General features: G+C 39.9%; 2 protein-coding genes across 4 annotated transcripts; both read left to right on the forward strand.

Moving 5' to 3' along the window:
* The first annotated feature begins 610 nt into the window (after positions 1-610).
* lpcat2 (lysophosphatidylcholine acyltransferase 2) lies at positions 611-11,463 on the forward strand. Its single transcript, XM_037755275.1, has 14 exons — positions 611-721; positions 1,063-1,205; positions 4,156-4,373; positions 4,616-4,728; positions 5,757-5,817; positions 6,230-6,288; positions 6,533-6,567; positions 6,770-6,824; positions 7,200-7,282; positions 8,083-8,208; positions 8,347-8,500; positions 9,194-9,292; positions 10,615-10,756; positions 10,936-11,463. Exons 1-14 carry the CDS (start codon positions 611-613, stop codon positions 11,112-11,114), a joined length of 1,578 nt encoding a protein of 525 aa, XP_037611203.1. The 3' UTR covers positions 11,115-11,463.
* A 6,020-nt stretch (positions 11,464-17,483) lies between these two features.
* Positions 17,484-54,824, forward strand: slc6a2 (solute carrier family 6 member 2). Of its 3 annotated transcripts, none has more exons than XM_037755896.1 (15): positions 17,484-17,638; positions 22,670-23,082; positions 31,919-32,050; positions 33,491-33,728; positions 40,068-40,206; positions 40,607-40,741; positions 41,345-41,448; positions 43,722-43,846; positions 44,057-44,169; positions 46,568-46,696; positions 47,543-47,642; positions 48,724-48,824; positions 50,094-50,261; positions 51,838-51,909; positions 52,834-54,824. In XM_037755896.1, the coding sequence occupies exons 2-15, from the start codon at positions 22,785-22,787 to the stop codon at positions 52,855-52,857; spliced, it is 1,878 nt and encodes a 625-aa protein (XP_037611824.1). In that variant the 5' UTR covers positions 17,484-17,638; positions 22,670-22,784; the 3' UTR covers positions 52,858-54,824. The 3 variants fall into 3 exon arrangements, with proteins under 3 accessions (XP_037611824.1, XP_037611840.1, XP_037611832.1); XM_037755912.1 differs by lacking the exon at positions 17,484-17,638 and adding an exon at positions 20,558-20,648; XM_037755904.1 differs by lacking the exon at positions 17,484-17,638 and adding an exon at positions 22,141-22,280.
* Positions 54,825-64,192: the final 9,368 nt, after the last annotated feature.

Genomic DNA, 64,192 nt, shown 5'->3' on the forward strand with positions numbered 1-64,192 from the left:
ATGAGAGCTTGTAAACAAAATATGTTAATACGTCACATTTTCCCACCTTGAAATCGATGCTCATTCGCTACTTGTGCAATAATAATATAGTATTGTTGGACATGATGTTATGCACAGATTGATAAAAAAAAATCTGCATTTCTTAATCAGTATTTTGCACAAAGCACATGACATGCATAGTCACTGACAGCACCACTTTGCCTTTTTTTTTTGCATGCATCTGAATATAATATTAGAAATACGTCGCATGGAATAATAGCAGCATGCAAACATTCATACGGATTGTAGAGAAGCATGCAAATCCGCCTGCAGGCTTCACATAAACACAGACGGGCTGATGGTGATGGTGTGACTGCTGGAGCCCTGCAGGCAGCCTGCAGAGCACGTTGGAGGCGGAGCCTGCAGACGCTGCTGCCGCTGCTGCTGCTCTGCCTGGTTCCTCTCTCGCTGCTCCGTGTGATGATCGTCTGATATGTGGGAGAAATGAGAGAGAGTAGGGTCCCCGTTGTATGTGAGGAAGTGAAATGATAACATAACGACAGCCTCGACTTTAAAAAAACACACATTTTGCCTGTTGTCTTCCTTCCTTCGCTCACCGACGCGCACTGCAATGCCGCCGCAGCGAGTCTTCGCCCTGCCGAGGCAACAATCTCTGCTGCTGCCTGCGGTCATCAACCCGTTCGTTCAAGACACCAATCTAACCAAAGCTACTATCCTTAAAGTGAGTATGGGCGTTTTGCATCAATGGTCATGCAAAGGCAAGCTTTTGTAGAGTATAGTCGTCGCTATTGGCAATACACACACACTCACACACACTGGCTGTGCAACCATGCAGGCCTGTAATCTTCTCTTTGACAATCGGCTTGTAAAGCACCAAACAATGAGAGCCCTTGTTGTTGTGTGCTTTTCTAGAAAGCTGCCCAGTGATGTGGATTTCCACACTCGTGCATAATGTCTGAAAAAATGTCAACAACCCTCAGCAGGCTGATCCCCTTATATGGTGTGTATATATAGGCCTGTAATTTATGATGTGTGTGTGTGTGTCCCTCTCCATTCATGCAGTGTGTCCTCCTGGGGATCTTCCTGGTCCCTGTCCGTGCCATCTTTCTGTCCCTGGTTCTCATGGTGACATGGCCAGTGGCCGTCATAATAACCCTCAACCATCCTCTGAAAGGAGCCGTGGAGCCAATGACGGGCTGGAGACGGTAACTATAGGATACAAACACACACCACCACCCCATCCCACTGCAACACAGCTTCCCACAGAGCCATCCCACACCTCACAAGCACCACCACATCCTTCAGACTCACCGTACTGGCATATGGTATATCATAGACTTGCATTTATAGAGTGCTTTTCTAGTCTTCCGACCATTCAAAGCGCTTTTTACACTACATGTCAGTATTCACCCATTCACACACTGATGGCAGAGGCTGCTAAGGTGCCAACTTTGCGCATCAGGATCTAATCTAAATACTCATTCACACACCGATGGCTATGCCTTCGGGATAAGTGTCTTGCTCAAGGACACATCGACATGTGACCCGGAGCCACAGCTGGCCATATCAGACTCACTTAATCACTTATACAACTCAAATTTCTTAAAAACGTAATAATAATCGCACTCTGCAGCTGCCTTTTGTTTACATGCACATAATAGTACATTTTTCAAGATTCAAGAGTTTTATTTGTCACACTCATACAGGATGTGCCGTGAAAGTTCACTTGGTTTTAAGTAAATTGAACTTGGCCTAATGCAGTTACCTTATGGTGTTTTTTTTACTTCCTTCTACCAGTGTAGCGTTGTGCAAAGATTTTGTGTTTGCAAGGCAACTGTATATGCAAACACCGTGACCATCATCTTGTCCCCATATAGCCCACAAAGAGGTAGTTGACTACTAACACTATTCTGTTTTTGCAAGTGTGAGCCACCACCCTATTCGGTGCATAGCTTTTGTGCAAGGCTTACATTGAGATTTGAAAAGAAAATATTGAGTTTCACTGCACTAAAATAGTGCCTTTTACTAAAGCAAGAAGTAGCAGAAGCAGTGTGTTTCCTGGGTTTCATAAACTGGACAGGAAAACCCAGAGACGGCAGCGTATTCTCAAAATAATATGTCCTGACATGACTTGAAGAATGTGCAGCTGCTTGTGTTACTGCCGAATCATGTTTGTCTCTAGATCATATCTGCACCACAAACACTACTTAAGCTCAGTTCCCCTCAGTTCTCAGAAAGGAAGGAGTCAGTGATATGAGCGGGGAAACCATAGAAACCATATAATAGTTATTATTATAATGTTTATTATTTATATTAATGAATTGGTCATCCAATTGGACAGTATATCCACACAGTGTGAATACAGTAAAAAAAACATGTTTTAAAGCTGCAGTAGGTAGAATTGGAGCAAATATGTATAAAGTATTTTTTATAAAACGGTCACTATATCCTGACAGTAGTGCATGAGATGGGTAATCTGAAAAAAAAATCATGTGCCTCTGTGTCCTCCGGTGCTCCTAAAAGCATCTGCAAGATTTCACAGACCGGAGGAAAACAAACAGTCAGAGCCGAGCTGGAGGCTTGCCGTCTCTGACAGCTGTCAATCACAAAAATGAGAAAGTTTGTGACCCGGCAGCCATGTTGAGATCAGTTGAGGAAATACCAAGCACCGCCCACCAGCCGGAGCAAACTTTCTAATTTTACAGCTAAACGGTACACTACAAGATGTTTCTGAAAACATTTGAGGCGAGAAATAGGCATTACAGTAACAGAATATTGATTTATTTTTGATCAGCGCTGCCTAGTTTGACCGTTTGATCAGAGTTTGCGAGTGATTGACAGCTGCCTCTGTTGAATGAACAGCCAATAGGAATGCTGTCTCTCTCTGAAATGACCTGTGATTGGCTAAAGTCTCCCGTCACAGGCTAGACTTTTTAAAGCCTGAAAACAGAGCCATGAGGAGGTGTGGAAGTCTAGTTTTTTCCTAGAGCACTTGAATTATAATATGCTGAAAGGTTATTATGAAATTTTTGCCCAATGATGCAAAAAACATTCTGCCTACTGCAGGTTTAAGGTACTTAGCGAGTCATAATTCATATATCAACATATTAATAAATCTCTAGTGGTTGGATTGTAGTATTTTACCTCTGAGTACCAAACAGGACGCGTCTTTTACAACTGTTCAGTTATGCAAATAGTAGCTGTTGTGTGTACACAGTGTGCTGTTCTAACAGGGAACAAGGAAACTCTTCTGACCTTAGACCACAGCTATTTTAATGGTTATGACCAAACATGGTGTAAGTGACGCAAACAAGCGAGAAGCTCATCTTTCTCACCTACTTATTGCTTTGCTGTTAACAGGCTCAGATATTCTCGGGGGGTGTTAAAGCATTGAAGCTTAGGTTTTGCAATGAAAGGACAAGATTACTAAATAGTCAAATTTCACAATTGGCAATTAAAACTGACAACTTAAAGCTCCAATAAATGATGTTTGTGATGTTTCCATTGAATCAAAACAAAACTCCACAAACCACAAACAAAAGATACATACTACTGTTTAGTCACACAAAAGTATGTTGAAAGATAGCACACATATTGGGTATGCAGTGCATAGCATGCGATATCGGACGAAGCAAATATCTTACTAGCCATAATAACCTGATCAGATGCTAGTATGTCAAGGTGTTGTTGATGCTTTGTGTTTGTGCGGGAAGCTTTTCTGCTCCCAAAACTGCGTTACGTCACATTAAGCTTCCTGACAAATTGAGCAGAAAGATTAATGCGGCTTTAAACAGTCAGAGGTTTGTATACTCTGGACAAAAGTTTTAAAAGTTCCACATCATGACTAATAATTTTGTCTCAAGGTCTCAATCTACACTATGACCTCCTTCCCTTTCCTCGAGATTATGAGGAAGTAACTGGTGATGGTAAAATATTTAGCAAGAAAAAGTACAAAATGGTGCAACTCTTCCTGTTACTGCAACACTTTAGCTCAGTCCAATACTGACATTTGCCCCCTTTCACATGATAGCCCTGTATGTGATAATGATCAACATTTCAACACAGCTGATCCCCGTGCATTTTGAGCTACACATTTATTTTTTCCATAAATTTTCCATAAAATTCAATAATCTAAAATGTTCCGGCCATCTCCAGGTTCATGTGTCGGAGAGTGATGGCTGCCTTGGGGAGGGCTTACTACTTCTGCATGGGCTTCAGAGTGGTGGTCAAGGGCAAGCAGGTTGACAGCAGCGAGGCCCCCATCCTGGCCGTGGCCCCCCACTCCACCTTCTTTGACGGGATCGTGTGCATCGTCGCGGGCCTGCCCTCCACCGTCTCCCGGGTCGAGAACCTAGCTACACCCATCTTTGGCAGTGAGATACTTATCAATTGCTTTGCTGATTTGATTTGCTTCATGAACTGTCATGTAACAGTGATAGCATCAGTAAGTGACCATCTAATGAAATGGCCCTGTCTTATTTAATGTTAATAAAGCCATGCAATTAACCCAAGGCTCAGGCATTAATTAATCAGTGAACAATATGACAATGAATGTTTTCCTCTTCTAAGTGTGTGTGTTAATGCGTGTGTTGGTTTTTTTTTGCCCTCTCTGCAGGGTTTGTGCGCTGTCTTCAGCCAGTGCTGGTGTCCAGGAAAGACCCAGACTCCAGGAAGAATACAATCCAGGAGATTGAAAGCCGAGCCAAGTCAGGAGGCCACTGGCCACAGGTCTGTCTCAACACAAAAAAAAACATATCCCCAAGCAAAAAAATCCCCAACTCCTCAGGGTTGAGAGCTACCTGAAGTTAAAAAAAAATATACCCATGTGACGAAGACCTGTGCTAAATTGGAAATCCCACAAGTATCTGGAGTAGCCAGCCAGTGGGAAAAAGTAGCCATCTCGCGGGGACAAAAAAGCTTTGTCTGTAAAAGCATATTTTTATGAGTTTTCCTGCCTGATTGTAAACATGAAGTAAATTATTGTAAAGAAGAATTAGGAATCTTTGGTGTTTTAGCCCACACAGTCTGTAAATGGCTATTAATATTTAATTTATTAATTTAATCCTGACTGATCAGAATGTTTGTAATTAAGAATCATTATTATTTTTTGTATTTATTGACACTTTCCCTGAAAGGTTTATCAAGACATGACACAATGATGGTTAATGGGTTTTACTAGAAACATAAATGTCTCTTATTCAATGAAAATAAAGAAGGTTATTTTAAGGGGGAACATATTTTTAATCTCATATTTTATCTGGACTATGTATTGGTTTCAAATTTATAAAATAAACCTATGCCAAAAAAAACTGTAATATAATAAAACATGTGGATCACTAAATCAACTCAACTTCCAAAAGCGCAATGCAAAGACAATTCATACATTCGTTCATGCATGCGCAATTGTCACATTGCTGCCACCGATGTTATCTGAAGTAGCCCGTCCAATGATAGACAGGCACGTTTTTTTACATCCTTGAGTATTAGCATTGGTTATAGCTGCAGAGAAAAGTGATGTAATCTTAGAAAACCCAAGAGCCGTAACTCAGGATGTTTCAGAGTTTCCTTAGTCAGTTTTCGATGACCCCAGAGAATTATACTTCTGTTTTTTAACGCTATCAGAGAATTAGTGAAGCGCATACAATGTTGACTCAAAACTAGCATACTTTGCATGTTGTAAGGGAGCAATAGCATAACATTGCATACTTGATAAAACTTGTGATTTTAACATTTACTAATGAAGCTTTGTTCCTCAGGTCCTGATATTTCCAGAGGGAACGTGTACTAATCGGTCATGTCTCATCACGTTCAAACAAGGTAAGACATGAAATGTAAATTGTACAGTAAATGTAAAGTTTCTGTTTCTGTTACGAGGAAAATTATTACAGACAAAATAAAAAAAATCACAAACAACTTTTTACTAACAGTTCCTTCCGTTGCTTATAGCACATCTATCATTTTCACTAAATCTAATCCACCGAGAGTAAAAGGCTGCACAACAGAGAGAACAATCGACACTACGCTGCTCCATACATTCATTATATGATGTGCTTTGTACATTGACTTGTTGTTAATGGATAACCACAAAACTAGGTTTGAGTGAGGTGGCAGAATTGGAATGTGAGCTTTGTTTAGTCATACATGACGCAACAATTCAACTTTAACTTATTCATTCATAATAAGAAGTCTCCATGATACTTTAAACAATGTGTTCCACCTCCACCTCTAGGTGCCTTTATCCCAGGGGTCCCTGTGCAACCTGTGATTATGAGATATCCCAACAAACTGGTGAGCGACTGTTATTGTGTAACACAGCGTTAATATATGTTACCTCACATCTTGAGAGCCAAATTCATAGAAGATAATTATATTATATGCCATTTCTGTTTTTCATGAATACGGCTGAACTGTCCAACTTGCATGTAATCAGTGCAGACTGATAGCAACACTAGAAGCTTGGCTGTATACCATTTTATCCCAGTATTAATGTTTTTATGAAGGTTTAAGCATTCCCCTGTATTTCTTCCTCCAGGACACGGTGTCTTGGACTTGGCAGGGTTTCAGCTCGTAAGTATGCTTTCTGCAGTTTCTCATGTTTTACTTATAGTATGCATGTTTGCTGAAGGTAGTGTGTCTGCTGCTACTTTTTCTTAGACAATAAACATGATCATTACACACAGTTACGGGAACATTATTGCCTTGTTTTGCAACAACTGTTGCTACTGTGAAATAAATATGTAACTGACTGTCCTGCTTGTGTTATGTGCAGGAGGACGCTGCTGCTTCTGACTCTGTGCCAGCTGTACACCACAGTAGAGATAGAGGTAACAGCCATTCTCCAATATGTGCTTCCTAATATAATGGCAAAGATACTACAAACTGCCTTTGTTGTTTCGCTATAAGAAATTGTAAAATACGCATTTTATGTCATATTTTATTGTTATTCATGATTGTTCTCCAAAGCGTAACTTTAGCTTTACTTTTAGTTTTACCGGTTGTATCAGTGCCACACTCTGCTATTGAATTAATCTAAAGAAAGCTAAGTGTGTAACCTTAATTTGCTTAAATATAGTCATTAGATTAAGCACAAGATGCGTTTTCTGCATTCAGGGATTTAGTTTTCTTGCAAAGCTTCACAAGTTTACTTTCTGCTCGACCCTCCTTCTGACCTTTTTCATCTGTTTTCTCCCGTTTTTCAGTTCCTGCCGACACATATCCCCACAGAGGAGGAGAAGAAAAGCTCTCCTCTGTTTGCTTGCAGAGTGCGAGACACTATGGCCCAGTAAGTGTTGATTGGTCTGAAACGCACATTCCACTGTGTATTGCTCAAGCACAGAGACAGTACAGCAAAGTGCAACAGAAAAGCTTAAGTATATATGCTTATAAAAGTAATAAATGCAATGTTAAACACATATGGAGTACATGTAAGTTGATGAGAAAATTAAATAAGTGGTGGAGAAGAGTATGCTGTTAAATATGACGGCCACGATTATTTGTAGTCCTTAGCAGCGGCCCGGGTTCGATTCCAACCTGCGGCCCTTTGCTGGCTGTCATCCCCTCTTTCTTTCCCCTTTCCTGTCACTCTCCAGCTGCTCTAATAAAAGGCAATAAAAGCCCTAAAAATAATCTTAAAACAATAGAGAACAGAGTCATTCTGAATTTCAACAGTGAATAAAAGGTAGGAGGACATAATAGGTTTGGTGGTCCTCCCTCAAGAAAATTTAAAGATTTTTGACTTAAAACTATGCAATTTTCCATCATTTTGGACCATTATTATTGCTAGTTATGCTTACAAGTATTATTTACACATATCACAACCTTCGTCTGAACATTTAACTCTTCTGGAAATGTTTGCCCAAAAAGAGCAGATTAATATTTTAAAACCGTTTAAAAAAAATGTTATATTATAAAACCGTTATGAATTTGAGCATTAGAATTACATTATTGTACGATGAGTTTGGTTACTGCATTCCTCTGATATGTCTAACCATTGCATATCGTCCTAGCCTGCAGCATCCAGCTCTTTACAAGCATCACAAGCATTTGAGCCGATCACTGTACGTGCAAACTGTCTGCTTTCAGGGCTTTGGGAGTTCCAGTGACAGACCACACATATGAAGACTGCCGTCTGATGATCTCAGCCGGTGAGCTAACGCTGCCCATGGAGGCCGGTCTGGTGGAATTCACCAAAATTAGCCGTAAACTGAAGTAAGAACACCTCACTTAAAGTACACTGTAGGGATCGCCAGACAGGAACATTAACAATGACATGTATGGCTCGAAAGTTTAACGTTATGCAAAGTATGACATCAACCACAACCTCCTTCTTGTGCCGCGCTCCCTCAGTCTGAAGTGGGACAACATGAAGAAGGAGCTGGAGGGCTTCGCAGCCATGGCCATCTCTTGTAAAGGAGGACGAATCACCATCGAGGAGTTTGCCAGTTTCCTGAAGCTGCCTGTCAACCCAGCCCTCGAAGAGCTGTTTGCACTGTTTGACAGGGTGAGAGACGTGTATATCAAATATTTAGTTTTTATCTAACCAGAGCAACTTGGACCATCAAACACTACCATTATGAATGACATTTAAATGCTGAATTTCCTATAGTTGACGCACAGCTAAGACTTGCATAAGTCTGGAATAAGTCTTAGTATAGTCAAATTGGCCCCGACACCTCCTGCATGAATCACCTGCACCATAAATATAATGGTTGACAACATAATGTGCAACTATCTTAATATTCAATTTACAGAATTCCGTACACATTACATCACCGCATATCACGTGTACCGATGATAGTAAAATTGGGAGGTGTGGGTTCAGGATTTATACAGCCTGGCAGAGGAGACTATGATCAACGAAGTGTGGCCTCCTTCACTGGTAGCTATGTCTACCACAGGTCTGAATGGGAAGTATAAAAACAGCCTCTAACATCCAGTTCAATGAGGATCCTTTTTCCTCAGAAAATCTGTGCCTCAGAATTTTCCAGTAATTGAGAATTGCAATTTATAGAAATCACTTATGTTATTATATATCACCCTTTATTTTTCCAACACTCCCTTTAACATTCAAAATTGATGATGCTAGACATTGCCAGTCTGTATTTTTAGACCATAAAGGGCAAAGTAGCATCCATTATAATAATCTGTGCATTTACTGACTCAAGTATTTTGCCGTCTCTTTGACCCTGTCTAGAACGGAGATGGCACCATAGACTTCAGAGAGTACGTCATCGGCGTGACCATCCTGTGTCGACCAGCTAACACCGAGGGTGTGCTTCGAATGGCTTTCCAGGTACCACAGAAATATTGTGACATTGCTGTGCTCCTACTAGGGCCTGAAGAATCAGCAGTGCTCTATCTTAATGTACGCTGAATAAAGATATACAGAAATGTGTATGGTAGTATCCCTCTTTATCAGTTCACCCAAGCTAGTACTCCCTAGGGCTTCTTTTGCATGTGAAAACAGCCTAATTTCTTCAAGGCTTGTTATCAGACATACCTGCATTCCGATCCACAGTGTACATAAACTTTACTCCCTACTCCCTGTTCAGGGAATGTCAGTTAAGGGAACATCCCTCAACAAAATTCCTCCATGCAGAACACCCTGCAGACATCACTTCCAACGTACGTCGGTAACGTAAACACCTTGAATACCTGTTGCTGCTACTGTGGAAATTTGACACTACTGAAATAAGATATTGAATATTTCCGGCCAGGACCCTGAATTAATAGTTAGTTATCAATAACATTATTGTTGAACTCAGCTATACCCAACCAACAAATTATGGTCCCATTTAGAGTCAAATAGACGATAAAGCAGGGTGTGCTTTAGGGCGTGGCTACCTTGTGATTGACAGGTTGCTACCACAGCGTTGTCCGGTCTGGGAGTTGTCCGTGTTTTCGTCTTAGAACTTTAACCCTTTCACAGTGTGTTTTCAGTTCATGAAAATTAATTTTAACATTTTGGTCACCTAAAAATGTTGTACTTAGCTCCACCCTCTCGTGTCACTTCTGGAGGCTTCAAAGCGTAGTCCACAAACCAATGTGTAACTACATCCACTTATATACAGTCTATGGATGCAGTGCTATGTCAAGCAGACATTTCTGAGATATAACTGAGATGTAACTAGAACCTGTGACAAATTATGTGTATATCTACAGTATATATGATGTTTATTATTTATACTAAATATAAAAAGTAAATATTGAAATTACAATAAAATAAGCAGAATGCAAAAAAAAAAGTACTAAATCCAAGCTAAATCAGCCAGCTCTGGCTTTAGTTGACATTAGTGCACAGCAGACGGCACCGTAGGAAGAACAGAGGCAGCATTCAGAGAGGCTTGGATAATGTCAAGTTAACAAAGTCTGTCTGTTGTGGAGAGCATGGAGCCATTTCGCTGGCCATAATATCAAATGTGGTTTTGGACAAACAGTTCTGGTGTTTATGTAATATGAAGTGAAACTATATTTTCGTCCGACTAATTTAGCCAAAATTGATTTCAACAATTTAAAGTTTTTTCTAACCAGCCTGCCTGTTTTCACACCTTAAATAACTATTATTATTCCTGAACATGCAGACACATTTTTCTGTTTCTTTCCTCTGTCACGCAGCTGTTCGATACAGATAAAGATGAGAAAATCACCCGAGAGGAGTTTACTGCTCTGCTGCGCTCTGCTCTGGGTGTGTCCAATCTGAACATGGCCAAGCTCTTCAAGGAGATTGATGCTGACGGCTCTGGTTTCATCACCTTCCGTGAGTACACTTCCAACGCCAAGCTACATCTTGCTCTTCTAACCTCCTTTTGCATTTCCAACAGGATATTATGAAATGGGAATAAACATATACAGTATTTTCGCATTATTATTTTTTGCTTCTCTTATCCTGAGCTACACTGTATCCTAATGCTTTTCTCCGTGCCTGTGATTCTTCAGCTGAATTTCAAGACTTTGCCACGAGCCACCCGGAGTACGCCAAGCTCTTCACCACCTACCTGGAGCTTCAGAGATACCAAGCAATGCAGGAGGCGTGTCCAGGTGACCTGGAATTATCCGGCCAGGCCTGTTCAGTGGTAAAACAGGAGGACAGCACCTCTGACAAAAAAGATGACTGAGACTGAGAGGATGGCCGTGAACTCCTACTCCTTGACTGCACTGAGAGACAGAACACTGTATCCACTGCGCTGAGAGGGAAAAAGCGACTGCCATCTGCCCCATGACTTTTAACAGATTCAAGTCATTTGCCACAACGGAGCCACATTAAGTCATGTGCTTGCCTTTTTATAGATGGATTTTAGAGTGCTTCTATTTTCAATTTTTAGTGCCTTATAGAGATTTCAAAGAACCACTTCCCTGAGTCACTGCACAAGAAATATCGTATTGCAGACTATTTTATCCCTAAAGTTTTGTGTGTGCGTGTGTTTTGGTTATGTGTTTATCATAAAAAAAATAAAAAATTTAAAAGCTAGTTATAGGATGAAAATATGTCAGAAAAGTCACTTGGGCACTCGGTGTTTTAAAGGTGCTAAATTCTAAATTCAGAGCACTAGTATAGCAGGCTGCGTGTGCATGTTAGTGCATGCGAGTCCCAGTGTGTGTGCCCCACTGGCTAGCGGTTACTGCTGATAACGCAGTCCCGAACCAGGGGTGTTTTCACGGAAGCGTATCACCTCCGGTTTCCCCCAGGTAAACACTGTTAGCTCTGTCAACACTGTTTTTTCATGTGGAGGCAATCTCTCAATCATAGATATGTCAACACGTTCTCATCCCAACTCGTCACATACTGACGCTTTTTATCAGACCTCTCGACGTCACTTTTAGGTCGCAGTAAACACGTGCTTAATGTTGTGAATTAAACAAAAACACTTGCTTCGGTTTAGGCAACAAGAGGCGCCCTGGTAGCTCACCTGGTAGACTGGGTGCCCCATGTACCAAGGTTGTGTCCTTACCGCAGCGGCCCGGTGTTTGAATCTGACCCGTGGCCCTTTGCTGCATGTCATAACCCCTCTCTCTCTCTCTCTCTCTCTCTCTCCCCCTTTCATGACTGTCACTATCAAATAAAGGCAAAAAAGCCCCAAAAAATAATCTTTTAAAAGAAAAGGTTTAGGCAACAAAACCACTTCGTTAGGTTTAGGAAAAAACAACATGGTCGGGCTTAAAAATGTCTATGTTTGTAAAGTGAAAATGTGACTTGACGTTGTGAACACGGCACACAAATGAACAGCTGATTGTAACGTGAAAGTGAAACGTAACGCACGGGACACAAACAGCGGTCTCCTGGATGAAAGCCTTGTGTTTGTTGGTCCCATCCACCACCACTCCTGTCCACCCGGTGTGCGTCTCTTTCGTTCTTTAAACTACATCACCACAGCATTTTCTCTGAGTTTTTACTGTTGCCGCGGATGGGTTTACATTGTAGTTAATTGAAAGCCCGGTGCGTTTACCGGTGCTAAAGGATGCCTCGTGCGTTTAAGCTCTGGGAAGCGGCTGGATATGCTCTGAATTTGGAATTTAGCACCTTTAGCTTTATAAGCCCTGCAATCTTTAGAGTTCTAATGTTAGTGACGTAATGTTTTATGATATACTTAAACTGCCTCACCATGTTTTTGACTTGGACACATCATCCTCTGTAGCCTGAGCTTACACTCGCTTGGACTTATTAGATGAACGTAGCTTTGTGTATTTTCTCCTTTGTTTTTGTGGTCCTCTGTAAATGAGTAAAGAAATTGCCAAACCAACACCTTTTTAAATATAAGCAAAGAGTCTTCGTGCTTCTGTGTTGCAGTATAATTAATGTACAGTAAGCTTTATCAAGATCTTTCCAATCTGGCAACCCACAGATGTTGTGTATTAAAGCTATGTCTACGAAGACCATACATGCTGTGCATTACACTTTTTTCCAGTGCTCAGGGACACAGACCTTGTAAGACGGCTGTATAATTAGCCAGAGGTTTGCTTTGCATGTGTATCTATTTGCATTTCTACTGAAGACCGTTGTTGCTGAGACAGCAGCACGTCTATGCAGCTTTGAATTTACTAAAGCAAACCAACCACTGAAAATAGGGCAATTTGTGAGCAAAAAGGCAACAGTGCTTCTTCACAACAGCATATCCCAGCGGGGTATGCTTTCAGATTAACTAGCGGCACTGTTATTTATTTAGCAAGGTGCATTGCAATTATGGGATTTTTTTTTTCGTTTTTGTTAACACTGCAAAGTTTGCTTTTTAAAATAAAACAAGAATACAATTGTTATTTTGCCCGTGTTTTTATATTCACCACCCAGGGAACTTGTAATGACTTCTGTAGACTTTGTCTATAATGAGGCTTAATGAGGCTGTGGATGGACCTCTGGTTCTCTAAACCACCACCAGGTGCCAGTAGTTACCTACATAAATTCCATTATGTGTGTGGTTGTTGTTCTTCTGCTTGTGAGTACCACTTTGAGTTTGTCATTTTGTCCTGTCCTTTAAAATAATGGCAGAGCCAGACAACAATGAGGTTTAAGTTAGAATCAGATTCATGGTGCGGCAAGTATTGGAGTGTGCACATGTTGCATTTAACCATGAGGCACTGAAACTGAAGATAAAGCATGATATGAATGAGTTCTGTTACCACCTTTATACCTTCAGAAAAGCAGCAGAAAATGAAAGTGAATCTTTGATCTTGAACATAAAGATTTCAAGAAATCTATCATTTTATTTTATCAATTGTGTTACTGTAACTTATGTGCTATAATTGCTCAATTTGTATGCATTTCATTTCTTCATTTGGCCTTTCTGTGACCCAACCTGTTTTCATTTTGATGTGGGAAGAAGACTGAATGATGAACAGATGCAAAATTTGTGTGTTAATGGAACATAAACAAACACTATAGAATGTGTATGGGAGACTTGGAGAACAATATGTGTTGATAAAGACACATTATGAAGGATTCTTTATGTGACAGTTTCTATATACCATATGCACTTTTTTTCTGTTCCTGTTTGAAGGCCATTTTTCCCCCAATATTTTTCTAGTTGCTCACATTTCCAAAACACATGTGCGGTGGTGTCTGTTTCTGTTTTATATCACGTATCTAAAAGCTGTGAATGTCCTTTTAGCACCCTGTAAACTTCGATGTCATCATGGCAATGCCTGGATTGTTTTTATTATTCATCTGCAGACAAGTTGTCGCCACCCCAGGAAAAAGACAAAAATGCCAAACTTTCTCAGTTTGCTGTGGGGACAGTTATGTTGGAGTCTTTGGTAAATGAGCTGTCAGATAAGTGTCTACTGAGCAGAGAATGACGTCTATGGTGAGTTGCTAGTGAGGAAGTAATTGATTCATGAGAAAGAGATGTGATGGGGTGAGTAGTAGGCCTATGTATGTTCTTGTTTGGTAGTCGCCAGGAGACAAAAGTCAAGTTATGAATTGTCAACTGTTTTGTGATGTTTGATCGGTCCACTTTTGTGGAAATCGTTGTGTTGAAGTCACATCTAACATATGTGCTTGTCTATATGTCAATATGATTTATCAAGCAGAGAATTTGTGTAAATCATATGTAAATAAGTGTACAAAAAATAAATATTTTCCTCAGATAGTCCCTTCCTTTTTTAACAAATGAGTTATCAGAATCTGATTTATTTGCCAAGTACATACATACACGAAATTTGACTATGGAAGTCTCTAAACGTTCTTAAACACAGAAATAGAAAACCCCCCAGCTAGGGACAAGGACAACAAAGCCGGACAAATAACGGTAAGGAATAGACAGGACTGTACACAAGTGGTGATAAAATAAGTATATATATAAATATTTTATAAAAAACGATATATTGTCTATATACAAGTCAAGTGTTCTGTAAGTTGTAAACAATACTAATAGTGCAAAGAAATAAATACTGAATGGATATACAGGGACTGGAAATGTAAATCCATTTGTTTATTGGTCAAAGCATTACTTTTTTACTTTTTCTTGAGACCATGAATCCATTTTGGCACAACTACAAATTCCAACTCATGTGCTGTCAGGACAGAATTTCATCTGTAAGGAGGCCATGATGCTAATACAAACCTAATATATGCCGTTCTAAATACAACGAACGTCAATGTGCTCACACACACACACACACAAAAGCACAGTCTTGCTCCATATGCACAGAGGAGGCTGAAATGAATGATGGAGAGCGGGTCGCTTCATTAAAAGCCCGCTGTTAGACAAACTGTGATTACCAGCTGTGATTTCCACCTTCAATTTGTTTTAACCTTTTCAAACGAACAGAGGCTCATTTCATTTTAATCAAAATTGATGAGATGGCATGGAATCAATTAAGTGACATTGTTGCCGCGCTTGCAACAGTGCGGCTCCTTCCCTACCCATCGCAGCTCCCGCTCTCCTCTTTGGCCCCACACCCCTCCATCCTCCCTCTTTCCCCTGCATGGCTGTTGTATATTGCTGTATCCATTTCAGCCCCGCCTGGGGGGTGATCCTGTCGCAGTAGATTGTGGGAGATATGTGTTGGTAATGCGATTTGGTCTCCTCAGGACCCGAGTGAGTGAGCGGCCTCTGTTTGTGGACACAAGCCGGACACAGGCCTCATACGGTTGGGGGACTCACTGTGCCAGGCTGGATGGAAAGGTCAGAACCGACAGGCCCCGCTGTTTAACAGATGTGACACTACTGTGTGCCTCGATTGAACCAGGTAGCCCGGCTTTCTCAGGCCAAATGAGGATGAGTTCTGCAAGTTCAGACCCAGTCAGCTATGAATTTAAAAAAACTTTGAGGGTATTTTACCTATTGTATAGTGTTGATGGGTTGGACTTATAGAGGGTAAATACTGTATGTATTCTAACAAGTTAAATACATTCTAAATTAAAGTAAGTCTCCCATCCACTGAAAGTATAACACATTTTTTACATCTCTATATATACTAGGACTGTCAACGTTAATGCAGTAATAATGTGTTAACGCTAATTCATTTTAATGCCACTAATTTCTCTATCGCATTAATGCAACTTGCAATTTTTAGGTTGTAGCGGTCTCAGTTTTAAAGCTAGTGAAAATACTGATATCTCGGAATCATGAAACTATCTTATCATCTGAAAACTAGAAAACCTAAGAAATCCATTGGTACCAACCATGTCATACTAGCTTGTTGCGAAGGTTAAATAATGCTCCAAACTTACGCAAAATTTTGGTGAGGAAAAACTGTCATGGCCATTTTCAAAGGGGTCCCTTGACCTCTGACCTCAAGATATGTGAATGAAAATGGGTTCTATGGGTACCCACGAGTCTCCCCTTTACAGACATGCCCACTTTATGATAATCACATGCAGTTTGGGGCAAGTCATAGTCAAGTCAGCACACTGACACACTGACAGCTGTTGTTGCCTGTTAGGCATGAATTTGCCATGTCATGATTTGAGCTTATTTTTTATGCTAAATGCAGTACCTGTGAGGGTTTCTGGACAATATTTGTCACTGTTTTGTGTTGTTAATTCATTTACAATAATAAATATATACATACATTTGCATAAAGCAGCATATTTGCCAACTCCCATGTTGATAAGAGTATTAAATACTTGACAAATCTCCCTTTAAGGTACATTTTGAACAGATTAAAATGTGTGATTAATATGCGATTAACTATGGACAAACATGCGATTAATCATGATTAAATATTTTAATCAATTGACAGCCCTAGTAAATACAGAATATACAGACTTCACCGAAGATGCAAGTTGCACCTGCATGACTACAACACAACAGACTGATTCATTGGCAGTGCAATAGTTCAACAGACAATTTAAAAAAAAAATGTGAAAAGCTGTCGGGCCTCGTTAGTGCGAGGATATTTTAGGAGTGTTACGTAAGAGGAAGAAATTATTTTTGTCTTTATGCTGCTATAGAATAGACCTTCCTGCTTATAACAACAGGATACCTGGGTGTGTATACACACTCCTGTGACCCCTCCTTTGTTCTGCATGACAAACGTGGATGTATAGCTTCAAACATTCAGCACAGTGTGCACCAACTGCAGGTCAGAGGTTAGTTGCTACTACTGAGTGAGCTCAAATACCGTAAACGTCGGATAAGGCACAGAAATGTCAAGTATAGTTAGAGGTATTCTCTTCTATTCCTCACACATGACTGAAACATATGGTTTGTCCAGCTACTCAGTGTAAAGAGTTCATTGATGGGTGTTAGCTTCTATAGACGCTGGCATGGTGTGGATATCTACACATTTTTGAATCTCTTCTATTCCTCACACATGACTGAAACATATGGTTTGTCCAGCTACTCAGTGTAAAGAGTTCATTGATGGGTGTTAGCTTCTATAGACGCTGGCATGGTGTGGATATCTACACATTTTTGAATGCGAGTCATGCACTTACAAACACACATCTAGCACCACCTTCGAGTCTTTAGCCTGGCACGCTGTCTCTTCAGGGAGTTCCTCTAAACCTCATTGTTACGTTTCCTTATCACACCAGATGACACCTTGTTGACTTTCTCTCTCCTGTTATTCTCTGCAGGAAAGTGATTGTTCCTCATTTCCTGTGTGATAGTTTATAGAAACAGTGAAGGTCCCAATGAGGGCAAGGTTTGGAGAGCCGCGTGAAGCATTGGCGGTCCAACGCTGGTATCTGCAGAACCAGGTTTGTTTTCTCGCTCAATGTTTTGGGTGTTTCACATCTCTGCGTTTGATTCCTCTCCAGATGTTTTTTTGGAATTACGGGCAGCAACTTTTCCTGTGTAATATTCAAGGATGGGTCAGCGCAAGGTTGCGGAAAAGACATTTGTCTTTTACTTGTCAGTGAGACTTGCCAAATAAGGTGTGGGAGTGTTTATATGTTCCAAACAAACTCATCCCTCGACACTCTGTGAGACGGAGAAAAAACACGTTCAATCACTGTTACAAGTGTTTCTCTTTTTTTCTCTCGGAGCCAAGTGACAGAAAGTATGATGTGTTACAGCGTTTATGACAATGCAACAATATGCCGCACGCAACAATTACATAAGAGAACATTAGAAATGTTATTATGGAAATTAAAAATGTGCGTCTTATGGGAGATGTAAGTTTAGTGTGAATCTTACTGTGAGACTTGCCAATCCATCACAGCTTGTTTTCAAGCCCTCTCACAGCTTAAACAGCAATAATGCCAATCCTCCTGCTGTCAAGCCTCCCTTTTTGTGCCCCATAATTACTACCCACTATTCAAACTCAACTTGTGAGTGCCCCCCTATTGTGTTCTTCACTCACCAGTCACTTGGAGATTGAAGGGGTGTGACCAACTGAAAGATAAAACTCTTTGATATATAGATGAAGGAGACTGGTTATTATGTTAAGCATGTTGAGGACAATGGCACGACATTCTCCCAGATTTATTTTGGGGTGTAGGTGTTGGCTGAAGCACGTGATGAGGTTCTGTTAAGAAACTTACTTTGCTGGCCTGCTGCACCTTTTGTTGGCAAATATACACCACATTTCCCTAGGACTGTCCTTGACCAAAGAAATTGTCAGTTGGCTAACACTCATCCGATTTTGCCGACTAATTGAGTCGTTGATTTAAGCGACATATCTGTAAGATAGAGTTTCTCCACATATAATCACACAAAACCACCACTTTAAATCTTGTGTTTAACAGAGATGTGCTCATAAGTTTCTTAGAAATACGTCCTTCAGCGTGAAAAAAAACATTAAAAAACGACTAATGGACTAAAGAAAACTACGACCAAAACGACCGATTAGTCGACCAACGAGGGGGCAGCCCTACATTTCCCAGATGTCCTGTTTGCCCGGGAGAAATGTTGCGCCCTGTGACTGGACATCTGACTCACACTGCTATTTCTTCTCGCTGAATGTATACAGCATGAAGGTAATAAGACTTAACATTGCTGAGGTGCTTAAGTCGTTGCAGATGCTAGTAAAGCCCAGAGAAAGAGAAGCCTAATGACACTGCTTTTCCCTTTTGTGAGGCCTGGAGAGATTTAAACCAGAGAGTTTTAGTGAGGTGCAAAACAAAACAAACCCCACTCAACGCTAATACCACGACCTGATTACCATGTGGTAATGACCTGGCACTAAAAGTCTATGGAATGACAAAACAAGAAATGCACTTTTTGTTTTGTTAAGAATATTTTAGAATCATGGCTCACGCAGCACAAACGGCCTTTTTCACAGCAGACATTTTGACTTGTCATAGTAGGAACAGTACAGGTGTTACTAATAGCACTAATGATGGAGTCCCAGTTAAAGTGACCAATTAATTAATTTCATTATTACACCTGTTCTTTTCCTGCGGTGACAAAATGTTTTCTGGGAAAAAGGCCTATCTGGAAAGTCTCAGTTACCTGTGTCATAAAACATCTGAGGTCATTCTTATGTAGTACGGAGTTAAAGGGATAATCCGGATGTTTTCAAGTGGTGTGGTATTAAGTGCTTATACATAGTAGGTGTATAACCTACAGTAGATGACTGTCGGCACGCCCCCAGCTTGGAGTACCGACACGGGAGCAAAGCTATATAGTGCTGTGGATGTATGTTAGCCACTTAAAAGAAAGGCTCACCTAAAAAGATCAATATCTATTTAAGTGTACTCTATATTTAGAATATTTTCACCACTTTATCTTGCCGTCAGACAGCCCCTTTCGATGGGGAACTGAGCTGTAAATGAAACTTATCTATGTTCTCTTCAAATCAAGCAGACTTTGTTGACAAAAACATTATAGATAAATTCCACTTTCAGTTCAGTTTTGCGTCGGAAAACATTGTAAATATAGCGTACACTTAAATGTATATAATTTTTTTTAGGTGAGCTTCTCTTTTCAACCCTGTCTCCTACAAAATGACGTTCCCATACAACTAAACTGCATTCTCAGTTACGTTTCGACATATTTAAAATTTTAAACAGATTTAAACATGTGATTAATGTTGTAAATTGAAACAAAACAAAAACACAACAAAACTACTGGGTTAGTTTTAGTAATAAATGGTTTGGCTTAAAATGACTATGTTTCACACTGCACACAAACAGCAGTCTCCTGGGGGAAAGTCTAGGCGGCTAACTAAAGTGTTAGTTTAGGCGGCTAAAATACATTATGCTGCCGGCCCCGTCCACAGCAGTATATTGCTTTGCTCCCGTCCTTTCTGCTTCTCCAAACTGGGGGCATGCTGACAGTCATCTACTGTAAGTAATACACCTACTATGGATATGTACCTCATACAACCCCACTTCAAAACACCCAAACTATCCCTTTAAGGTGATTTTTATGATCTAGGGCTGACACTAATGGCAGAGTTAGTACAAACTGAAACTGCGCGGTCATCTAAATACTCAGAAAAGGTGGGTGAAAGGTTGTGATGGTGTGTGTGTGTGTGTGGATTGGGGGTTTATTAGGTGATGTAAAGAAGTAGCAGTGCATGTTTGCACAAGTAAGCGCAGAGGCAAAGGGACAGACAGGAGAAGCGATTGGTTGCGGTGACCCTAACCAAATGCACAGGTTAAATCCAGAGGGTCGTACTGTGACTGCTGCTGAGAGGCAGTGCGTCTTGTTTCATTAGCTTCTCATCCTCGGGTTAACATGAGAGAGCCTGAACCTTAAGAAAGAGAAGGGAGGTCTCAATACGCAGCCAGAAGCTGAAATCCGGGATTATCAAGGTAACAGGTAAGGGATGATATCATTTTGCCTTTAGCAGTCCTGTACACCTCTACGGGTGCAGCACGATCACAGGCTCAGTTCCTACTTGTTACCGTCTATTCTCAGTATACACCTGCTTTACATCTGTGAGTCACTTCTGGGAGACAGTTTCCAACAAACTATGCTACTGTATTATTTGTGCCTTGACATTGTTGAATGTACAACATCACCCTAGAAATACACTCCCCATCAAACACTATCATTTTAACACAACACATTTGGCCATTCTTGGCTACCTGACAATATGAAACAAAGTGCAAAAGAATAGAACTAATTCATGAGAAAACAAGAGTAATAACACATTATCCTTCCTTGTTACCTGGTCCTTTGCTTTACCATCACTGCAGTTATTCAATCTTCACAAACAAAACGTCCAAAACCAGCCCTATTAGGGTTTTATAAAACAAGCACTGGAGAGCAAACAGGACATTCATTGACTTTAATGGGATGAACTGATCAACCATATCTAATAAAAATCATTGCCCCTGGCTAAAGCTGCTGTAGAATTGAATTACACATGGAACACAAAGCTTTCATGGCTTCTTAGAAAACTGTAATTCAATCTGTTTAGTACAGAGAAGGAACAGATAAAGTCCAAATTAAAACATTAAAAAAGTTTTGGTGCATGGGATATTCAAGGAGGAAGGAAGCTGAAGGTGAAGTGATCTTATGTCTCCTGAAAAAAAAAAGTTAAATCCTACCACCAACCTGTAAAGCAAAGACATGATCTAGTATTTTTTATTCTGCTCCTGACATGGCCCTGACACATAAAAGTTCACATCTTGGTTTTCTAAACTGAATATTTTATTTATGGAAAGGGTAAGCAGTCATAGAGGCCTGTTAAAACATGACTTTTTTTTACTTGTTTTATATATTGTATAACAAATGCATGTAATGCCTGGTTAGTTAAAAAGTGTACTTTTAAAAAAAAAAAAAAAAGTTGAATATTAACAATGAAATCTTAAATGAATGGCTAATGAATGTATTCTGTCTTTGTCATTATTGAAAGACAACATTACAGTCACCTGGTATTTCCATTAAACACAAGTGGCACAAAGTAACACTTTTATATGTTTATCTGGATTTCACATGATTGTGTCAAGCCCTGTAACACAGCAAATGTGTTACAATTGTTTAAACATTTCCTATGTTGAAATCAACACGTGATCTGTCATTTTTAACGCATACATTTTTGAAAGATTTGAAAGTAAAAAACTAGAGACGCATTGGCACCTGACCCCTAAAATGAAAGAAGACACAGAGCATCAATGAATTGTTATGTTCAACTCTACGTGGATTCATCTTAAAAAACACTGATTGTTGCACTGACAACTCAGCAGCATGATGCGCAAGTTTATGGGAACTCAGACAAAAAAAAAAAAAGCGATCATGCCAAGCCCACATCCAACATGGAGTGTTCAATTATAAAATATCACGTGGAGGGGAGAGAGCAAACCGGTTTAAAAGCTCGCATTTGATATCTTGTCCGCTGGAGAAGGCGAGTCTTATAGTTCCTTCAGAATGGGCAGTCTTCAGTTCTCAGACCAGTCTGGACAACAGCAGCTTCGGGTCATGGAGAGGTGTCCCTAGCTTTACCAAGTACGGAGCTGCAGAAATTGCTTTAGTAACGGTGCTATATTTAAAAAAACATTTATGTTTCTCTTTATTATATTATGAAAGAAGTTTTTTCTTTTCTTTTTTTAATTGAGTTGACTGTTAAAAAGGCGCACACTACGCTTTACGCACTCAGTGACGCTGGGAGGAGTTGGCTCTGAAGTACCTGCTACTGCTGGGCATCAGACCACAGATGCAATGTTTTATCTTAATGCTGCACACAGACATTAGGTCTGGCTGCTATGGGAGGAAATCATGTCACCTCTCCAACTCCCTGCACTCCTAACCTGTAGCCTGTTTCTCGCTGTACTCCAACTTTTACGCACAAACCTCTCCAAAACTCTCTTTTTGTTTGTCTTCCCTCCTCTTTGCAGCCCATGTACGCGGAGGTGGCAGCTGTAGTTTCGGCGGAGAACACTCGCTTGGGATTGTCGCCAACTCAGACCATCAGGTCCTCAGTGGGGCTTCCGTAAAAGCACCGCAGAGAAGATGAATATCCAGGTCCTGCCAGAACACAAGCTCTCGTCGGTGGCCCCGCTGAAACAGTGCAATGTGGAGAAAAAAGAGGTAGAACTGATACTGGTGAAGGACCAGAATGGCGTCCAGTACACCAGCTCTTCCATCATTCCCTCTCCGGGTTCCCACTACGTGGGTCCTCCAGGACTCACCGAGGAAGAGCGAGAAACTTGGGGCAAGAAAATGGACTTTCTCCTGTCGGTTATTGGCTTCGCGGTGGACCTGGCCAATGTTTGGAGATTTCCTTACTTGTGCTACAAAAACGGAGGAGGTGAGTAAAGCATGTATTTCTGATCGAGTGCACAGATGCTTAAAGATTTAAAAAGAGAGGTCACAAAAGTTAGGTTCAGGTAAATCCTTGTTAGAATAAAGAATACAATAATAGAATAGAATAGAATAGAATAGAAAGCTTTATTGTCATTGTATTAAATACAACGAGATTCACAGTTGCCACTTCTGGTCCGTTCTTTAAAACAAATACTTGACAAGACTAAACGAGGCAGATAAAACATATAACAGGTAAAACACACACAGTTATAAAGTAAATAAGGCGTGACTGGGTCGGCCAGGTATAAAAGTTAGTCAAAATTATTTTTTTTCATTGATGTTCTGTCTTCCTTCATTTTAGGGGTCAGGTGCCAAAGCGTCTCTATTTTTTTTTACTTTCAAATCTTTCAAAAATGCAAATCTCTAAGAAGGGATGTGTTAAAATTGACTGATTTCAAAATAGCAAGTGTAAGCAATTGTAACACATTTGCTGTGTTACAGGGTTGACACAATCATGTGTAATCCAGATAAACACATAAAAAGTGTTACTTTGTGCCACTTATGTTTAATGGAAGTACCAGGTGACTGTAAAGTTTTCTTTCAATAATGACAAAGACAGAATACATTCATTAGCCATTTATTTAGATTTCATTTTTAATATTCAACTTTTTTTTTTTAAAAAGCACACTTTTTAAAGGGACTATTTGTAACTTTCAGAATTGCTTAACAGCGACACCTGTGACATTGAAATCAACGAAAGTGAACGTCGAGCTCGCGCTTGCTCGCTCTACATAGACATGAACGAGCATCGCTTAAAACAGTGAGGCGACACACGTCAGCTAAAACCACAATATCACTCTATAATTCACCTGCTTGGCAGTAATGTTAGCTGACCAGACGAAGGTCTCTCCATGAATCAATGCTGATCCTAGTGTTGACTTTTCGTGCCTCAGCGCAGGCTGAGGCAGCGGGGCTCCTCAACAAGTTACGTTATCGCCTCCCGAACACAGCTGGCAGCCGAAGACACCGGCACCCGGTCAGTAACGAGACGATAACGTAACTCGTTGAGGAGCTCCGTCACTTCACAAGACACGGAAAACCTCTGTTGGTCTGGAGGAGCTGCAGCATTTATTTCTGCACAAACGTTCACTGTACATTCACTAGATATTCTCAGAGCTAAACTAACTCTTCTGCTTTGTGTAGTGAGGGCGCGTTCAGGTCTAGAGGTGGAGCGAGTACGCGAGAACGCGCGCCCGCTCTAAGTGAAGGTGAGCAGGCAGAGGAGACAAGGCTCCGGCCACACACGAGCGCGCATATGCGAGCGCGCATGTGTCCCGACCCGGTACATTTATACGCTTAAAAAGTTACAAACAGTCCCTTTAACTAACCAGGCATTACATTCATTTGTAATAAAGTATATAAAACATGTACAAAAAAAGAGTCATGTTTTTAAATGCAATTACTGAACATGACATCAAACAATCAGGCGAACCACACCTACAAAATCGTATACCTTATCGGACTGAGATAGAGCTTGTCAGTGCTAAAATCTGACATAATGTCAAGAGGTCTAACATCTGCAACATCATCGAAATTCATAATTTCAAAGTCTTTAGTTTATTGCACAACATATGCATAGAAATGCTCATCAAAGTACAGGACTTCAAGTACTCTAATAAGAAAGAGGAATGTCTCGCCCTGGGGTATAACATTAATTATCCCACCAAACAAGAGCTCCCTATGATGCTGTGTTTTTAGTTACAGCAGAGATCCAATCCTGTATTTCTGGCCATTTACAGTCAGCGAATGTGTAACTATATGATGCTACTCATTGTCAAATCTGTGTGAAGGGCTGACTTAAGTCCCTCCAGTATAATAACAACTTTTTTTTAAAGAACCAATGTTTACAGGGTGGGCATGCCAACATTGCATTTTTTTTCAAAACTGGTCCCCAAGCTTGAAATTTGTTGAAACTGATGTTTATAAGCGAGAGTTTTGGCAACATTTCTGAAATTGAGTACCACATGCACTTGCCTCTTCATTGGATTATGTTTGGCCTCAAATCTCATACACCACAAATGTGAAAGAGGTCCAAACAAACAAAGCATTCTTGGATAGTGTACCATAAAATGATCCTTCAGAATTAGATTTTGGCCAAACAACTTCTTGTAATCTTCGTATGATGATCTATGAAGAGCTGCTTAAGAAACACAGTAAGCCCAACACAGAAAACAGGTGCAAAAATAAAGCTGCAGAATTCTCTTAACAAAATGAACAGATGCCAAAACTGGTCTCTGATCTCAAATTGATAATGACACTTGGTTTGTTTTTCATGTAACCACAATCAAAACCCGCAATTCTGTTATTAAGTTGCTCCAAGGTGAAACGCTTTTCGTCATAAATGAAGTTGGGCTGTCAATCGATTAAAATATTTAATCACGATTAATCGCATGATTGTCCATAGTTCATCGCGATTAATCGTAAATTAATTGCAAATATTTTTATCTGTTCAAAATGTACCTTAAAGGGAGATTTGTCAAGTATCTAATACTCTTATCAACATGGGAGTGGGTAAATGTATGTATATATTTATTATTGGAAATCAATGCAACACAAAACAACAATGATAAATATTGTCCAGAAACCCTCACAGGTACTGCATTTAGCATACAAAATATGCTCAAATCATAACATGGCAAACTGCAGCCCAACAGACAACAACATCTATCAGTGTGTCAGTGTGCTGACTTGACTATGACTTGCCCCAAAACTGCATGTGATTATTATAAAGTGGGCATGTCAGTAAAGGTGAGACTCGTGGTTATCAGACAAAACTGGCAAAATTTGTGTGCAGAAAAGCGTTCCACCTAACTGCACAGTGTATGCATTGCCAAATTATCTGCTGTCAAAATTGAAAGAGTTCGACACAGCTTTTGAGTTTGTCCATTAACTTCTACTTCTATACCAGAGTTTTCAAGGACTCTGGTGTCCTGAAGGGTCAGGGGACTAAAGTATAATGTGTTTTCCTGTCAAAGGATAAAGATGAAAAACGTTTTCGTTTTAAACTAAAAACAAAAAAACAGCTGCTTTTCTTTTTTTTTTGTCAGAATCAAAAAAAGAAAATCGTGGAGACAAATTAAAAAAACGGTCCAATTTAGTTTTTTGCTAATTACTTATCTTAATTTTCCATTTTGAATTGAATCAATGAAGAAAGGCAGACATGTGACCCAGCAGTAAAAGTAAATTTGCCAAAATAAAAGCCACAAGGATAAAATGGACATTCTATAAAAGTCTCAGACTCTAATGGTCTGACGACGACCCTAAGCGGTAACACTTCACAATAAGGGACACAAAAATGTGAGTAGTTACTGGGGAACGAATGAGGAACTAATTACTAGTGAACCATTAGTTAATGAGTAACTCCCAATCAATTTGTTGGCATCATTTGGTAAAAATTCTTTAATAACCTCTTTAATAAGCATATTGTAATTGAAGTGTTCTGAGAGAAAACTAGACTTCTGCACCTCCTCATGGCTCTGTTTTCAGGCTTTAAAAAATCTAGCCCGTGACGGGAAACTTTGACCGATCACAGGTCATTTCAGAGAGAGCGTTCCTATTGGCTGTGCTACGGCCATGTGAGCGATGCTTGGTATTTCCTCAAGAGATCTCAACATGGCTGCCAGGTCACAAACTTGTACATTTTAGATAGATAGATAGATAGATAGATAGATAGATAGTAACTTTATTGATCCCGAGGGAAATTCAAGAAAAACAGCTAAACAGTACACTGCAAGATGATTCTGAAAACATTTGAAACATAGGCATTACAGTAACAGAATATTGATTCATATTTGATCAGCGCTGCCTAGTTTGACCGTTTGGTCAGAATTCGCAAGAGATTGACTCGTGGCTCATAGACAGCAGCTGGACAGCAGACTCCAGATCAGCTCTGACGGGTTGTTTTCCTCCAGTCTGTGAAATCTTGCAGATGCCATTAGGACCAAACGAGTGAGGAACGAGTCAGGAATGACTTGAAAATTGATGAATCGTTAATGAGTACTTCAATAATAATTCCTAATGGAGAACTATATAGTAGATAATGATGAGTTACATAGAGAACAGACTGGAAGATCCTAATTAATCATTAAGTAATGATTAGTTCACAAATATATGTGACTTGATCATACTGACCACTTTCATGAGTCGTTCCTGATTAATTCTGAATCAGCTGCACAAAACTAGTAATGACTCATTAATTACTGATTACTTAAACATGAGTTACTGTTTTTGTCCATGTAAAGTGAGACATAATACAGTATAGTTATTTAGGAGTCCCTCATTACTTCATCATTATCTTTACAATTAGTTCCTCAAAAAAAATCAAAGACAGCAGGATTCTTAACAGGTGTTTTATTCATCATATTCAGACAACATATACAGTAATATTCACATCCATGAATATTATGAAGTTGAACGTCGTAGGTCGCTTTAGCCCCAAAACTGTTGACTTCATCACCTTAAATCTATATAGTATGTTGGTTAGTCTTAGCATGTTTGCTGTGAGCAGAAATGCCACATAGGCTATGCTCACTTCAGTCACCAGTTCTTGTTGGACACAAAAAGTTAGTGTTGAGGTTAATTAATGATTAGATAATTTCAGCGTGTCCATCTGATGGCCCCAAGCTACAATTAAAAAGTTTGATGCATTTTAAGCATCGATCAGTGCGCGATCTGAACCTAGAGTGGCACATGCTCTCTGGTGCTGGGAGTGGGTGGGTTCTGTCAGTCAGTATCGTGTCCGTAGGTTACGGCAAATTTGCCTGTCCAAAATTACTTAAAAACCTTCACAAACTACTTAGCTTTGGTTTCCCCACACTTTCTAATTATCTCTCAGAGAAATTGGCTATGTTATGTTCACGTCATGTTTTAATTTTAATGCACGGAGGGTTTTTGAGTAATTTTGAACAGGCACATTTGTGGTCACCTACTGTTACTGACAGTATCCACCCACTCCCAGCAGAGACAGCAGAGCGCATCTCTTTGCTCAGAACACGCGGCGTTTTTTTGACAGTTTCTGTCTCCGATGCCTCCAGCATTAACTTATTAATTGTGGCTTGGGGCCATCAGATGGACACATTGAAATTATTCGATCAATATTTAAACTCAACTAACTTTTTGTGTCCAACAAGAACTGATGAGTGAAGTGAACATAGCCTGTGTGGCAAACAATTAGAGTAAGGCTGGCTAACCAACGAACTGTATACCGCCAACGTTATGAAGTCAACAGTTTTGGGACTAAAGCGACCTATGTGCTGTCGTGCTGGAATGTCGTTCAACTTCATAATATTCATGGATGTGAATATTACTTTATATGTTGTCTGAGTATGATGAATTAAAAACTACCTGTTAAGAATCCTTTTTGAGGAATTAATTGTAAAGATAATGATGAAGCAATGAGGGACTCCTCAATAACTATTCTGTATTATGTCTAACTTTACTCAGGGGAGTAACAAAAACAGTAACTAATGTTTAAGTAATCAGTAATTAATGAGTCATTACTAGTTTTGTGCAGCTCAGCAGCTGATTCAGAGTTAATCAGGAACGACTCATGAAAGTGGTCAGTATGATCAAGTCACATGAACTAATCATTACTTAATGATTAATAAGAATCTCCCAGTCGGTTCTACAGTAACTCATCATTATCTACTATTTAGTCCTCCATTAGGAATTATAAGAGAAGTACTCATTAACAATTCATCAATTGTCAAGTCGTTCCTGACTCGTTCCTCACTCGTTCGCTCCTAATGGCATCTGCATGATTTCACAGACTGGAGGAAAACAACCAGCCAAGTAAGTGTGAACTCCAATCCCTCCGACAATGCATGTATTTCCCGAAGATGCCAAATGAGTTTCTTTATCAGTGTGCATTGTGATGGACATTTTGGGCAAGTGAACATTTTGGTGTGATCTAATTAATAGACTTGACTTTTGAAATGAGGTGCAACACCTTTGCTCTCCTGTTTGTTGACACAGGTAGGTCGTATAATGTGTACTCGAAGAACGAGAACACAGAGCTGAGCGGGGCTGGGTAAGCCAAGTTGCATGCCCAGTAAAGCTTGAACAGCTTGTCCACAGGACATGCCAGGCCTTCGTCCAAGGGAATGGCGATTTGTCAGACTTGGCCACGATGACGTACCGCTGTGATGCTCCCCTTAGATGACCAATGCAGGCTACTTGTGGCTGTATGCTCTGTGCAGGATACTGGGATGCACTGTAGAGGGAAGTAATGGTACTACCTAAAATCAGAAAACAGAAATATAGAAATAAGTCAAGTTCAGTTCAGCAGCAGCATGTCGCAAACTAGTGCTTTATAATTAGTTTAGAAGAGACTGTTATCAAAGTCAAATGTGATTAAATACCCCCCATGCAACGTGTTCTAGTCCCTGTTAAAGTCAAATATGAACAGCCAATAGTAGTTCTATGTAGGTTTATGCTCAACTTAGCTTCATTAACATTAGCCATCTGACGTTAGAGACATAGTTAAAAAGTCACAGTTTGTCGTAGCATCATTTCGTTTTGCGTGAAACCACTCAGTGAACTACATCTCTACATCTCTAGCTATGTTCTACGCACAAATGAAATGTTATCTTACCTGATGTCTTTCATCCAGTGACTTCTGGTCTTTTTGTCAGCTGGGATGCGAAAGAACGAGCAAAACCAGTTGCTCGTGTGAGTAAGTCCCAGTACGAAACACACAAGCATTGTAGCTTCAGCGAGAGAGACGTCACTTACGCAAATTTTGGATGTGTAGTCTTTCTAATTCCAGGGTGTTCGTCCCCCACACCGCTAGTGACACGTCCATCTTCCATGGCAGCCAACAGCAAAAAGAGCAGTTTGACGGTTGCAAGTTGAAACATTTGATTTCAGCTCAACGGTGATTGGTCAATGCACTCAACACACAAAAAGGGTGGGCCAGCTCCGTTGTCATACTAAAGGTTAAAAGGTTACAGAAATGACACCGAATGTGTTGAAGTGCCTTTGACACAGCAGATGTGTTGAAAAAAAATTAGACATTAGTACTAAGAGATACTGCCGCCATGTTATTTTAGATTAGATTTCAGTTAGTTTGCTATGTTGTTGTTCTAATTCAAGTTCCTTTAATCTCCTTTAATTTACTTTTTAGTTGTCCCAGGTGTATTTGCATTAATGGGAAGTGCATTTATTGAGGCTTGATGAAGACATGATGAAGGAAATATCTCATTTCATCAAGGCATGCACGTAGAAAAAGTGTAAACTGGCTGTCTGGGCTCCTGGTTACTCAGTGTGTGTAGTTGAATCACTAACAACAGGTTGTTTTAAACAGTTTTTTTATCTTCAGTGTTTTGGTTTTCCTTTCAAATGTTAAATAAATAAATAAAAAATAGGACAAACACTGTCTTAGTAAACTAATTACACTGTTATTCAAAAATCACCCAATGTAAGCTGGGATGGCTCCAGCCCCTGCATGACCCTATAAAGGATGATCGGTTACAGTTAATGGATGGATGGATTTTAAAATTGCTTTAATGTTGAGCCACTTCAGTCTGTTAAATCCATTAATAGTCCATGAGAACGTGTTTTATCTTACACAATAAAAGCATGTACATGTAGGGGTGACGCGGTATACCTGTACGTATTGATAACCGTGATATTCAAAAATTAAATATTGATATCATGTTAATAATACACATGATAATTTTGTGTAAATAATCAAGCGCCTCTTAAATAATTGTATATATACAGTTATGGTTACAGACTCTCTTTCCACCTCCCTACACTTGTATTTTGAGTGTAATTCTTTTACCAAAATCAGAGAAAAAACAAACAATAAATAAAGTTATAGATGAATTTGACTGATAGCATTACTTTCTTTTTTTTTTTTAAATCTTCTATCAATATTGTGGTAATTTTTGGCTACAATTATTATGTAGTGATATCGTGACAGCCCTACAGTAGCCTATGTACACGTGTAAAGCCGACCCGGAGCATTTTATATCGTCAGATGATTTATGAAATGTTTTAGCATCTATTTGCAAATGATATGAATATCTGCTTTATCCGGTATAAATATATACTGTGAGGTTTATTTGTTTGGTTTGGTTTATCTGGTCTAATGTAAAATTCAAAAACAAGTGTCTGAGCTCAGGTCAGTATGTCTGAAGATTAACTTTCACTGTTTTCAAAACTCCTGAACAGCTGCACTGTAGTGAGAGCAAAAAAAAAAGTACAGTGTGTGTAGCTGAATCAACAAAGGCTTGTTTTAAACACAGCGTTGTTTCACCCTCAACACTCATCAACAGAGTGCTCACTAGAACGTGTGCACTGTCCCTCTTGTTTGCCTGCGTGTCCACTCACGTGGCCAAAAAAAAAATCAACTTGTTGTGCTCAGTGCCCCGAAGGGTCAACTCCGCCACCGGCCTGTCAATCATATTGGCCCTAAGCAAAATGTATTCATTACGGTAGATAATGTGTCATTTGCGATGGACAATGTCAAGAACAATTCAATTACGGGAGGTCATTTCCTCGTCGGTGGATGTGCTACTGAGGCCCAGCATGAAAATAGCTGGGAGCCTTCCTGCTTGCGTGATATGGTGTGTTGTTTTTTTCCAACAATTTCGAGACCCCAAAACCACCACTTTTTTCCTTTTTCTTCCTTTGGTTTTTTGTTTTGTTTAGCATTTATTTCCACATTTTAGCATATTGAATATATTTTTACTGTAGACAAAATATAAGTCACGCTGGCAGGGGATTAAAAAGACTTTAAAATGTAAAGCATGAAATGTGATTATTTCTCTTTCCAGGTGCCTTTTTGATCCCGTACATTCTTTTCTTGGTCATTGCGGGGATGCCATTGTTCTACATGGAGCTTGCCTTGGGCCAGTACAACAGGGAAGGGGCAGCTACAGTTTGGAAAATTTGCCCCGTCTTTAAAGGTGAGCTTTGACACAAACACGCACACACACATGAACCTGCATATCTATTCACTTCAGCCTCTCTCTAACCTCTTAAACTGTCCTACTTATAGCTCAGTCATGCTCTTTTTCTTGCTTCTCTTCGGTGTCTTGCCCTTTCATTTCATCCCTTTGTTCTTGCCCTTTAACCCTCATAGGTTCAGAAGTGTCACTTGTGACTAATCTCTCTGTCGCATCGCCTATTTCTCTGTTTCACCTCTCTGCATCGTTTGATTTGTCTCGGCTTGTACTTCCAACCTTATACCCCTGTCTATGTTGTTTCTTTTCAAATGTCGAGCGAAGCAAATGCAAACCAGGTTGGTGACCGTGGCATACTGAGGAACACAGTAACTGGGGTCAATGTAATTACAAATCACTCAATTAAATTAATCAGAGACACAACCAAAAAGCTCAAATCAAACATTATCTATGCTGTATTATTGTTATAGAGAAGGCTTTGAGCACATTATAAAATACTGACTAACATGGATTTATGTGAAACTTGTATAGACTTTATTATAGCAACTGGGCATTACCAATATGATTTTTTTATATGTGATATGGACTTCACTATAAAGCAAAACCTGCAAAAAGCGGTTCCTAATTAGCATTTGCGTAGATCAGCGAGAAAAGCAGATCTAAGAACCTGGATCTGGAAAACCACAAAGCCTGACCTCGTCTTACATTGTGGTCTTTTCTTATTATTTGAAGCAGCATGTTTCAAATAATGTCAGATAAGCACGTCAGTCTGCACTATTGAATCAGCACCGGTCACTGCTTTTGTTGGCTACAGCTCGGAGGAGGTCTTTGTTTTTTTCCTGTCGAGAATGAGCGGGTGATGGATTTATGGCTTCTCTTGTTTTCGAGTAAGGATTTCACATTCCAGTGGAGACAAAACAACTAACCCCAGAATTTACTAAAATAAAAAGTGCAAAATGATGGAAAGTAAGCATTCGCACCCAGTGGATGTGTGTGAAAACCTCATGGTGGTGATAAGATGGTGAAGGGTGACTGAAAATATTTCTTGTGAGGACCTCAGATTATCAGTTTATCAACAAAACTATACTATAGAATATTTATTATAGGCGACTTTTTATCTATATAACACAGCTAACGGTGGGAGTTGTCTTAGAGATGCGGCGTCTGTTGATGTGGTAAATATCAACTTTGCAATCTGTACCTGCCATCCATGATTAGCTGCTTATTTTTGGTAATTTCTGTAATGCACAAATTCCTATGATGTTTGGTGTTATAAGCATGTAAACATGTTCTAGTAGAAACCCAAAATACAAGTATGAACCTGGAAAAGAGCATGATATGTCCCCTTTAAGTGAATTTGCGCTGGGCTGCAACGGCACTAAGCACAATATGAGTGTAAACCATCATTTTGTTCTTCCTCACTAATAACACTGTGTTCCTCAGGTGTGGGCTACACTGTGATCATCATAGCCCTGTATGTTGGCTTCTACTACAATGTCATCATTGCCTGGTCCCTCTTCTACCTGTACTCCTCCATGACCAATGAGCTGCCATGGCTCAAATGCGGCAACATCTGGAACAGTGAGAACTGCACCGACCCCAAAGCCCTCAACGCATCCATCCTCGGCAATGGAACATCTTACGCCAAGTACAAGATCACCCCGGCAGCAGAGTACTATGAGTGAGTGGTTTCTGAAATTCAGTTTGCAGAGGTGCACCATGTTTAGGCCATGACATGATTTCCATTTTATGCAACTGTCGAAAGAAATGTAATAGAAATACTCTTTGGTAACCTGACTTTTTCGAGTTTGAACAGGAACATAATATCCTGTACATCACAGCTATTCAAGCGTCAGACCCTATTCAATTTCCTTACAAGCCATGTTGCCAAATCTATAACAACAAAACACACACACAGATCAAGTAACCCACAGTCACACTGTGACAAAATGATCCAACCGAAAAACCGAGCATAGTGTTGTCAACTTATTTCCAAGTAGCTGGAAAGTAGCGAGCAGCACTAGCTCCAAAAGACCCTAAATCTAACGAGAAAGCAGAGAATTTGATTTATTGATTGCTGTTGGGATGTAGTGAGAATTTCAATAAATATAACAAAACGTGTTTTTGAAGAACAATACCAACCCTAGCTTTAATACTGATACAGTTTTTGCTGAGTCATAGGTTGAATACTGTCCACCCAACAACAAACAGTGTCACGTGGAAGTGTAAGGATGATTTCATGTTTTGGGAGCGTTGTCTGAATAATACTTTCTATGACACAAGTGCACCAGTATCCACACAAAGAGGCTGACCAGTCACTTAAACATGAGTGGGGGGACACTAAAATTAACCTGACATAAATGTTTGCACTATAAAAAGGGAGTCTACAAAAAGTTCAAATGCACTCTTTGAAGTGCATGAAAAAAGCTCCGTCTGTTTATACTTCAAAGACAGCCAGTTCTTCCCCAGCTTCTGTGAAGACTGACTGTGCAGCCCAGAGGAAGTCTGTGAAGTGACTTGGACAGTACAAGGGACACGTGCTAAGCATGACGCACAGAATGCATTGAGCGTGCATCCCGCCAAATAACTGAGCTTCTTAAAGCTCCCCTCCTCCCATTCGGCTGGGACCTGCACCGTCTAGTACCGTATGTTTATTCAATCAGTATCCCTGGAAATCGTTGAACCTTCCAGGAACTCTCAAACTTGATATGTTTTTCAAATACACTTTAACTTAACATAAGGAGGTCAGCACCCGCGTCAGAGCTCCAGCCTTGTGAATTATACAGACTTTCAAAAAAGTGATGCAATATCATTCAAAGAGTAGACATGGTGCACAAAATCATCATAAAAGCAGACTATGTGTCCCAGGTGGACGATTACACTTCACTCATAGGAATGAAATCCGCAGATGTGCACAGACAGACTGACAACAATAAGGTACTTCAAGACAGATCTTTCATGGGGTTAGACGCTGTAGGGGACAATAATCCTCCTGCTTCCAGCTAGCTTTGAGCACAGGAGCAATGCCAAGGCACAGCATGAGAGCATGAGGCCAACTGAGTCAACAGCCTCTTGCTTCACACCTTACACTCTTCTACATCCACAAATCCTCTTCAGCCTACTGTTCTCAGCTATCGTGAGTGGATAGTTTGCAGAAAAATTCCAAAAAGTAAAACAAACAAATTTAAAATGGAACATTCTGGTGTGTTTAGTTTACACCAGAGCTGGTGTAGAGTTTAGGCTCACTAACTCAATACAGTATATTACGATCATATTTTAGCTGATTTATTGCCTAAGATTCACAGCACGTTATTCATGATTTAATTTTATTGTTTGCTGACACTGCATTGTGCAGGAACATTGCATGAGAGTAAGATGAGACTACTTGGGGTCCTTTGACCTCTGACCTCTAGATATGCAAATGAAAATGGGTTCTATGGGTACCCACGAGTCTCCCCTTTACAGACATCACTGAAAAACAAATACAATCAAAATCATTGTAGCTGAGAAGAACAAGCTGGTGTGACATCATGTGACAAGGGCTTGTTTGGAAGATGTGGAGAGGAAGGGAAAATGTGAAGACAGCCGAAAACATGGCTTCTGCCAAAAAACTGATTTGGAAACCAGAGTACGGGCATTCCTCTTTGATTAATTGTATAACATGTGCAGCCTCAAGAGATCAAAGAAACCTCCAGAAGTGTAATTCCCAAATCACGGCATCATGTCTATGAGCTGTACCGAATAAAGCAATGTCGTCTCATTGCTTAAAGACATACAAATCATGAAGTAGTAGGGATGGGCTCTCTTAAGCCGCCCAATATGTTTCATCAGAAGTGGTTTTCGGGTGGTCGAACAGCTTTGGAAACCCCCACCCTCCACACCTTTCCAACGGGAAGGTTGCAGCCGATAATATCTGTAACTTTCCGAAACCATCAATCTGACATGTCCTCCCCAAGAAAATTAGCCGGGTTTAAACTATTATCATTCTTTACACAACAATTTTTGCCACTTGGGATATGTACATCTTAGTGCAACACTACGAACGTCTTCCAGGAGAGACTGTATGTTAATCTGGCTGTTATCCCATCTTTAAATGATGATCACATCTCGCCCCGCCTTCAAATGTGGCAGCTCACAACAGCTATATACACTTTTACCTTCCGACATAGTCAGACAACACGTCATACAAACTAGTTCTTTTTTAGCATAACCTGGCAGTTAAAGCTGCAGTGGGTAGAATTGGAGCAAATAGGATTAAAAAAAAATGTTTCCCATGTTTTTGTGTCTAAGTGACTAATGGGGACAACACTTGAAATCGGTCCAGTATTGAGGGAGAACCCTGATGCCAGCAGCCGCTAAACGAGCTGTAATGTAATCATTTGGGGCAACCTGGCACCGACAGTTTACGTCCACTAAAAGTGTTTGTTTTTGCCACTGACAGGCTCAGAGTGTTACTATAAGTGTCTGACAACATTATGGAAAGGACCCTACAGAGAAATTAAATTGGTTTCTTTCCCTTTCACTTGATCCAGCCTGTTCGTTATTGTGTGTCTCACTCTGAGAAGCCTTATTGTGGAATGTTACATTGCCTCCACATTGTCAAAATCATCTAAATATTCAACCATGACATTGAGAATCTTTTAGATAACACTAAGCTACACTTTCTGTTCTCCAGCGCAACAAATTCTGACAATACTGTCGTGGCACTCCTCTCTCCACTCTCACTCAAGTTTCCACTGTTGCCTTCCAACAACAAGTCACATGACAAATGACAAACGGAAAGCGAAAGTTAAAAAAAACTTAGTCATTAGTCACTTAGTCACACAAAAACATAGGAAAATAGGGTCCAGGTTGAAAAATACAAACGTTATCCTTTAAGATCAGTTGCAAAAGTCAAAATTCAGGCTAGGAAGTCTCAATTCCATAATACATATTAACTGGGCTTTAAGTTGTTTGCACAGGAAAAGTGTATACAAAGTGGACATGCATTTTTTTATTTTTTAGTGTGTTGTTCATGAATACTTTTATCCTACAATGAAAAGTAAAGCATTACATTGTTTGACAAATACTGGGCTTTCTGTTTAAGGTTCCCTGCTGCCAGGTGTAATCAATCGAGTAACATATGTCAGACTCAGTTACAACATGTTAAGTTTTCGGATATATAAAAAACTATTTTAAAAATAACAACAGTGACAACACCAACTCATTTCATTAGCACACATCCTTTTCCTCTCTCTTTTCATCTAGCCTGCAGCAACCACATGTGATTTCCTGTCAAGGATAACTAGACTTGATAAATAGCCCTCATTTAAAACAAAAAAGATCTAATTACATAGACACTTGAGGAGATTGCTTTCACTTCAATCTCACATGCAATTTAACACATTTGTTGGAAGGATTACATTTAAAACAACAAGTAGAGTACATTTGTAATTAATTAAATAAATCCGATTGAAATGAGATAGAACTCCTCAGCTGCGTTTTAAGACTCAGGTCTGCAGTCCCTTTTATTTATGTATTTTTTGCATGCCCTATTTCTCATTCTGTAGCCACCATTAAGACCAGGCTGCATGCAATAGTGTGCCAGCCTAAAGTATACAGAGACCAACTAATGGCAACGTTGAGTGTTAGGATAGCGACATAACCAGCTCGCTGAGTGATGATAAGATTAAATGTGTTTAGAGTAACTGGGCCAAAGGGACCTGGATTGATGTTATAGTGCGCATTTACTGGCAGTGCACTAGCAATACTATCAGATGTACAAGGAGGCCTTGAGGCATTACAACATAACACCAACACAAAGCCTCCAGGTCAGAGCATAGACTCTAAATTTCCCTCCCCAAATAAACTGATGTCTTCACATCGCTATCTGCATCCCCAAAGACCTTTATAGCTTTGAATTTACTATCAGCCAAAGATAAGTAAATGCTGAGGAGTTTCACAGATCCTTTGGTCCCTTCGGATTGAATGTCTGAACATACTTCAGTGTGCGTGTCCCTGAGGCGGTTTTGTTTCGGGCCGTTGTGTAAGCAACCTGATTATCAGATCCAAATCCAGTTCCGTTGTTCATCAACCCATAACATCACATGCCGACTTGATTGAATTTTTCCTTGAGGAAAATTTAGGTCAAATGTGAAGGGAACAAAGATGCTTTGAATTTTTTTACAGCAGGATATTGGTTTTAAGGGACACTGTGTGTTTGCCATAACTGGTGTGCTGCAGCTTGATATTCCTGTTCTCTATTAGAAGGTGCAGGTGACCGACTATGATGAAGACATGGCTGTCCACAGTCTCTGCCCCTCAGACAGTCTGAGTCCGCCACTGGTCTTTGTTGTTGGTCTCCTGATTGCCCATAATGAGAACTCATCACGACGGACAGATGTTTGAATCTGCTGAGGCATTGTGACCAGAGTTTTTTATAGTGCCATTTTCCAAAGCATTTTTAATTCAGTGGAACAGCTTTACCCGGTATTTGTTTTATTTTATAAACTGTGATACCACTTTGAAATGGAAACCAGAATCTGCTGTTACTGCACAGTGAGACTGCCAACAGTTAAGGCAGGGGTATGCCAGAAAAGAACAAGTTTGTAAACCATGCCATATGGCCATATTGGAAGGTAAAGTTTTTATTGCTTTTTATGAAAAGTTAAACTTGGAGGCAGCATGAAAACCCGGCCGTCAGAGAGGGGGCAGTGAATCATTAAAATATGGGAATAACGATGCACACTTTGGGAAATCTCTTTCCTGGAAGGCATTCATAGTGTTGCACTTGATTTTACGCACGGAAAAAGTGCTAGAAATGGTTGTGTAAAGCTTGAAAAAAATAGAGCTTGAGAGAGGTTCAAATCGTGCTTACTTTCTCATCCTCACATCTAGGGGGTTTCGACTTTCACTTTGGACGAAGCAAGGTCCCCTGCTTCCAGTTTTTATGCTAAGCTAAGCTAAGCTAAGCACATCCTGACTCCTGCGATATATCTTATGCACAGATGTGAGATTGATATGAATCTCATCTCAATCTCTGAAAGACAGCAAATAAGCATATTTCAGTAACAATAACAGTGGGCAACCTCCGTCCGGTTCTGAAAAGTGAAGCCAATGCGTGTCTTAAACTTGCATTCTTTCTAATAGCCAATAGGGGGCGACTCCTCTGGTTGCAAAAAAGAAGTCTGTGTGTAGAAGTCTATGATAAAATGACCCTACTTCTCACTTGATTTATTACCTCAGTAAACATTGTAAACATGAGTTTATGGTCTTAATCGCTAGTTTCAAGTCTTCTTCAATACAGCATGATGTTCACTTAGTAAATTATGGTTCCATTTAGATTAAAATAGACCATAAAGCAGGGTATGCTTTAGGGCGTGGCTACCTCGTGACTGACAGATCGCTAGCATGTCGTTTTCTGGGTGTTTTCCGCATTTGTCTTACAACTTTAACCCTTTTATATACTCCACTATTATAATCTGAAGTTGTGTGCTTCCTTTCCACTAATCTGAGGAGACATTAAATGTATGAGCTTGCAGCTGGAAACAATATTTAGATAGGGATGTAAGAGACACCATTTTTTCAGCTAAAATACATTAAATCTACATAAGTGTTGAAAAAAATGTAATTTGTATGTTGTAAGTCATTTAACTGAATACTTAGGACATGCATTACAGCACTCCACCTTCAACCATCCAATCCACGTCACCCTATTTCATCATTGGCCGGAGAGCCTCTGTCCCATACTTCATCTCCCATCGTCACCTCTGACACCTACAGTGTGGGCTGCTTTGTTTGGACTCTCCCAGTTGCTAACCTGGGTGGGCCTGTTCGACAAAAACATCTATAATTTAAGATGTAGCCGAAAGAAATAACATACCATACCGCAGAACAATGTTTTCACATTATATGTGCCAAGCAGTACTATGAATCATGAGACAAATCTTGTCATCAATTAATAACAAAAAACGATTATTGATTTCTCACCTATGACCATATACAGTATATGAGAATTAAAGAATGTGCAATCTTTCTGCAGACGGGGTGTGCTGCATCTCCATCAAAGTAGAGGTATCAATGACCTGGGCCTGCCTCGCTGGGAGCTGACCTTGTGTCTGGTCGTGGTGGTCTTCATCCTCTACTTCAGCCTGTGGAAAGGTGTCAAGTCCTCAGGGAAGGTACAGGCCTGGACCACCAAGCTTTCTTTGCTTTCTGAAAGTTAACTTCTTTTGATCAACAAAAAAAAAAAATAGAACCCAAATCATGTTATAGCAACTATAGTATCTGCTTTCTGCTTTCTGTGACAGAGACATTTCCCAGACATCTTGTAAAGCAGCTCAATGTAAACTGTTTGTGCTGGGTCAAAAAAGTTAAAAGGCAATGATAAACATTGTGAGGACTGGAGAGCATTCTCCCATTAACATTGCATGCTATATAATATACTGCAGTTACTTGCATTCATGCTACAAACTGCAGCAAACATTCTGTGGCTGTTTATTGGTAGAATGATTCAATGAAAAAAGTAACTACATGATGAATGTTTCTTCTTCCCTTACATCTGTTCGTGTGTGTATTCAGGTGGTGTACATCACAGCTACCATGCCCTACGTGGTCCTTTTTGTTTTGCTGATCCGAGGCATAACTCTACCAGGGTCCATGGACGGCATCAGGGCCTACCTCCACATCGACTTCAAGCGGCTCAACAATCTAGAGGTAAGAGACAGTGCTTGTTGGTAACAACCCGTCCACGGGTGTTGGGAAAGATTTTGAATCGGTAATACACTGACTACACTGACGCCACTTCAAAACACCCGAACTATCTCTTCAACCCGTGGGACTTTCAGATCCATTTATATTTGACTCACACGTCAGAGTGTATGTGGATTTAGAGAGCCTTCTTTCTTGGTTACTGTAATTCATTGGGTGGAGTATCTCAAACTCTGAGGGTTAAAAGCTAAATTTCAACTGAAGCCTCCCATACTGAGGCATGTATGTATATGAATGAATGCACTCTACCATATGCACAGATACAATCTTCCACTAGCCGAGCTGATGTGTGAGAGTTCGGTAAGAGTTCAGTTGTTTTGCATAACATTGGTGTCACGAGCCATGTGTTTTCCAATGAAATCAACACAGCTTGTTCAGAGAAATGGAAATATGGCAACCGCACGGACAACGGCTGACTCAAATGTAAATGTTGAACTTCAATCAGCAATTACATTCGAGTCACTCCCTCTCTGTGCGGTCTTTTAGCCTGGAAGCATCTGTTTTTAGGAATTCAAAAGCTTTCTTGTTTGTCATTTATTTTTGCCACAGGTGTGGATTGATGCCGCCACCCAGATATTCTACTCACTGGGAGCAGGATTCGGGGTGCTCATTGCTTTTGCCAGTTATAACAAATTTGACAACAACTGCTACAGGTAAGAGCTTGCACTTCATTTGTGATTTTTGATAGTCCAAACAAGCCCACAGCAACATAACATCCTGCTGTCTTTAAGCAGCCAGGCTTTTCCAGCATGTAACCGGATCGTGAAGCAGCAGAGGTGATGCTAATCTGTTCAGCTGACCCGGATGGCTGGGTGTTAACGGGACAGATAAAGTACAGGCCAGGAGAGGTTGCCAGTTAATAGCCAAAGGCTGTTTGGTTTGTCATAGTGCTGCTCTTCTTCAGGAAAAAGCAGGTATTAGGTTGTGAGCTTGGCTAATCTTTTTCCATATTAATAGGTTGCAGTGGTGCTGTTGGAGGCAGACGCTTTAGGCAGGACAGCAGTTTAACCTATCATGTTTGGGTATATACTACACAAAAATTGTTAATGCTGACATGACCTTGCTGCTGCAGTACGGATATCTAAAATATTAAAAGGTGAAATATAATGCAAAGTGTCATTACAGAGGCTTCTGTGCTATACTGAAAGTTAAAAGTATGATGGACCCCTCCTCTCCTATCCGCTCTCATTTCCTCCATCGTCTTCAACCCCAAATGAGGCCTCCTGCCTTCCTCCCCTTTCATGTCCCATTTAGAGATGTGCGTGGTCTGCTGGCAGGTGGGATTCGCATTATGCAGCAAATGAGCAAATCCGAACTAGGTGAAAGGCAGCAGCAGCAGCCCGGAAGAGCTGGTGCTGTTAGAAAAACAAACACTGAACACAGACTTTTGTTTGAATACCCACACAGATGAGGAGGAGGAAATCTGCACATGGTATAGTGCAGTTAGTGAGCAGCGTGTCCTCCATCACAAGTACCTGTTTAAGAAAAACATAACCCCAGGAAACCAAGGCAAATTATGTATTAGGTTTAAAAGTTTTTCTTTCTTGACTGGTAGAAAACCCCCAGAGCAATCAAGAGTAAAAGATGAGGACACAGAACTGCTGCCATTCTTTGTTTGTTATGTCTACTAGGTGAGGGATAATGTACAGCGAGCCGGTCATTGTTGTGACCCGACAGGGCGATGCGGCACCCCGATGTGGAGCGGACAACAATGAACCGCTAGCTGTTCATTATCCCTCTTATTACACGGCTACTTACTTAAGAAATCAATAATTTGACACAAAAATGGTTCGCCAGCGTCCGACATTAGAACTGCGCACATAGCAATGGTCGTTTATATCTACATAGGGAGTGGGTCCTCTCCACGGAGTCCGCCATGTTGCACCACCATGTTTCTACAGTAGCCCAGAACGGCTTGGGCCAGAGTCGATAACGTAACTCGCTCTTGTCGCCGCCGCTCTCTCTCTCTCTTGCTTCACCACTCAGTTCCCTCGTACACACACACTCTATGCACTGACTCTGCTCCAAATGACCACATGGGAGAGGCTTCAGTTGGTTTCAATCTGCAACCTCACTGCTAGATGCCACCAGATCCTACACACTGGACCTTTCAATTAAAATATCTTGAAATAGTATTGAAAGCTCATTTGAATATTTTTTGTTAAAATAACATTGCCAGAGCCTTGTGCTTGAACTGGACAGCTTCCAGTTGTAAAATGGACACAAATTCCTTCTTACTTTACTATTTTGCCAAAAATAACTTGTCTGTAATTAATGTATTCCTTTGTCATATTCAGTGGATTGGTTTAAGTGAGGCACAGGCTTCTGTGATGTTAAGCAGCACCTGTGTGTTTGTGTGCAACCACACTGAGGAGTAGGACTGAATAAAAAGGTTCTATCACAGCCTGCACACAGTACAAGAAAGAATTAGACAAATCTGAGGTGAAATCAGTGGGAAGAAAATGCTTCATTGAGAGATTTCTGCTCCCTCAGCCCAGGAGGTGGCCGTGGTCAAGTTTACCTTATTCAGTTTGTCAGACAACCGCAGGTTAGTGGCCACAGAACAGCACACTAATTACCGATCAAACCACCAACAGGAGCAGAGAACAAAAGCTTCTCATTAACCTGAATATCCCCTCTAAAACACAGCGTTTGGCAGATCAACCCATGGAAAACTTGAAAGATATCAAGTAACACATGGCCCCATTTTGACTTTACATGTTCAGGTAAAAAGAATGACACTGGCTTAATGTTTCTTTTAACAAGGGACAGTTAATCCCCGTTAAAAAATAAAGTTTGTGACTCCTTAGCCAAGCTGTAAACACAAATGTAGAAGATTGGTAACGCGGACCTTCAAGGTTGGACAATTAGACACTCAGCTTTCTTTTGAATTTGTTTTTGCTGTTGTGTTGTTTTCTCTCTGTAGGGATGCGCTCTTGACCAGCACTGTGAACTGCATCACCAGTTTCTTCTCAGGGTTTGCCATCTTCTCTGTGCTTGGATACATGGCTTACAAACATGGGGTGAACATAGAGGATGTGGCAACAGAGGGTAAGTGCTGCTGTTCAAGACTCCTGCATTACACCATCACTGACTGGTTTAATACTGTATACTGCTGTGATTCTGTGTCTACTTAGTATCTTTTTTCTCACTTGATATGAAATTAGTGATACAATATTTGGTCGTGCAAATTTGCACAAACGTTTATGAAAGTCATAACCTTTTGTGTGTGCATTCATGTTTCTGTGTGTGTATGTACAGGAGCAGGATTGGTGTTCATCATCTACCCTGAGGCAATTTCGACACTGCCTGGCTCAACGTTTTGGGCTATTGTGTTCTTCATCATGTTGCTGACTCTTGGCATTGACAGCTCGGTGAGTCACAATGATCGCTCTATAGAACTATAGAACTCTATAGAACTATAGAACTCTATAGAACAGAAATAGAAATATTTTTAGCAATTTCAAAACTTAGCGGGTAGAACATGTATAAAAAGGCAAATACATAAATAAGACGTAAGTTGAGTGGTGAATATTACTGATGAAATCTGTGCATACATACTAGGGATGCATCGACTGCAAAATGATGCACCGATACTGATGTTTAAAAGAAAAATTTGAACGATAACCGATGAATGATACCAATGTTTTGTTGTTGTTTATTTTGTTGTTATTTATTTCCCCTCTGGTGCCAGGAAAACAGACGTCCTCACTCTTAAAGTCATTCAGCACTTCATTCATATCATGAATGAGCACAAATTAAATTCAGATTTATGAAACGAGCTTTAAAATAACCTTTGTTCATATGAAAAATAACTACTTAAGCCCCTTAGGCTGTGTATACTACATACTCAATGAGAGGAATTTATTTTTAAGTACTTACATAGCCCAACAAAAACATTTTGTGGAACATAAATGTAATTGAATCAGCAGCTAACAACAATAAATGCAATACAACACATGAACACTGCCGTTGGTGAACACCATCTTATTTGCTGATAGGCCGATTGCAGTCAACGAGACGAAAATTGTCCGATACCGATAAATTGGTGCGTCCCTAATTCATACAGTGCTTGTATAGGTTTACATAGTGCTTCAGCCTGTACGAAAGGTACAGACACTGATAACATTTCTTTGGAAAAAGTTCTTCATCTTAAACGAGCCATGGATTTCCCCTTGTTTGACCCAGTGCTAAGAAAAACAGTGCTCTCTTTACTGTGCAGGTACAGAACAGAGCAGACAGTGTACGCTGAGACCCCTTTAGGATAGAAATGATATCCACGGATCACGTTGAAAGACTTTCTTCACTGAGTTGCACATTAAACCTGACATTTATTGGAACATAATGGTCACTGTATACTCACTGCGCAAGTTCATCTGAGAAACTATGCCGTTTGTTTTCCCCATAGCACAATTTGTCTGGTATGACATGGAGGAGACACAGTAGGATGTCTTCTAACTCAAGTCGACTAAACAAATGTTTAGGGATTTTCTGTTTTTCCCTTTTTTCATACTTTCCCTGGTTGGCAACCTTTATAAATACAGCTCAGGTTCACTAAAATACGCTGTTAATTTAACAAATAAGTACTGTTAAATGATAAATAACCCAGGCTGACTTTATGACTCCATAAGTTTTATTCAATACACAGATTGAACCGTTGGCAGTAGCCATCTAAAATACCAATGAGCACATCTGTGGTGTGTAAAACTGACTGATGGTGTGGTCAAGTTGTAGATTTTAAGTAATAAGAGTAAAGTAATGTAGAGTAAATTATGTTTCAGTGTGGCCAGCTGCATTAAAGTCACTAAACGGTCTGCGGCAACAAAAACTTCTTTCATTGACATTTCAAAAGCCAGCTGTAATTTAACAAGACATCTAACCAGTGACTCACTCACGCACTAAATAAACAAATGATACTTTAATTCCCTCTTATCGGTCAGCAAATGTCCCCAAGTAATTAACTTATCCTCTCAATCATTTATCAAGTAGGTCAGATGAAGACCATGTCAGTGTTACTACTGTAATGTACTCGGTATGTGTATTTTATTGTATCGTGTTCTATTTTTATGCCTTTACTTTATTGTTCTGCTGAGGAAGGACAAAAGACACATTTCCAGCCCTGATTGGATAATAAACTTCTATTATATTCAACTCTGTCAAAATAGAAAGCAATACCTACCACCCTGTTAATGGACATATGATGTTGTAAATGCAAAATGACACAATTCAATTTCGGTGGATATGGATAACTACATTGCTACCACTGTAAAAAGTTACATTTACCAATCTCAATCTGCAACCCGTTCTTACGAGAAGGCGTAAAAATAGCAAGTCATTATGTGGACATTGTGCGTGTCATGAGGATGCATTTTTAGGCTTTTCGAATGTCATTTATACGCCACGCAACAAAGCTACGGTAACGTCCGCAGTTGGGTTGAGCCAACAAAACCACTCACTTGGGTTTAGGTAACAAAAACACTAAGTTTGGTTTAGGAAAAACATCTTCTTCGGGCTTCAAATAAGTACGTCAACTAAGTAAGTACATTAGGGTACAGTATGTATCAGCATACTTTTAAAGTGTAGCGCATACAAATTATCAATTACATGTTTGTTATGTTGAAGCTCTAAAGGGGTCACTTCTGGCTAAACATCTGTCAGCATGCACAACTGGTTGAAATCCTCAAGTTAAAGTCAAGGCATAGTGTCCATTAGAGAACATCTTCAGTAGGTACACATTTCTGAGTCTCATGTCTTTCTGTTTGTGTCCACCAGATGGGCGGTATGGAGGCGGTCCTCACAGGCCTGTCAGACGACTATAAGTTCCTCAAGAGAAACAGGAAGGTCTTCACCTTCGCCACAGCCTTTGGAACCTTTCTGGTTGCCCTCGCCTGCATTACTAATGTCAGTATCAGGTTTCAAAGTGCCATACATTTACACTTGTACCACTTTCAACATAATGTCTGCTGATGTCATGTTTCACTTTGTCTTTCAAAATCTAGCTTTGTATTCTTTTCAGCCATGCGCAAATACTGTACAACAACCTACACTAAATAATTGTCTCTCTCACAGCAAAAAATATTTCAATCTGGTGGTATACCACAGTAGGGATGGCGTTGTGTCAAAACCTGGTAAATGAGAGCTTTAAACTGCATGTGATCGCTGCCCAGCCACATGGTGTAATGTTGTCGGAAAAATATCACTGAACCCTTTCAAAGACATGATAAAACGCTATTGCATGACATTCTGATGACAAATTAGAATTTATTAAAACTGCATCCAGGAATCAAATGTTTAATTTTCTCTATAGTCCCTATTCATTCACATGGCATCAGCACCAAGGACAAATGCTTAGCGATTACAAAAATACAGAAAGGTATTATGTTGGTGATTCACATGGTTCATCTCCCTTTAACAAAATAAATGAAATTATTGTGTAGTGAATGATGTTTTTCCCCTGCTAGTTCTGTGGCACAATATACAAATTGTACCACTCTGGATACAAATCAAAGATGTATTGTACAGAATATCTAACGCACACAAAGTCCCCTCTTTGTACATGTGAGGCTTGCTTATGCTCACACATCAATTCTTCAACGTCTCCTCAAATGGCAAAACAAGCATACACTATTAACTCTGAGAGGCCACTGCTTATTCATTGCACACAAGGGTCCACTTCTCTTCAAAGGTTAAGATTTATATACAACGCGCTATTAACTAAACTTTCTCTGCTTTTTTCCCTTTCTGTAGGGTGGGATCTACGTGCTGACCCTGTTAGACAAGTATGCAGCTGGGACTTCTATACTGTTTGCCGTGTTGATCGAGGCCATTGGAGTGTCATGGTTTTATGGTATGAAACTCAGTGTCCGACAGAGTCGCACGGCAGTTTGTGAAATAGTCACGAAATTGAATCTATGTGATTCCTATACATATACACAAATTTCCCTTTTTTCACTCAGCACGACTTTGAACAACGTATTTCCTACGAATGTCCAGCAACATGTGACGCACCATTCAATTTATGCTCCAGTCTTTTCAAAATAAAACTACTGAGTTAGCTTTAGGAAAATATCATAGTTTGGGTTAAAATAAATCCGGAAGTGCAGAAACTTATGTACGTAAGTTACGTGACAAATAAATCAACGTTGGCTTATGGTTTCACATGGAACACGAACACCGGTATCCTGTTTTTTGACCCAACCATCCACCTCGACCTCTTGCCTACAGTGCATTAACCTTTCTACACTTACCGGTTCACAATTACTTGGATTACATACAAATTGATTTCACGCTGACCATCACAAAAAAAATTGAAATTCGTGTCTATGTACACAAATCATTACATTCAATTTTGTGATTATTTCACAAACGGTTGTGTGACTGGGCTGTAGTGTCACTCTTCTGGAACAATCAACAAGTTGTGATCAATGTTAGAGCCTGTCTGCTTTATCTCTGTGTACTTTCACATATGCAGTAGGCCTACAGGACAGGGATGAGTAAGATCAACCACAAGACAAAATTATGCAAAAAAATAAAAGACAAAGCAAAAGTCATGAGATTGCATGCGGAAAGACTCAGCAGCAGGCATATCTAACCTACCCAGCTTAGTATATCTCGTCACCATCTGTAAACCCTTAGTTCGAAAAGGGAAGGTATAAATACAGAAAGAAAAAAATGAAGAAAAAATAATTTCAAATTGTGCAAAATACAAAATGTGGATATGGGTGATGTGTTATGTCAGCTCAAGGTCGGAAGGCCCAGGTCAGACAACTGTCTGCGCCAAGTATGCAGTCTCACTGGACAGTAGGAGGGAACGTAACACAGCCTACACCCTTGTTGTCAAAGAACCTGCTGTAGCCTACACTGATTGAATGATGCATCTTGACTCGCCACATTAACCTTTGCTCTGTAACTTTTCGTCCTCGCTCCAGGTGTTGACCGCTTCAGCGAAGATATCGAGCGAATGATGGGCTTCAAGCCAGGTCTCTACTGGAGGCTGTGTTGGAAATTTGTGAGCCCGATCTTTCTGCTGGTGAGAGGGATAAAACACACTGAAGTATTTCCATTGGTTGGTTTTCCTTAACAGAGATAATATGTGATCCTTGACCCAAAGTCCAAATTCAACAGATAAATCAACTAAAAATGTTTGAAGAATCAACAATATGTCTTCCAGCGGCTGTCATTCACAAATGCCTGCAGGCTGTTTTAAGGGTCAAAAATAAAAGTAGTATAATGGTTGATTTCTTCCAGTAACTGTCATTCACAAAGGCTGCACGAAGGGATCAATCAATCCAGCATGCAGTAAATATGCAATGTTTGCATGTCAGTGCCACAGTGACGTAACATAGAATCAGAATTTAATCCCTATTAGCATCAACAGCTAAAGTACTTACAAGCACACAGGAAAAAGCATTAACCATTCACCACAGGGTGCAACAGTGGGGCTTCTGGCTTATACCCAGAGGGAAGGTGGGATCATGGAGGACAGTTTGAACCTCAGTACGCCTCCTGGCGAGTTCTTCTCCATGTGCATTAGAGGAAGCACATGGCTATGTCCACTGCTGTGCAGGCGAGGGTGTAGACGATCATGTACTTCCTCTAATACATAACGCTGTCTACACCCTCCCCTGGACAACAGAAGAAGTTTGTTGTAACAAGGACTGCAATTCAGGAGAATTGGTCATTCCACATTGTGAGTAAAAGGGACAAATGCAAAAATAAACTAGAAGGGCACTCGGAGATCGTAGACCTCCGCCAAGGCCTCTTCAAAATTGTATGAGTTCTTCCTCGGGCCACGCTACACCCTTCCGCCAAATTTCATGAAAATCGGGCCAGTAGTTTTCCCATAATCCTGCCGACAAACAAACCAACAAATGGAACCAAAAATATAACCTCCTTGGCGGACGTAATAATTACAATAATTTACAGATATATTTTGGTATGTAGGGTACTGCCCCAATAAACACGCTTTGTACTCTAAAAGAGTACAAATCCATGACGAAAATTGCCAACTTAATGGAGTGCAACAATTACATGTGCCCTCTCTGTTATGTGAGCGTTTGCATCATGCACCATTGTGCTAGTAACATCGGAGATGAGTAATGGGATTGAGAAAATAATGATATAACACCACACCCCACCAATTATAATCCACCTCATCCAATCCTTTTCTTGTAGCATCCATGGATGTGCACTGCAATTATATCAATGAAGAGATGTCGAACATTGCAAGCAACACTAATACATAGATGTAACACTCCTTATGTGTCTGTTTCTCTGTTTTCCCTTCTCTCTATCACAGTTTGTTGTAATAGCCAGTACTGTGACATCGTCAGGCCTGAAGTATGATGACTACGTCTTCCCTCACTGGGCCAACGTAGTTGGCTGGGGCGTGGCCATGTCCTCCATGATGTTTGTCCCCGGCTATGCCATATATAAATTCTTGAGCGTAAAAGGAACATTCAAACAGGTCAGTATGTATGTATGTATTGACTATTGTAGTTCTATCCTCTCTGGTCTTCCGCTCAATTGTCTTCATAAACTTTATTGGTCCATAATTCAGCTGCCCATTACCCACATTCCCACATTACTCCTGTTCTTCAGCAACTTCATTGGCTCCCTGTTAAATACTGTATAATTTCAAGATTATGCTTCTCACTTTTAAGGCCCTTCACAACCTAGTCTCTTTGTATCTTTCTGAATTTCTTCATATCTACACACCTTCCCATACTCTCACATCCTCTTCTGCTATCCAACTCACCATACCATCTGCCTGCTTGACTACCATGGGGTCAAGAGCCTTCAGCTGTTGGAACGCTCTACCACAAGACATTCACAATATTGACTCTCTCAACCTTCAAATCCCTTCTTAAACACACACCTTTTAAAACTGGCAAGTCAGTCTGATTCTGTCTATTGGCTACACACATTACATAAAATGCATTATTATTATTATTATTTATAAGACAGGTTTGTCACACAGGGTGAAAAAGATATTATAAACTAGACATGTTTAGTAGATATTAAATAGTTATACCCTGACTTGCATGTTTTCCCTGTGTTCGCGTGGGTTTTTCTCCGGTTACTCCGGTTTCCTCCCACCACCAAAACATGTATCCCCCCCGTGAGCTGTGAATAGGGGGGTTGCATCAGGAAGGGCATCCGGTGTAAAACCTTTGCCAAATCAAATGTGCGGATCATAAAATATCAGATCTCAGATAATCCGCTGTGGCAACCCCTAACGGGAGAAGCCGAAAGACAAAGAAGTGAAGAGGAGGGGAAATGGTTAAAACTCTTTTGAAAGACACTAGCACTTAGAACAGTTTCTGCTGACATATATAGTTCAAACAAGATGGGATCTCACACGCAGTGTACTGGTAAACAGTACAATTGTGACTAAAGGGCATACATATGTTCTTCTTTGAAACAAAACTTGAAAATAATCTGATTTAGTAATGAACTTTCCGCTCTCAACTTGATGACGGTGGCTCCGTGAGAACACTGTTGGATGAAATGATTGCTTCAAAGCATCGAGAGTTTCTGATAACAATCATCAAAGCACCGGAGAGCTATTTTCATCCCTCAGCAGTCAACCAGTGTCAGCTTCACTCTTCTGTAACAATTATCACATCCCATTGGCATTTCCCATTGGTACTCAGGGTTTAAGATTCTTCGCAGGTTCTCAGGACACACGTTCTTTCCGATAACTCCTGTCACCGCGTATCAAGTTTTGGCTTTCTCCTCCTCATAATAACCAGAATAAACATCTCTGAAGTTCTTGATAAGGGTTCCTCACAGGTTCCAAAAAGAATTGGCATATTTTGTCAGAGATAACTTCCATTATGACTGTTACTAATGTCTGGTGTTAGATTCAATTGCATTCCTTCTTTAATCTCAAGTAGTACATGGACACTTTGGCTCCTCTAAAAATATGCAGAGGGTAGAAGATGTGTGTGGCAAGTGTGGTTTGTGTATGCCTCAAAGAGGATACACCTGTTTTGTTAGAAATGCTGAGAATGATGTGTTGTAATTGCTTTTTCTTGCAGAGGATAGCCTATTGCATCACTCCAGAACATGAACATCATTTGGTGGCTGAGGGAAATATACGGCAGTTCACAGTAAGGGCAAATGCTTTTCATTAACAGTGTTAATTTGAACTGGCTAAATGGCTACAATTAATCTGGATTTGAACCCATTGAATTGTTTGTGAATTGACTTGTGCACTGACTATTGCTAATGTATCAAAATTAACATTTTGAAAAGTAGGCAAAAAATACGGATGAGACTTTGGGGTGTAGGCTCTTTAACCCTCATCCTACCAACACATTTAACATACAAGGACTACCGACTGGGATCCCTGAAGACCCAAGAATTAACTACTGTTAACTTATTTCTTCTCACTTCATTAGTAATGTAATTAATGTCGTCTGAAGAAAAAATTGACATTTTTATTATTTTGGGAAGGTTACAGTTAATTTGTATATTTTGTAAAATGAAAATAGACAGAGCACATGAGGGAATTTGTGTCTGCTGCATCTGTGTCTGTCTCCTTCAAAATGACAGAGTGCCCCTACCCCCCTGATAGGGTGTGATACTTTAAATTAGAATACATGGTAAACATTAACTCAATAAATAGTTCAATCTATTAAAATTACATAGGATGAATTGGGTGCTTTTGACTAGGGGATCCCAATACATTGGTATTTTTTTAAAAAGCACTAAAGTAAACAGTTATATGAAGTCATTAGAAAACAAATTGATTGACAAAGTCATGAGGAATTGGAATGATAGAATAAAGCACCTGTGAGATATGACAAAAAGTATACGTATACATCTGCCGGGACTTCTTGGTAGGATTGAGTGGCTTACAAAAACAACAAATGAGGTATAACGATTACTGTAAATGACATTATTAGCAAGCAGAAAAGCCGGCATCAGTGAGTAAGCAAGAACAGAAATGTCAACCAATGCATTTAAAATGGAATAAAATACATTGGACATTGAGTCGCAAAACAGACCCAAGACTTTCTTTTGTTTTTCAGCTCAAGCATTGGTTGGCCATCTGATGTACCCAGAATTCCCTCATCCATCCTCACATCTGGTGTTTGGAGTTCCTGTGTGCCACCAGTGGTCGGACAGACAAGGAGAGCAACAGGCTCCAACCTCTCTCAGCAACCTGCCTCTTCTCCCCGTACATTTATCACCCAACGTCTTTGTTGTCAACAGTAGCGTCAAGCACTTTGATTTCAGAGTTATGCCTGTTAACATCTTGAAACCATTCAACAGCTTCAACTCATAAGGGAGGGGCACCCCATGGGGGCAATGTACTGTTATTTGCCCTTTGACATTGTTATGTTTTTTATATACTACATTAATCAATCATAACTTTAGTTATGGTTTTATATAGTTTGTGATGTGACTATTATCTCCTGGAAGGGACAGAAACTAAAATCAAAACCAAAACAATCCCATTATCCTGTGTATTACTGTACAGGGGACCCAAATATTTAAATTTTTAAACTTTTTTTTAGACATATGATTATTTATTATTACATTGATATTGGAAAAAAGGCTCTGTTCTTGCCGTTCTGTTGGTATAGTGGCTTATCTGTTTCAGTGCCTTATCAAGCGAGACACTCCATGTTTCTTACACTCCGTACAAGAAGAAATGAAGTAAACTGTGTTGACTCAGGAACCCACCAAATCAAGCCACAGTTTGTGGATGTCAATCTCTCGATTTGACCCAGTCCTTTGACACTCAAGTCAAACAGCTGGTGGTCAACAGTGCGTCAAAGTCAACCTCCTTAATGAGGATTTTAGGCCTGATATAATGCTTTCATGTCACATTCTGTTACAGAAAAGGGAATAATGGATACATCGCTCCAAAGCTTTAAAAGAACTGAGGCAGGCTTTGTTCACCTCTTATTCTTTGGAAGGCCAGACTCCCAACCAGGCCTTAATCTCAAAGAAAAACTAAGTCTGAACCTGGTCAGTGCCTGGCTGCTTACTGAAGGTGAAAAATTCAGCAAAACAAATGGCGTAACTGTTGCAAACAGTTTTGTAATATTGTTGTGAGACTTTTACTTTACAAAATGTTGTCTGTTCAGTGCTTCTGAGGAATATATGTGGCTAATAAGAGACATAGAGAGAGAATGTGTGTGTGTGTGTAATGGGATTTTGTTGCCAACCATACGGTATGCTGTTAGTGTAAAGTACATGGAGGGATGACATTTGCCAGATGCCTCTTTCACTGCACTGTATATTAACTTAAATCTATGATGACTCTAATGTTTTCATTTGACACATATCTTGTGATGTTCCACTTTTTCATCACCATAGAAGTGCCAATATGTTCCTTTAGGAATGTTTTTGACTATCTTAATCAGTTTCTCTTTTTACCTCCGCCAAGGAGGTTTTGTTTTCGGTTCGGTTTGTTGGTTTGTTTGTCTGTTTGTCAGCAGGATTACAGAAAAACTACTTGCTTGATTTTCATGAAACTTGGTGAAAGGGTGTAGCATGGGCCAAAGAAGAATCCATTAAATCTTGGAACGGATTGGCCTTTGCCTTCTAGTTTATTTATTGGAATTAAATTGAGTTTTAACCATGAATCATAACAGAGCCTTTCTGAAAGGAATGAAGCCACAAAGGAAAAAAATCAAATACATGTGGAATATATAAGAAGATATAAAAAAATATATAAATATATTCTTTTGTTATGTATAATCTTGTATTTATCAAATTGTTTATAACAAAACGTGAATGTAAAGTATTTTAAGCGTAAATGTCCACAGTCATAACATGTTGTTTGATGTATAGCTAAAATGAACTATTTAGAAAAAAAATGTTCTTCAGTGTAACCCTGGGCTACTTTTTCACATGTGAATGTGAACAAAAAAAAACCCTGGCTTTCCTGGACTATGTTTACAAAAATACTGTGTACAATACCAATGTCCTGTTGAACGTGAGTGACAACTATCTATGAAGAAGTCTGAAGTGTTCACACTATGATAATAAAGAATTTCATCTACACACACTTGAAGACCATGTGCTCTGATTTAGCGTCAGTTACTTTCAGGTATGGGTCTCTCTTGTCCAACTCTGTTTGGTTTTACTGCTGACTGAGGGCTTCCCATAGTGGCTGACTGTGCCTTTCCACTCACTCTCCCTTTGTTAGCCTGCTGTACCACTCAATGTCACTTCATTGTCCATTCTTTGAGCCTTTGCTGGCTAAGCTACTATTGTTCATGAGCCAGGTTTCCACACACATCAATTACTCTTGAAGAAACGATTTCCAAAAAGCAATACTGCAGATACTGTACATTATTCTAGTAATGATATGCAACACACGTCTGTTTTGACAACACTTATCCGGAGAGAAAACTAATCAAAAAGTTCACTTACAATCATAAGTAGGGGCAACTGGGACACACAAAATGTTTTAATGTAATACTACGTCAAGAAATTATTTCAGAGATATTGTTGGCACATACTGTACATTGACCAGGAAGCTTTTAAGCTGTCTGAAGTCAAAGCATTTGTAACCAAGTTATTGGGGGACATGACCTGGCTTTGGCCTCTGTGCAGAGTCGTGAATAACCTGGATCTTACCCAACAAAACTTAGGGGAAAAGCCAGAGATTACCCAGAACTATTTTAAGCCAATGGAATTCTTTTGTAGATGCCACTCTAACCATTTCACCACCCAACAAGCACTCCATCAACTGTACATAAGGTATGGCTGAGAAGTCTAAGGTCCCATCTCAGGCAGTCAAGTTCAGTTCTCTCTAACTTCACCTAGCTGAGTGCTGGCATGGTGGCGCAGTGGTTCAGGCTGTTCTCATACACCGTCTGTATATTATACCTACGAAAAGTAATCCACTGTAATTTGTATATATCCCACAAAATCAATTTGTATGTAATCCACGTAATCGTGAACCAGGGAGTATAAAGAGCGACAAACGCCACATAGGGAGGAGGTAAGGGTGGATTTATGGGTCAAAGAACACTTGACTTTCACTCAGGAGACCGCTGTTTGAATCCTGTATAAAACCAGAAGTCAACATTAATTTATTGTCATGCAACTTCCGTACTTAAGCTACGCCACTTCCGGAGTTATTTTATCCTTTTTCCAAAGCCTAAGTAGTTTTGTTCCCTAAACCTAACCAAGTTGTTTCCTGTGAGGATGGAAGTTTATTTTGAAAAGACTATATGCGTGAAACAAGCGGAAATTGACACGTTGCTGAACATTCATAGGAAAACGTACAAAAAATGAGAAATAACTTTTCGTTAGATATCATACGAACCGTTGCAGATACGCTGAGCGGTTAGCATTGTCGCCTCACAGCAAGAAGCTCTTGGGTTTGAACCAGAGACTCTGACTCTGGATAACTCTATATTGCCTATAGGTGTAAATGGTTGTCCGATAGGCTCCATGCAAACCTGCAAAGGATAAGCAGGAATAGATAATGAATGGATGGTGGTAGTCACCATAGTGACAATGCCACAGGGGTGGATGAGGTTCATTGTGAGATGCTGAATGTTTTGGCTGTCTCGGGCAACATGCCTTTTGCTCTTCGATGTCACATTGACTTTGGGGACAGTGCCCGTATACCACAGATAGGATGGTGGTTGACATTTTTTTGTCTTCTAATAAGGATGCATTTCATATCCCATCTGGCCTGGGATCATCTTGGGATCCACCAAGAGGACCTGGAGGATAAGGCTGGGAGAAGAAAGCCTACCTTGCTTAACCTGCTGCCATGACTTATAACCTGATAAGCGATGGATGAATGGATGAATTGAATTTTGGATATCTGTAATGTGCATCTAGTCATGCAAGTCATTAATGATGACATTAGAGTCAAGTGAAACCTTTTTATCTGTTAAAGCAGTTTGCAATATCATGTCAAGGCACAAACAGAAGCAGAAGGCAGGCTGGGCCAAAAAAAACAACAACTTTGTTTTTGGCAAAGCTCTAAGGAGACTTAAGACTAATATTGGCGAAACCAATGGCCAAGACAGAAAAAGAAAGAGATAAGTTCAAAAAGGGGGGAAAAAAACAGAGCAAACTGACCTGAGCACAACAGCAGGTGGGCTGTTAGTGACTGCAGACTGTAACAAATGCTAAATGGATTGTGGATTACATGTAGCAAACGCCAACAGCTGGAGAGAGTCCCCAAAAATGTGTGTTTTTTTCAGTTATGTAATCAGAAAAAGCAAGCCCAGGGCAATTTTCGGGAGGCTACAACACTACAAACGCAAGTACTAAAGAGTGATACAAACGCAAGTACTAAAGAGTGATAATACTTACAACTACAAAAGAGTTGTTAGTTCTTCACTGGTCTCGGTTTGAAAGTTTCAAGTCTGTTTCAACTTGTGATCAGAAGTGGGCTCTGTTGCACCAGTAACCAAGCCCAAAAGTGAAGTCACCAAGTACCGACACACCCTGGAGTACACTTTGGCCCTGTTCAGATCTGGCATACGTCCTCAGTGATCGGATCACAAGTGGACAGCTCTAAGTACATCTGTTCACACCTGGCATTAGAATGCGTCTCCACATGCGTCTTGAGTGACCACTTATGATCGGATCTCACTTCCCCGCTCTATATGCAAATAAACACATAGTAAACACATGGCCAATACAGCAGGCGTTGTGGTGTAATATTCCATGATCCGACAGTATGGTAGGCTAATAATGCACTTCCTGTGCCGAGTCTGATAGTCTGTAGATATGTAGCCTATAGATAAGATATATTTTGATAAAATACTGTTGTACCGACAGAACACAGTAGAGCACAGAGGCTGTTTCCATGCTGCGAGGCAGACAAGCGCTAGCGTCTGTCTATTCGCATGTTGAGCGCAGTGAGTCTCCGCTGATCCCAGCGGTACATCAGTTGAGGAGGTGATCTTTAATGTGGCCCAGGACACATTTGGGTACACACTGCTAAAAGAATGTTGCCATATGCAGGCCAGACCACCTCTGAATGTGGTCTGAGCGATCGGATCTCAATGCTTCCTGATTGCGTCTTGAGTGCGTTCATACTAAGGACGCATGTTGATACCAGGTCTGAACAGAGCCTTAAACAGCCCAGCAGCAAAGTGAGAAGTGAAACCAAAATTTCAGGACTCTTTAAAATCAATAAATGAATCCAAAGTTCTGTAGTTTACCGTTTTCAATTTACAATATAGTGAAGTATAGTGAAGATTCAGGAACAGCTTACTTCTGAAACACAATTACACCAACCATTTATTGCTTATTTAGTTAAGGTCTTTTGTTACATGACATACTGGGCTCTGCAGTGTAACAATGTTCACATTGGCTCGGCTGCAATACTTTTAGCAAGATGTGTAAAAAATAACAAGGCTGTGCTTGTTTGATTACTTTGCCGGGCCTTGAACGCATCTGTCATTTCAGCACAGTGGAGCAGGTCAGGGTTAATAAAAGGTAGAAAACACAGCATTGCGTGTCTCCAGGAACCCCTGGACTAGAAACTTACTGGTGTGATGGATGGAAATGACCTAGTGAAATGTTGTTTTCTCATTTAGACCCACCTAGTTTGATAATGAACACTATCTGATAATTGATCTAAGTCTTTCTGCCTTTGATCTGTTGTTTTGAAGTAGGGTTTGAATTGTCTGCCTTTTCCATCTTATTTCATCTCAGCCCTGCTTCTCAATGCCTCCATTCTACCTCAGTGCAGCAAAAAGGTCAAAACCACAAACTTTCATTGAATTTGTTTAGCCAATAAAAGTCAAGTCTGGCCACAACAAACTGGTTCTTAATTGGCAGCTCTGTGTAGCGCTAATGTGATTGGGGCAAAGGAGAGCCATTTTTTAATGCGCCTCTTTAGACTGAGGACTTGTTCTATACTCATAATCCAATTGCCAGAGAATAATCCCTGTGTCTGAGAAGTAAAATCCCTCTGTGGTTGGTAGGGGCACTTAATGGAGAGGACCCTGACACAAGGAGATCGGTGAAGGTGATGTTGTGGAAAGGTTAGGTATAAGAACCTCTGTGGAAAATGTTAAAAGGAAGACTGATTTACTGTAGGCTTACAAAGTTGTTACAAAATGCAATTGTTATGAGTACAGATTCAGCAGTGAGTCAGATTTCAGATCTGCTCTAATTTGTAAGGATTAGTTGTTCGTGGAAACTATCTGAAGTGCCTGCTGAGGTCTGTCTACTGTTTATACAGTACTGCAATGCGATCTTCTTTGATCTTCTTTGTTTGCACATCTGTGATAGAGCTTGAGATTTATACATCATTGCCAATTCGTTGTTGACTAGAGTGGTAAATATGTTGTTCTTCGAAATATGAAGAAAACTCAATGAGCGATGAGCTTTTCCACCATGATGTCCAATCGTGACAACAACAATCTTTCAATGCTTGAGGTTTAACAAAATATTTGCTGGTACTTTAATTAGCATGTGGCTATTTTGATGAATGGCATGCCCCAAAAGGTATTTTCCATTTCTGAATGCCAAATTTAATCATTGCATTTATTTGATTTTGCTGCTGTTTTCTTCTATGTAGCACTTCTAATGTTTCCTACAGTTAAGGGGTGAGGGATTTATTGGTCACAACTCCTTTTCCAAATGGAGTCTCTGAAGGCTTGGCAGTTTGTAACCACATGGACAACCACAGAGCAGCTGTGGGCACCAGCATTCTCTACAGGCAGGAAACTCCTTCTCCCATGGGCACACTCTGTGGATGATGCATTTCCTGTTTACTTCTTGGGTCACCCCTGAAACTGTGAATACCACAGAGAACCTGGACTAAGTCCAAATAATCTTCACGAGAATCAGAGAACTGTAAATGGTTTAATTCCATCCTTATTTGTCCACAATAGCAAAGCCTGTTTCCTGTTTCCTAAGCGAAAACAGACATGAATCTAATAAACGTCCAATTTTGATTCCCACATAAGATATGGTTACATATGAACACAGCTTCTCAGAACTCCTGCAAAACATATCTGACCTCAGGTCATGAATTTAACCTGGACACTGAAGCTTTAATGAGTTCATGTCCCGGAAAACACAAAATGTGTATCTACCTGTGTATGGTAAAACCATATTATTTTAGAGAGGCATATGCTGTAGTTTTTTACCATAATCTGTGCCTCTTCCACTGTGTGATAATTGACGTGTCAAGTTAAACACATTCTAAATGTTTATTATTTATGATTCGGGTCTTTCCACAGTCAATACGTTGTTTTTTTTTTCCTCACTGTGACACTTTATATTAAAATCTTACTCTTAAAGCTGCCGAATTTATGTGTGAAAGGTCCATAGCATGTGTAAGAACATTACACGCATGTGTGCATACTTTTGCAAGACCACTGGTGCACACACACATACTTTGTACACACACATGCACATACTTCCTTTGCAGACCACAAAAATCTTATCTGTCAGGGTTACTGAGAGGTTGATGTTTAAAAATAGACAGAGCCACTCTACAAATTCCCCATTAATTTTACATGTTGAAATACCAGTCTGCACACACAGACAGTGAGTCTGTCCATTCATTATCACAATCTAGATATTTTTCCAATATTTATGTATTTAATTACTGGGGCTGTCAAAGCTAATGTGATAACACATTAACGCAAATTCAATTTAATGCCACTAATTTCTTTAATGCATTAACGCACCAATTTTTAATTAACCTCTTAAAATTCCGACGGGTCTTTTGGAGGTTGTAGCCGACTCAGTTTTAAAGCTAGAAGATACTGGCATCATATGAAACTACAAAATCTAAGGAATCCACTGGTTCCAACCATGTCATACTAGCCTGTCGCAAAGGAGGATAAATAACACTCCAAACTTAGACAAAATTTTGGCAAGGAAAAACTGGTATGGCCATTTTCAAAGGGGTCCCTTGACCTCTGACCTCAAGATATGTGAATGAAAATGGATTCCATGGGTACCCACGAGTCTCCCCTTTACAGACATGCCCACTTTATGATAATCACATGCAGTTTGGGGCAAGTCATAGTCAAGTAAGCACACTGACACACTGACAGCTGTTGGGCTTGAGTTTGCCATGTTATGATTTGAGCATATTTTTTATGCTAAATGCAGTACATGTGAGGGTTTCTGGACAATATTTGTCATTGTTTTGTGTTAATTGATTTCTAATAATATATACATACATTTGCATAAAGAAAGTATATTTGCCCACTCCCATGTTGATAAGAGTGTTAAATACTAGAAAAATCTCGCTTTAAGGTCAATTTTGAACAGATAAGAAAATGTGTGATTAATTTGTGATCATTGCCATTAACTATGGGCAATCATGCGATTTTATCGCGATTAAATATTTTAATCGATTGACTGCCCTATTAATTACATTTCCAGGGGTAATATCAAGTTGATTTGGCAATTTACAGCGAGGATAAGACGTCTGTGGTTCTATGTGCGGTCTGCACTTGTAAGCATGATGGATATCTCAGTCTGAACAAATTGTTTACCATTGATACTGAGCACATTTGTGTTCATTCAATTATTAAAAAATGAAATAAAAACAAGAACAGATCAGTGAGATTGAGTTATGTTGACCATACGTTTCAGTTCATGTCCATGCTTATCTCTGAATCATCAGGAACAGCTCTGTAGTTCTAGATCTGCCATGCCACAGGAATGAAAATCAATCAAATCAGAACCAGATCCAATGAGACTTGTACGACAAAGTGCAGAGTGGAAGCATATTTAAAAATAAAACGCAGTGACTTTTTTCCAATTTCATGAAAAAATAAAATGTTTTATATTATTTTGTCTCAGGTCTCCCTCCTCAAAGCGGCTACAATACTTCCTGTGCGTGTATGGACTATTTATTTATGTATGTGTATTTACTTTTAAAGTTTTTGAACCAGGAGTACACATGTGTATTCATTTAAGCATCTGGGTGTGTATGTGTGTGTGTGCGTGTGCGTGCATGTATTTGTGCCGAACAATAAGTCCTTCTTTATTTAGAGTTAGTGTAATATGGTTTAAATTTGGTGGTTCTTATTAAACTTTCACACCAGAGATAATCAGTGGACATTCTGGCCCATTTATACTAGATGATGTGCCAGACTGGGCCCAGTTGTTCTTTTAGAAGGGCCTGTTAAATTAACCCTGAAACTAAGTGATGAACTGAGTGCTCATTAAAGCAATGGCTTGGGATGAGAAGGAAATAGTAAGGAAGCCAAGTGAGGTCCTCTAAAAATGAGTAAAGTCTGACACAATGCCGCCATTTACACAGGCTCGCATTTTACTCACGATTTACCTGAATAACTACATCATGTGTTATGCTTCAAGTCTATTTTCCTCCATTTTACATGTGTTATTAGTGATTGTGTATTGGACTCTGAGCACTGCCAAAACATGTGCGATATACACAGCGGTACTCTCCCATCCTTTCGCCCTTCCTCATTTTCTGAATTAGGGTAACAATTGAACAAATAAAGAAAGAAAGAAAGAAAGAAAGAAAAAAATACACTTTTTACCCCGTAATTCTCTTTCTCACACTTTGTCATCTGCCCGGCTGTACTTATTTGTCAATAAAAGTGTAAATTATAGTACTTATTATATTCTGTGCAGTTTTTAGTTATTGTTTGGTCATTTATTTAGTTTTTTAGTCATTTTTTGATCATTGTTTTGGTTGTCGTGCCCACACAGAGTGTATGTTTGACTCTCACCACCCTTATCAAAACTGAAGGTGAATTCCAGCTCAGACAAGCTGAGTCTATGGTACCTGCCCAGCACCAAACAGCAGTGGTTCGTGTAAAAAACCAAGCATCTAGCAAACTAAAGACCAATGTTGGTGTACCAAATGGATTTATATTTGCCAGGTGGCCAAAAACACCTCTAATGGATGTTGTTGAAGCACGTTGTTCTATGCCAGCTGGATGTGTAAGTGTTGGCAATATCTACTTGATCAGCCGATATATGGTAGCTGACTGTATTTGTTTTAAGTTTAAGCAATTGCCTTCTAGTGCCCAAAAATTGTTCAATGCATCTTTTTGGAAAACAAAATGTTGATGATCTCTCGTGGTGGGCGAGGCTACTTCTAATGGAGCGGTGAACGGTTTCGTAACATCTCAGTAAGTTGAACCAGAACAAAGCATTAGAGTTTGTTCCTAGGGGGATGTGGTGGAAAGAGAGGGAAGTGAATGACAGATAAGCGGATGATGGATGTATCTGATGTAGAAGTCCCAAGTCACTGTATGCCTGCAGCTTAAATTTGTGGTACACTTTCTATCCATTTCCATGGGGAGTGTTCCGAAAAATGCTATTTAAGGAAAGGATTTCCAACTAGCAGGACATTAGACTTTCCTTTTACAGTTCATTTTTGTTTTTTCCATAGTCATGAATAATCTGCAGTGTTTTGTAAACTGAGATAGAAATTTCTTAAATTAGTCTAAACAAGCTTAGTTCTGATGGACCACAGGTAGTGTCTGTTAGAAATACTCTCAGAAAAGGAAAACTTTACCCATAAATTTCTGTAAAATAAATAATGGTACTAAACTCTTCACATACTGTATGGGTTCCTGCCTTCTTATTGGTGATTGGACATACCAACACCGGAATAAACATGTACAGTATAATGGACCAATGAACTCCATATATTGAGGCCTATATGAATACATTTGCTTACTACTGCATATGTTACCTGCTCCTATGATTAATGACTTCCCAAGTCAATTATGGTCAGCTTAGTGGGCAATCTCCAGTTCTGAAAAGTGAAGCAAATGCGGAAGTGCCTTAAACTTGCATTCTTTCTAACGGCCAGCAGGGGGCGACTCCTCTGGTTGCAAAAAGAGGTCAGATTGTATAGAAGTAAATGACCCTACTTCTCACTTGATTTACTACCTCAGTAAAGTAGCATGATGTTAATTTAGTAAACTATGGTCCCATTTAGAGTCAAATAGACCATAAAGCAGGGTATGCTTTAGGGCGTGGCTACCTTGTGATTGACAGGTCGCTACCACCGCGTTGTCCAGTTTGGGAGTTGTCTGTGTTACAGTCTTACAACTTTAACCCTTTCACAGTGTGTTTTCAGTTCATGAAAGTTAATTGTACTATTTGGTCACCTAAAAATGTCTTATTCAGTGGGTGGTTGTACTCGGCTCCACACTCGTGTCACTTCTGGTTGCAAAAAACCAAGATGGCGACAGCTAAAAACCAAGACGTCTGGGTGACGTCATGGTGACTACATCAACTTTTTATATGCAGTCTATAGGTCAGCTCCAACATGTTCAATGAATTCCGGCAGCTAGTCAACATCACTTGTCAATTTGCAGGCAAACAAGACTGAGGTCAAGCCCAGTTAGTCGCTGTAGTTTCTAAAGAACACATGTTGAACCTACCCACTGCTGGAGAAGTTTTGTGTTTACATATTGTTGGCCAATGTTTTTG

The sequence above is a fragment of the Sebastes umbrosus genome, chromosome 2 (genome assembly GCF_015220745.1).
Source record: "Sebastes umbrosus isolate fSebUmb1 chromosome 2, fSebUmb1.pri, whole genome shotgun sequence".
Lineage (NCBI taxonomy): Eukaryota > Metazoa > Chordata > Actinopteri > Perciformes > Sebastidae > Sebastes > Sebastes umbrosus.

What these genes read in the sequence shown, in the direction of transcription:
- lpcat2 (XM_037755275.1), top strand. Translation starts at nt 611, where the DNA reads ATGCCGCCGCAGCGAGTCTTCGCCCTGCCGAGGCAACAATCTCTGCTG. An exon ending in CCAAAGCTACTATCCTTAAA is followed by an intron (nt 722 to 1,062) that starts GTGAGTATGGGC and finishes CCATTCATGCAG; the next exon opens with TGTGTCCTCCTGGGGATCTT. An exon ending in CCAATGACGGGCTGGAGACG is followed by an intron (nt 1,206 to 4,155) that starts GTAACTATAGGA and finishes GGCCATCTCCAG; the next exon opens with GTTCATGTGTCGGAGAGTGA.
- slc6a2 (XM_037755896.1), top strand. Translation starts at nt 22,785, where the DNA reads ATGAATATCCAGGTCCTGCCAGAACACAAGCTCTCGTCGGTGGCCCCG. An exon ending in TGGAGTGTCATGGTTTTATG is followed by an intron (nt 47,643 to 48,723) that starts GTATGAAACTCA and finishes TCCTCGCTCCAG; the next exon opens with GTGTTGACCGCTTCAGCGAA. An exon ending in TGAGCCCGATCTTTCTGCTG is followed by an intron (nt 48,825 to 50,093) that starts GTGAGAGGGATA and finishes TCTCTATCACAG; the next exon opens with TTTGTTGTAATAGCCAGTAC.